Source organism: Lampetra fluviatilis, chromosome 57 (assembly GCF_964198595.1).
Source record: "Lampetra fluviatilis chromosome 57, kcLamFluv1.1, whole genome shotgun sequence".
NCBI lineage: Eukaryota > Metazoa > Chordata > Hyperoartia > Petromyzontiformes > Petromyzontidae > Lampetra > Lampetra fluviatilis.
The window spans coordinates 6,062,081-6,131,570 of record NC_136331.1 but is presented as its reverse complement, the minus strand read 5'-3'; the positions used below and the strand labels follow the sequence as shown (position 1 = coordinate 6,131,570).

At 50.8% G+C, this 69,490-nt stretch overlaps 5 protein-coding genes across 6 annotated transcripts in view; 4 read left to right on the top strand and 1 right to left on the bottom strand.

Annotated features, from left to right (window-relative positions):
- QRSL1 (glutaminyl-tRNA amidotransferase subunit QRSL1) overlaps positions 1 to 9,756 on the bottom strand; it is a 12,445-nt gene extending 2,689 nt beyond the window's left edge. The window contains exons 1-8 of the mRNA XM_078880366.1: positions 9,412 to 9,756; positions 8,156 to 8,315; positions 7,680 to 7,778; positions 7,062 to 7,158; positions 5,932 to 6,108; positions 3,419 to 3,594; positions 1,187 to 1,299; positions 351 to 543 (exon numbers count right to left, since the gene is read on the bottom strand). Of these exons, the coding sequence (XP_078736492.1) occupies positions 351 to 543; positions 1,187 to 1,299; positions 3,419 to 3,594; positions 5,932 to 6,108; positions 7,062 to 7,158; positions 7,680 to 7,778; positions 8,156 to 8,315; positions 9,412 to 9,435 (1,039 nt within the window). The 5' untranslated portion in view covers positions 9,436 to 9,756. The remainder of the gene's footprint in view (positions 1 to 350; positions 544 to 1,186; positions 1,300 to 3,418; positions 3,595 to 5,931; positions 6,109 to 7,061; positions 7,159 to 7,679; positions 7,779 to 8,155; positions 8,316 to 9,411) is intronic.
- Positions 9,757 to 10,433: 677 nt separating this feature from the next.
- RTN4IP1 (reticulon 4 interacting protein 1) lies at positions 10,434 to 22,904 on the top strand. 2 transcript variants are annotated; one of them, XM_078880515.1, is made up of 10 exons: positions 10,434 to 10,623; positions 12,807 to 13,149; positions 13,650 to 13,801; positions 15,984 to 16,052; positions 17,037 to 17,161; positions 17,396 to 17,444; positions 18,820 to 18,956; positions 19,386 to 19,569; positions 20,250 to 20,342; positions 22,446 to 22,904. In XM_078880515.1, exons 2-10 carry the CDS (start codon positions 12,825 to 12,827, stop codon positions 22,563 to 22,565), a joined length of 1,254 nt encoding a protein of 417 aa, XP_078736641.1. In that variant the 5' UTR covers positions 10,434 to 10,623; positions 12,807 to 12,824; the 3' UTR covers positions 22,566 to 22,904. The 2 variants fall into 2 exon arrangements, with proteins under 2 accessions (XP_078736641.1, XP_078736640.1); XM_078880514.1 differs by having other exon boundaries at positions 10,434 to 10,658.
- Positions 22,905 to 27,148: 4,244 nt separating this feature from the next.
- WTAP (WT1 associated protein) lies at positions 27,149 to 35,553 on the top strand. Its single transcript, XM_078880361.1, has 6 exons — positions 27,149 to 27,343; positions 29,243 to 29,280; positions 29,941 to 29,996; positions 31,224 to 31,282; positions 31,504 to 31,631; positions 35,236 to 35,553. Exons 2-6 carry the CDS (start codon positions 29,251 to 29,253, stop codon positions 35,416 to 35,418), a joined length of 456 nt encoding a protein of 151 aa, XP_078736487.1. The 5' UTR covers positions 27,149 to 27,343; positions 29,243 to 29,250; the 3' UTR covers positions 35,419 to 35,553.
- Positions 35,554 to 35,607: 54 nt separating this feature from the next.
- On the top strand, positions 35,608 to 42,209 carry LOC144950285 (uncharacterized). The gene is made up of 3 exons (XM_078880360.1): positions 35,608 to 36,301; positions 37,967 to 38,121; positions 38,721 to 42,209. The coding sequence occupies exons 2-3, from the start codon at positions 37,986 to 37,988 to the stop codon at positions 39,806 to 39,808; spliced, it is 1,224 nt and encodes a 407-aa protein (XP_078736486.1). The 5' UTR covers positions 35,608 to 36,301; positions 37,967 to 37,985; the 3' UTR covers positions 39,809 to 42,209.
- An 8,140-nt stretch (positions 42,210 to 50,349) lies between these two features.
- On the top strand, positions 50,350 to 62,368 carry LOC144950283 (sulfotransferase 6B1-like). Its single transcript, XM_078880358.1, has 8 exons — positions 50,350 to 50,928; positions 52,089 to 52,213; positions 53,722 to 53,808; positions 54,551 to 54,677; positions 55,039 to 55,133; positions 55,956 to 56,112; positions 56,655 to 56,778; positions 60,950 to 62,368. The coding sequence occupies exons 1-7, from the start codon at positions 50,715 to 50,717 to the stop codon at positions 56,765 to 56,767; spliced, it is 918 nt and encodes a 305-aa protein (XP_078736484.1). The 5' UTR covers positions 50,350 to 50,714; the 3' UTR covers positions 56,768 to 56,778; positions 60,950 to 62,368.
- Positions 62,369 to 69,490: the final 7,122 nt, after the last annotated feature.

Genomic DNA, 69,490 nt, shown 5'->3' with positions numbered 1-69,490 from the left:
ACAAACGGCGGCAATCCACCAGGCCCTGCTTCCTGACTGCGGGGAAACCCCGACGAGCTTCGCTCAGCGCGACACGCCTGATGATGATGATGATGACGACGCGGTGGCGGCGAGTGAGCGGCGCAAGTTCACACGTGGTGGGCAAGTGGTTGTGCGTTAGCGGTGGAGGTGCGATAGCTGCTGCCGCCACCATGGTGCCGGCGGTGGTGGTAGTGGTGGAGGTGGTGGTGGAGGTGGTGACGGCGGCGGTGGTGGTGGTAGAGGTGACGGTGGGGGTAGTGACAGGGGTGGCGGTGATGGCGGTGATGGCGGTGATGGCGGTGATGGCGGCGGTGTCGACGCGGCCGCACCGTACTGCAGGCCGTCGAAGCGCGCCATGTTGGAGGCCACCTCGGCGGTGCACAGCACGTGGTAGCACACGATGGAGTGCTGCGTGTGCGGGAGGGACACGCGCTCCACGCGCGCTCCGCCCGCCTCCAGGAGCTCCGCCGCGCGGCTCCACGCGGCCAGCACGTCCGCGGAGAGACCCGGAGCGTGGTACTCCTGCACAAATGCAAAGGATCCCCCCCCCCCAGCGTAGTCTTTAGCGGACTGCTGGGGCAAGGGCAGTTGCGAGCGTCTGCGAAGGCTGGCACGGCACACGAGGGGGCGGGTGGTCAACGCCATGCTCGGCCGCCTTTGTCTCCCCAGGCATTCGTTTAAAGCCGAGTCGACCTCGGCGGGGCCCGGTTCAAGTAATCGTCACCGGTGTTGGCCGTGAGCGGAAATGGAACTCGGCAACGACTCCGCCGCCACTCCACACCGACAAAAGACAAAGACGCGCCCTCCCCCATCGCGTGAACAGACTCTTGCGGCGAGCGACGTCACCTACGACGGCCACAACGGAAAACACGAGGGGGAACTGAACTCTGCTCGTGGGTTTCACAGCGCGGCGCGCTCACCCACCGCAGAGACGACCGCTCACCCCCACGCACTCACCCCCACGCACTTACCCACACGTCTCCACGCACTTACCCACACGTCTCCACGCACTCACCCCCACGCACTCACCCCCACGCACTTACCCACACGTCTCCACGCACACGCTCATCCCCACGCACTCACCCCCACGCACTTACCCACATGTCTCCACGCACACGCCCGTCCCCTAGCTCGCCCGCGCACAGGGTGGCCGAGGTGCCCGTACCTCGGGGATGCCCACGTGTAGGCCGCTGACGCCGCCCTCGTGCGGCAGGGAGAACGGACGGAACGCTTCCCTCGCCGACGTCGAGTCCAGGGGGTCCACGCCACCCAGCACCCCTACGGGAGGTGGGGAGGGGGGCGTTAGAGGGGGTGGGGGGGGTGTTAGAGGGGGTGGGGGAGCGTTAGAGGGGGTGGAGGGGGGGCGTTAGAGGGGGTGGGGGGGGTGTTAGAGGGGGTGGGGGAGCGTTAGAGGGGGTGGAGGGGGGGCGTTAGAGGGGGTGGGGGGGGGTGTTAGAGGGGGTGGGGGAGCGTTATAGGGGGTGGAGGGGGGGCGTTAGAGGGGGTGGGGGGGGTGTTAGAGGGGGTGGGGGAGCGTTAGAGGGGGTGGGGGAGCGTTAGAGGGGGTGGAGGGGGGGCGTTAGAGGGGGTGGAGGGGGGGCGTTAGAGGGGGTGGGGGAGCGTTAGAGGGGGTGGGGGGGTGAGGGGGTGGGGGGGTGAGGGGGTGGGGGCGTTAGAGGGGGTGGAGGGCGTTATATGGGGGGGTGAAGAGGGGGTGGGGGGGGCGTTAGAGGGGGTGGGGGGGGGGCGTTAGAGGGGGTGGGGGGTGTTAGAAGGCGGGGGGGCACAGTTGGTGAGGCGCGCGTCATTCCAATACTCTCATCACCTGCTTAAGCTTCCAAGACCTGGCAACATCCGGTGCATTCTGGTTGAATTTTCCTTGTGCCGTGGCCACAATAGCGCTGAATGGAGGTTTCACTTTAATTTCAACCTGCGGGCGCTCCATCTCAGGTAACATCTCAGTTTCCTGCACCTCCGATTAGCACGGTTGCCTATGTACGGTGCGAAAGAAGTTCAACATACATACAAACAAAAGCTATTTATTTTAAAGCACTGTCTTTTGCCGGGGGTATTCTGTGCGAATCAGTGTTATTTGGACTTGTGACAATCCGACAATCATGAGGTTTTGGCCAAATTCGTGAACTCAAACTAAAACTATAAAACTAAACAATGTTTATGTTACTAGGTAAGGCCCACTCAACCATATAGCTCTTTTTCAGAAGCGACCTGGCCACAAACGATAGCTCAACGAAGCGGCTTGTCATCGTGTGGAAATGTAGAGCAGCAGCCAAATACTCTAAACATACATTGATTCTAAAGTTGGAGGGAAAACCCGGAGATAAATCCAAGCGGCCACGAGGAGAAAGACACGCAAACTCCAAATATACAGCAGCAGGCGTCAAGGTCGGGATAGAACCCACGACCTCCTGCATACCAGGCGAGGTAGTTAACATCTCCTAGCCACCGTGATGATGATGAGAGAGAGACACGCAAACTCCAAATGTACAGCAGGCGTCGTCAGGGTCGGGATCGAACCCACGACCTCCTGCACACCAGGCGAGGCAGTTAACATCTCCTAGCCACCGTGATGATGATGAGAGAGAGAGACACGCAAACTCCAGATATACAGCAGCAGGCGTCAAGGTCGGGATAGAACCCACGACCTCCTGCACACCAGGCGAGGTAGTTAACATCTCCTCGCCACCGTGATGATGATGATGAGAGAGAGACACGCAAACTCCAAATATACAGCAGCAGGCGTCAGGGTCGTGATGGAACACACGACCTCCTGTATACCAGGCGAGGTAGTCAACATCTCCTAGCCACCGTGATGATGATGAGAGAGACACGCAAACTCCAAATACACAGCAGACGTCAAGGTCGGAATCGAACCCACGACCTCCTGCATACCAGGCGAGGTAGTTAACATCTCGCCACGGAGAGACACGCAAACTCCAAATATACAGCAGGCGTCGTCAGGGTCGGGATCGAACCCACGACCTCCTCCATACCAGGCGAGGTAGTTAAAATCTCGCCACGGAGAGACACGCAAACTCCAAATATACAGCAGGCGTCGTCAGGGTCGGGATCGAACCCACGACCTCCTGCGTACCAGGCGAGGTAGTTAACATCTCCCAGCCACCGTGATGATTATGAGAGAGAGAGAGAGAGACACGCAAACTCCAAATATATAGCAGGCGTCGTCAGGGTCGAGATCGAACCCACGACCTCCTGTGTACCAGGCGAGGTAGTTAACATCTCCTAGCCACCGTGATGATTATGAGAGAGAGAGAGAGAGACACGCAAACTCCAAATATACAGCAGGCGTCGTCAGGGTCGTGATCGAACCCACGACCTGCTGCGTACCAGGCGAGGTAGTTAACATCTCGCCACTCACCCAGGACGGTGGCGGCGTCGTCGGCGCTCGAAGCCAGGACCCCCGGCACGTCCATGGAGTTGACGAGGGGGATGAGGCCGTGGCGCGACACGAGGCCGTACGTTGGCTTGAGGCCCACCACTCCGCAGCGCGACGCCGGGTTCCGCGTCGAGCCTCCCGTGTCCGAGCCCAGTGCGCTGCTCCGCCACAGTGGGAGGGGGGGGTAGGGTGATGAGAGTCAGCGTTGTTAGCGGTTCGTCTGGGATCCGCGTCAGGAGAGAGAGGTCACCATGAGGTCGAACAAACGTCCGCACTGCACGAGTTTGACACTTCATATTTAAAGTGGCGGTAAGAGAAACAAGACGCAGCATGGCCCAGATGTGTGTACGTACGTTGAACTTGTTTCGTACCGTACGTAGCCAACTGCGCTAAGCGGAGGTGCAGTGTTGAGTCTATGGGTAGTGATAAGTCTATGGGTAGTGTTGAGTCTATGGGTAGTGTTGAGTCTATGGGTAGTGTTGAGTCTATGGGTAGTGATGAGTCTATGGGTAGTGTTTAGTCTATGGGTAGTGATGAGTCTATGGGTAGTGTTGAGTCTATGGGTAGTGATGAGTCTATGGGTAGTGTTGAGTCTATGGGTAGTGATGAGTCTATGGGTAGTGTTGAGTCTATGGGTAGTGATGAGTCTATGGGTAGTGTTGAGTCTATGGGCAGTGTTGAGTCTATGGGCAGTGTTGAGTCTATGGGTAGTGTTGAGTCTATGGGTAGTGTTGAGTCTATGGGCAGTGTTGAGTCTATGGGTAGTGATGAGTCTATGGGTAGTGTTGAGTCTATGGGCAATGTTGAGTCTATGGGTAGTGATGAGTCTATGGGTAGTGTTGAGTCTATGGGCAGTGTTGAGTCTATGGGCAGTGTTGAGTCTATGGGTAGTGTTGAGTCTATGGGTAGTGTTGAGTATATGGGCAGTGTTGAGTCTATGGGTAGTGATGAGTCTATGGGTAGTGTTGAGTCTATGGGCAATGTTGAGTCTATGGGTAGTGTTGAGTCGATGGGTAGTGTTAGTCTATGGGTAGTGTTGAGTCTATGGGTAGTGTTGAGTCTATGGGTAGTGTTGAGTCTATGGGTAGTGTTGAGTCTATGGGTAGTGATGAGTCTATGGGTAGTGTTGAGTCTATGGGCAGTGTTGAGTCTATGGGCAGTGTTGAGTCTATGGGTAGTGTTGAGTCTATGGGTAGTGTTGAGTCTATGGGCAGTGTTGAGTCTATGGGTAGTGATGAGTCTATGGGTAGTGTTGAGTCTATGGGCAATGTTGAGTCTATGGGTAGTGATGAGTCTATGGGTAGTGTTGAGTCTATGGGCAGTGTTGAGTCTATGGGCAGTGTTGAGTCTATGGGTAGTGTTGAGTCTATGGGTAGTGTTGAGTATATGGGCAGTGTTGAGTCTATGGGTAGTGATGAGTCTATGGGTAGTGTTGAGTCTATGGGCAATGTTGAGTCTATGGGTAGTGTTGAGTCGATGGGTAGTGTTAGTCTATGGGTAGTGTTGAGTCTATGGGTAGTGTTGAGTCTATGGGTAGTGTTGAGTCGATGGGTAGTGTTGAGTCGATGGGTAGTGTTAGTCTATGGGTAGTGTTAGTCTATGGGTAGTGTTGAGTTTATGGGTCGTGTTGAGTCTATGGGTAGTGTTAGTCTATGGGTAGTGTTGAGTCGATGGGTAGTGTTGAGTCTATGGGCAGTGTTGAGTCGATGGGTAGTGTTGAGTCTATGGGTAGTGTTAGTCTATGGGTAGTGTTAGTCTATGGGTAGTGTTAGTCTATGGGCAGTGTTGAGTATATGGGTAGTGTTGAGTCTATGGGCAGTGTTGAGTCGATGGGTAGTGTTGAGTCTATGGGCAGTGTTAGTCTATGGGCAGTGTTGAGTATATGGGTAGTGTTGAGTCGATGGGTAGTGTTGAGTCTATGGGCAGTGTTGAGTCGATGGGTAGTGTTGAGTCTATGGGCAGTGTTAGTCTATGGGCAGTGTTGAGTCTATGGGCAGTGTTGAGTCGATGGGTAGTGTTGAGTCTATGGGTAGTGTTAGTCTATGGGCAGTGTTGAGTCTATGGGCAGTGTTGAGTCGATGGGTAGTGTTGAGTCTATGGGTAGTGTTAGTCTATGGGCAGTATGTATGTTGAAGTCCGCATGTGCCTGCACTCTAGATTGAAAACTCGTTTCTTTATAACTGATTTTTGTCATTCATTTGTTGTCCTTCCCCCCCGTACCTCCGATAATTATCACTGTTGGCTATGTACGGTGCGAAAGAAGTTCAACATACATACATACATGCGTTCCATGCTGTATTCAGTTCCTGCACCACGTGGCACCACAGGGCACCACGTGGAACTGTACCACACCACAAATAAGCATTTCCCCCATCCTCTAGCTTCATGCAAATTTGAAGGTGGTTGGTACACGACCACAGCCAGAAACATGGCTCACGATTTGCACGTTTGTCTACGTACGGTGCGAAGGAAGTTCAGCATGCACACACACTCACAAGAAACACGTTCTTGCCGCAACAGCAGCGGCGCTCCCACCAGAGCTCCCGCCTGTGATCAGCCACTCCCCGTCATCACCGTCGCCACTGTCGCCAAGGTGGTGCCGCTCGCGGTAGGAGCGCGAGTAGCCCCAGGGGTTCCGCACCGGCCCGAACACGCTGTCCGTGCTGCCCGAGCTGCGGCGAGAGGGAGAGAGGGGGACGGTGCGAGACGTAAGGGCACCGCACCGCACCAGCGACCCGATTGAGAGCCAATCCAAATTGATTACGGCATTGCCCGTCACTTGGGACACCCAAATTAGAGAAAAAAAGTACGATTTGCAATTATGAAAATACCTTTAACTGACAGCTACACACTGTACTATTTGGTTTTTTGGGTAAAGTCACGTAGGTAAAAAAAGGAAAATAAATTAAATCACGACGTTTCGGAGGCAACACAAGCTTCCGTCTTCAGGTGGAACCGTCACAGCAAAATTGCTGTATCAAGTGGCTGTATTGCTGTATCAAGTTGCCTCCAAAACGTCATGATTTAATTTATTTTCCTTTTTTTACCTACGTGACTTTACCGAAAAAACCAAAGAGTATGGACCCTTGCAGTCACTAAAACTTCAAATCTAGAAGCTACACACTGGTTTCCATGTTTTTTAGAAGAGGCAAAGGTGCAGCCCTGCAATTGCTCGCTTACGCGACTGCCGGCAGAAGGGTCTCCATGAGACGAAGCTCTAAAAGAGCTCTTGTGGAGCTCCTTCTAGAGCAGTGGTTCTTAACCTGGGGTGCAAGCACCCCCTGGGGGTGCGAGATGCCCTTTCTGGGGCTAGCGAGACATGACGGATGTTCTTCCACGTTAAATCATCTAAACACAAACTAAGCAACGGGCACGTAAGTACAACTATTTAGTTTCTTCAAACCCAATGTATTCATTAACATCATAAATGTTTTAACGATTGAGAACCAAAGGGGCGCAAGGCTGCAGTAAAGGTTAAGAACCACTGCTCTAGAGGGTATTTGGCCGACTCTTTCATGCTGGCAAAACGTCTTGGAAGAGGTGGGATTGCTCACGCTTCCATACTGCCAATTAAATACTTGCAAAGACGACGTTCGTCTCCGGGGCTCGACTCGACTGCCCTCACCCCATGCCGAACTCATCCAAGTTGGTCTTGCCAAGCAGCACTGCGCCCTGGTCCAGTAGCCGTTGCACCACCGTGGCGTTGAAGGGCGGCACGTAGCCTGGCGCGCAAGGTGCCCACCAACACCAAGAGCGTCCGCAGGCCACAGGGCATCCGTGTGTGTACCGACGCACACACGCACGCACGCGCACGCACGAAAATGATAGTTTACATTTTGAAAAGCACAGAGGACAACAATAAAATAGATTGACAGCTTGCTGCTCTTCTGACATGCGCTTGTGCAAGGGCACCGACATCTTTTGATCGAGCGATACGTCTGAAATCTAGCGGAAAAAATACCAAAGGGTCACGTCTCATTCACTGTACAGATGTGTGTGTGACTGTACAGGTGTGTTCAGCTGTGTGTGTGAATGTACAGGTGTGGATTTTACTGTGCGGCTGTGTGCAGGTGTGTCTAGTGCCGTACAGGTGCGTGCAGATGATGAGTTTGTGTTATTGTAAGAGGTGTGTCTGTATAATCGTAGCTGACACTGTGCGGCTGTGTAGATGTGTCCGGTAGGGTACAGGTGTGTGCGGGAGATGTGTTTCTGCACAGGTGTGTTTGTGTGTTGACTGTGGCACCTTGCAGCATGCGGGAGGCACACGTGGTCTCGATGCCCTTGGTGCTAAAGTTGTCCTTGACAGCGAAAGGAATTCCGTCCAAGGGGCCCAGAGGCTGCCCTGAAGAGGGTGAAACAGGCTGGGAGTTAACTTATAAACAAAAAGGAATCACGAAAAGACGAATGGCTCTGAACCAGAGGTCGCAACCGGGTACCCAATACCCATATCCTACCCGATACCCGGCTACCCGTACCCGGCCGGGTACCAAGAAGATGAATCCCTGCAGTCACGAAAGCTTTAAATAGAAATTCAGGATTTAAACATCGGCGATTGCCTGCATTTGAACCCTGGGTCTCAGCGGTGCCAGCTGATCGCTCTGACCTCTGAGCTACCCGCCCAGGGTTCAATCCCCCTCACGTGTCAAAAGGTGAGCGCTGGCTGGCTGGGGGGGAAGGGGGGAGAACGTTCATTTTGTTTGCGCAGCAGCAGCTTCTAACCCAAGCGGTGTCGGCGCTCGGATTCGATCGCTTGGCTCATCGCCCGCTCTGGCGCGAGGATGATGTAGGCATTGAGGCGCCGCGTCTCATCCGCCCAGGCCAGGCAGCGCCGGCACAACTCGACGGGAGACAGGGATCCATCGCGCAGCGCCGCCGACGCCTGCGGTGATAGAGAGAAAACCCAAGGCGCTTGCGAGCATCGTCTCGCTGACCGGTGTGGCGGCACGGGAGGCCCCGCGTGTCGGTGTAGCGGGCACAGAGAGAGAGAGGAGCCATCACATGCCTAGGATCCATGGTAGGGGGTCATTTACTAAGACCCAACTGGGCTGTTCGATGGCCAGTACTATGTGGCAAATGTAGCAAGTGGGTTTATGAAGCTATGATGTGCGGCGGACCTCTCGTGTGTGTGTCGAGTAGAAAACCTGATAATGTAGGCAAGTGATGAAGGAAACTGGCACTATTTGGACACACATGTAGGATGGACAACAGGAAAATGAAAAGCGTGTTGCTCGGAAAATGTTTACTTAACCCACCACCACCCGGGAGCCAATCAGTAAAGTTTGTCACGTAAACTAAACGTGCCATTTACTGTAGTTACTACTTCAGAGCAAACCCGCCATATTTACAATTCGAGTACGACCTTTCGTTGGTGATTGCAACATTCTTCATCGAGATATATATTTTAAAATTGTCGATCCACCCCCCCCCAAAAAAAACACATTTGCGATTAATAATGTTCGCGAAATCCTACGTGTTAAACGGAATTTCTGTTATACAGTGGGCTTCAAAAAAATGTTAACACTAATATGGTACTAACTGTAACATGATAACAAATTTTGATTTAAAGCTTTCGTGACTGCAGGGATTCATATTCTTGGTTCCTTCGGTAAAGTCACGTAGAAGAGAAATAATAATAAATATACTTTTTATAATAAAAATCTATTTTTTTGTATTTCCCTTCTACATGACTTTACCGAAAGAACCAAGAATATGATAACAAATGTAATGTTAATTGCTTCAAAAAGTCAAGAGTCTCTCCCACATGTTCGCCATCATTGTCAACCCGTGTGCCTGGAATCTTCTGGTCTCCAGAGCCCGGATGCACATTTATTGTGGTACTGTTGCAAATTTTCAGAAGTGTTAACGTTTTTTTGAAGCGCCCTGTAATGACACTCAACACGAAAGCTGAAGCCGTCTGGTAAGGTCATTCGCACGAGGAACGAGTGTGGACACACACACACGCACACGGGACTCACCTGCTTGAGTGTCAGTCCCAGCATGGTGCTGCTAGGGGGGTAGCGGAGAGTCGATAGTTGCCTGGGACGGGTTAGAGATTGTTTTGATCTCTAGAAGAGCCACGTGGTCACTGGGAGAGTGCCGGAGAGAACGACATAGTCGGGGAGTCTTTGGCAGCTTGAATCAATTACTGGGAGAGTCAGGGATGTTAGTGGAGTCGAGTAGTATTTGAGGGACCGGGAGAGTCAAGTGGTTAATAAAAGAGACAATAACTTTACGGGAGAATCGATGAGAAAGTCAACGACTCTATGGGAAAGTCGATGAGTGAGTCAATGACTCTATGGGAGAGATGAGGGAGTCAAAGGCTCTATTGGAGAGTCAATGACTCTATGAGAGAGTCAATGAGTGAGTCAATGACTCTATGGGAGAATCAATGAGGGAGTCAATGACTCTATGGGAGAGTCGATGAGGGAGTCAATGACTCTATGGGAAAATCGATGAGGGAGTCAAGAACTCTGAGGGAGTCAAGGACTCTATTGGAGAGTCGATGACTCTATGAGAGAGTCGATGAGTGAGTCAACGACTCTATTGGATAGTCAATGACTCTATGGGAGAGATGAGGGAGTCAAGAACTCTATAGGAGAGTCAATGAGTGAGTCAAGGACTCTATGAGAGAGTCAATGAGGGGGTTAACAACTCTATTGGAAAGTCGATGACTCTATAGGAGAGTCAATGAGTGAGTCAAGGACTCTATGAGAGAGTCAATGAGTGAGTCAAGGACTCTATAGGAGAGTCAATGAGTGAGTCAAGGACTCTATGAGAGAGTCGATGAGTGAGTCAAGGACTCCGTGGGAGAGTTGCCGAGTCGCGAGCGCTCTGCGGCGGAGTCAATGACAGGATCGCGAGGCCCACGTGACAAATCCTTCCCTGGGCGCCGCCATGACGCTCGACCTCTGACCCCGCAGCACCGCGCGCGCTCATTGGCCAAGGCGCGAGTAACGCGCGCGCTGATTGGAGGAGGCGGCTCGAGGGGGGCGGGGGCTCTCAGCTGATCGGATTCAAGCGGGACATGGATATTGTACTCGTGCGATCATTATCATCATCACAGTTACAATAACTGATGTGTTATTATTGATAGCCTGTGTTGTATTTACACGAATGTTCATAGTTGTAATTGATAATACTTCCGATGTTGTTGCCGATTATATCGCTCGCCTCCGCGTTGAATTGAGGTGAGTCTGACCGCTGATCGCTACTCATAATAAAGGTAACTGGTACACATCAAGTCATGATCAAATTTCGATTTAAAGCTTTCGTGACTGCAGGGATTCATCTTCTTGGTTCTTTCGGTAAAATCACGTAGAAGGGAAATAATAAAATAATAATAAAACATAATAAAATTATTCTCACGACGTTTCGGCCACAAAGCAAGCAGCCGTCCTCAGGTGAAGAACAGGTCTGTCGGAAAGACAGCGTCTGAATGAGCACCACCAGGCTTGGTAGCATATATTTAAGCTGGGTTGGAGGGGGAAGGGCGCCTTGACAGACGCTGTCTTTCCGACAGACCTGTTCTTCACTTGGTGACGGCTGCTTGCTTTGTGGCCGAAACGTGATAATTATTTTATTATTATTTTATTATTTCCCTTCTACGTGACTTTACCGAAAGAACCAAGAAGAAGTCATGATCACTTGCAGTGCTCTCGTGTCATTCCACTGCTGGATGAGCACCCCCCGCCCCGCCTCCACACCCGTGTCGATAGTTGTTTGACCATACATCATAACAATAGGGGGTTTTCTCCTTTTTTCTGGCAACAAAACTGAAACCTTTTTACAAGGATTCATGTAACTGCATTAACCACAATACTTGCAGTCAAATGCAAACAAAAACACACTATGATAATAGATTGGCATTGTCCTTGAAACTGATTGGTCCACACCAAGGGACGGCTTTCTTTTGAGCCTCGACCCAATTGGTGCTCGACCAGCGGACGCCCAAAAGACGTCCCAAGGTTTCAGTTTTGTTGCTCGAAAAAAAGGGGGAAAACCCCTATTATTATATGTTGGTACTGGCAAAGGAGGTCTAATGATGACCATACATCGTCGTCACCATCACGCTGGTCAGTGCCAGTTCATGGAAAGGCTTTAGCTGCGGGACCGGTTGAGTTCTTGTAACTTGCCAATGACGTTACCTGTGGACGGGGAACTGAACTCCCGTTTGTCAGCCTCACGGGGGGGGGGCCCATTGCGCTCACCGCTGCGGCGACGTTTGAGAAACGCGCCTCGCGGAGGGCGCGTCTAGAGGGTGGTGGTCCAGATGTCTCGTGACCCCCCCCCCCCCCAAATTAACTGACCCCCAAATATGTATTTTTTGTTTCCGTTGCATATTAATTAATGTTTTAAGTAAAACTTTTAATACATAAAAAATTACGTTTGACAGAATTCAATGGCGGGTCACAAGACATCCGGACCGTGGTTCTTGTTGTTGTTTGACTTGCATCCCACTGGGATTTTTGCACACAACGTTCATAGACGGTGCTTTTTCTGGAAGACTTTGCTGTTTTTTCCTGGATTTTTCTGTTGCGCGTAGTCACTTTAAGATGTTTCTTGTTCACGTTTTTGTTTGTTGCGGTTGCAGCCGATTCAAGAGCTCACAGGGCTGCACCTAATAACTGAACTGAACCATCCTTTACTCTATAAAGGATTGTTGACATGGAGTTACGTCATCGTACGCGTGGTGTAACTGAAAATTTCAACACATTTGTCTATAGAACTGCCTTAAAAGAGAAAAAAAAATATGTAAAAGGCGACGTTTCGGGACATGGACCTTCATAGCACACCAATGAGGTCACGATTTTTGTGCTGATGAAGGGCAATTTCCCAAAACGTCGCTTATATATATTTCACATGTAAGTTTATTTGATTTCATAATACAGGTTTTCTTTTGGGTTAGATCGAGTAAGTATAAATGTGTCGTTAAACCCGCCACCACAGCAAATTAGTAAGGTTTGTCACGTAAACAGAACATGCCAATTCGTAATTAGTACAGCACACCGGTGTGTCGGAGAACAAATCCACAACGTTTACAACACACAACCGGTGTGCTGTACTAGTAACTAATTGGCATGTTCTGTTCATGTGACAAACCTTACTAATTGGCTGTCGGGTGGTGGCGGGTTTAACGACACATTTATATTTATGTGATCTAACCCCAAAAAAACCTGTATTTTAAGACGTAGGCGAAAGTCGCCTACGTCTTAAACTTTATTAGATTTTTTACAACGCATGGCCCCGGTTAGATGCCCGGCTATTTCACACGGGAGATCCAGTGCTCGCTATTCCGTTCACCGCAACCTCACCAGTCAAACGTATTCGGCTTTTAACTTTTTGTTCCGACTTCTGCCTTCGCCGCTCGCAGCACTGAGACCGGGGGGCCATGTCGTACGCCCTGTGCCGTTGGCGGGCGCTGGCCACGCGGGCTGCCGCACAGCGGCCCCTTCAAGCTGCCCACGACAACAGGGGCCTCCTTCTCGCGTCTCCCGCTGCCGGGGGAAGTTCCCTGGCCACGGCCCTCGCTCGGGGCCTGCGATGCTCGGCGGCGCGCGCGTCCGTCATGCCGGCGTGGCAGCTGCAGTCGTACGGCGGGCTCGACGCGCTCCGCTACAACGCCAACACTCCCTTCCCCATCATCGTCTACCCCAACGAGGTGGTGGTGAGGGTGCACGCGTCGAGCCTCAACCCCATCGACGCCGCCATGTCGCGTACGTACGTTTGTGCGCGCGCGTGTGTGTCGGAGCGCTCGCTTGGGTGCGAGAGGCTGTGAGTGCGTGAGTTGGGCGTACGAACCCGGCAACCCGAGGAGAATTCCCGCTCACTGCCAAACACCGGCGACGATTATCTTAACCGGTCCTGGGCCTCCTCCGCTAGGTCGACTCGGCCTCAAATGACTACCTGGTGACATGTGTAAACATCTTCACTAGGGAGACAAAGGCGGCCGGGCGCGGTGCTGGCCACCCACCCCTCGTGTGCCACGCCGACCTACATAGGTGCTACTCGCGAACACCACTTGCCCCATTAGTCTGTTAAGGCTACACGGGGGGTGCGTGAGGCCACATGTACCTGGCCTGGTACAAGCGCTGTGATAATGTCACTGCCACTTAGCAGCGAACAGCGGCCTTTGTTGTCGCTGTTGTCGTTGTTGTGCGAGTCGCCGCGTGGACAAGGCTGCGTGGTGACCTCTTGACCCCATTGCCCCTTGCAGGCGGGTACGGCGCGCGCGTGCTGAACACGATGCGCGACCCCCTGCGCATGAATCCGCGTGACAGCGAGCTGCCCCTCGTGCTGGGCAGGGACTGCTCCGGGGTCATCATGGAGTGTGGAGTTTCTGTCCAGCACTTCCGCCCGGGCGACGAGGTCGCGCACGCACACAAACAGACACACGCAAACTCACCCACCCACCTACTCGCCCATTCACATACTCACCCAATACCAATATCCACTATATTGCCACTAAGTGATGGTGACATCACCCCGGCACCTGTGTCAGGCCAGGTGCACATTGAGGCCACGTCAAGTGTCGAAGGCTCGTTGACAGGAGGTCACGGGACAGACCCAGGTGCCATGGGTTTACTGACTGAGATGCCTGGCAGATGCACCAGCTGTGTCCCCTACTCTGCCATCGACCCACTCACTCATCCACCGACTCACACACGCACCCACTCATCCACTAAACAACAGCCGCCATTCGCCACTAAGTGGTGGTGATGTCACCACAGCACTTGTGTTAGGCTAGGTGCACTCCGAGGCCACGTGATATGTGTGCACGGGGCTGGTAACCGCTCCATCTGCCACTATTTTCTACAAAATACCACGGTGGAAACACCCAACTAAGCTTGTGCTGGAGGCCCCAGGGGGACAGGCTTTTATGATGCCTTCTCGACAAATCCCATGTGGCAGAGCCAGACTGAACCCTCCCCTCGGACAGGAGACCACTGCGATTGGCCACGTGGAATGTTCGAACTCTCGCTGCGGAGGAACGGCTGCCATTGCTGTATCGGGAGATAGACCGATAAAAGACAAAGGTCCCCCGTATTGCCTGAGTAGATTGTTGGGGCAAGTGCTGTTAGCGAGAAGCAATATGAAGGTCGGCACGGCACACGAGGGTGGCCAGTACTACGCCTGACCACCTTTGTCTTCCTCGAGGCAATGTTTATACACCACACGATGTACTCATTTGAGGCTGAGTCGCCCTTGGGGCATGTCCAGGACCAGTTCAGATAATCGCCAGTGGTGTTGCTCATGAGTGGGAATCGATCCTGGGTCGCCGGGTTGGATATATGTTGAACTTCTTTATCACCGTACTTAGCCAACCGTGCTAATTATAGAGGAGCGGGTTTATACTGGTAGGAACGAAGTGGACCAGACCACCAATAGATTATATCGTCCGTCCGTCCGTCCGTGTATCAACATCGACCCCTACTGCAAACACTTGGCAGGACCCTACAAAAACCTTTTGACTCAGTGGGGCTTTCCTGGCTTAACAAGTGTCATAATACATTGTGTTTATATTATTTGGTTATTCGTTCCTACCAGCCCACCCCGCAGGGTCCTGTTAGCGCAGCACGTTAACCAGTCCACTACCAACAACAACAACCGCCATTCGCCACTAAGTGGCGGTGACGTCACCACGACGCTTGTGCCAGGCCAAGTGCACCTTGAGGCCGCGTGAAGTGTCGAACGCCCGCTGGCAGGAGGTCACGGGGCAGACCCAGCAGGTGCCACGGGTCGACTGACCGAGATGACCGAGATGACTGGCTGATGCACCACCTGTGCCCCCTACTGTACCAACTTGCTGTGCTTTAGCCACCCGGCGCTCCGCTCGTTGTTGTGAGCGTCGCTCCTCCGCCCTCCGTTGTTGTTGGAGGGCGACTGCCTCCAACTGCCCAGTAGCGTCCTTCACGAGCCTCTTCCACAGAGGCCACTCCCCACACACGTTGGCACTTACAGTCGCACACACACACACGTACAAGAGTGCTCATAATAACACGTGCATCCACGCATACACAGACGCGCGCACACACACACACACACAGTATGTATACTGTGTGTGTGTGTGTGTTGTTGTTGGAGGGCGACTGCCTCCAACTGCCCAGTAGCGTCCTTCACGAGCCTCTTCCACAGAGGCCACTCCCCACACACGTTGGCACTTACAGTCGCACACACACACACACACGTACAAGAGTACTCACAATCACACGTGCATCCACGCATACACAGACGTGCGCACACACACACAGTATGTATACTGTGTGTGTGTGTGTTGTTGTTGGAGGGCGACTGCCTCCAACTGCCCAGTAGCGTCCTTCACGAGCCTCTTCCACAGAGGCCACTCCCCACACACGTTGGCACTTACAGTCGCACACACACACACACACGTACAAGACTACTCACAATCACACGTGCATCCACGCATACACAGACGCACACACACACACACACAGTATGTGTACACGCGCGCACGTACACTCGCGTACATTGGGATGTTGTCCACTTGGATGAGTGACCGTGTTGTTGCTTGATGACCCTTTGGGAGCAGGTGTGGCTGGCCTTGCCTCCGTGGAAGCAGGGCACGTTCGCCGAGTTCGTCGTGGCCAGCGCCAACGAGGTAGCTCTCGCACAAAGCCGTTGTTTCCCCAGTGGCCCTCGTGTGCGTGCTTCCCCATCTCTTTCTCCGCGTGGTTACTGATTTTGACGGAGAGCAACAACTGTGATTCTGCATTGAGGTGGTTCGATGAGCCCAGATGATTGCGGCAGGAGTAGCGGGAGTGGTGCGTCGTGGCTGTGATTTATGCCTCCCCCTTCGTAAGGCTTTGAAGCTCTGTATGAGTCCATGTGTCTCTACATAAGCATTTCTGATTGTGTGGGTCTCTATCTGAGTCTATGGGTCTCTATGTAAGTATGTGGGTCTCTGATTGTGTGGGTCTCTATCTGAGTCTATGGGTCTCTATGTTATTATTTGGGTTTCTGAGTGTGTGGCTCTCTATCTGAGTCTATGGGTATCTATGTAAGTATTTGTATCTCTGAGTGAGTGGGTCTCTATCTGAGTCTATGGGTCTCTATGTCATTATTTGGGTTTCTGAGTGAGTGGGTATCTATCTGAGTCTATGGGTCTCTATGTAAGTATGTGGGTCTCTGACTGTGTGGGTCTCTATCTGAGTCTATGGGTATCTATGTAAGTATTTGGGTTTCTGAGTGAGTGGGTATCTATCTGAGTCTATGGGTCTCTGTGTAAGTATGTGGGTCTCTGACTGTGTGGGTCTCTGACTGAGTCTATGGGTCTCTATGTAAGTATGTGGGTCTCTGACTGTGTGGGTCTCTATCTGAGTCTATGGGTATCTATGTAAGTATTTGGGTTTCTGAGTGAGTGGGTATCTATCTGAGTCTATGGGTCTCTGTGTAAGTATGTGGGTCTCTGACTGTGTGGGTCTCTGACTGAGTCTATGGGTCTCTATGTAAGCATGTGGGTCTCTGAGTGTGTGGGTCTCTATCTGAGTCTATGGGTCTCTATGTAAGTATGTGGGTCTCTGACTGTGTGGGTCTCTATCTGAGTCTATGGGTCTCTGTGCCCTGTGCCGACCGCCCACATCAGGTGGCCCACCGGCCGCTGCGATTGAGCCACGAGGAGGCGGCCTCCATGCCGTACGTGGCGCTCACCGCCTGGTCCGCCCTGGTCACCACGGGGGGACTCAACAACAAGACGGCTCGCGGCAAGAGGTACGGCGACCTGCACAGCTGTTGTTAGTGAGCACAGCTGGTAAGGGCGACTGGCACAGCTGTTGTGAGTGAGCACAGCTGATGAGGATTGCTGGAACACCTACGCTCACTCACAATTCAACGATTAGACTGATCCCTGTGTAAAATAATATGAATAATAATAATAACAACTAAAACTAACGTTGGGTGACGTGTTCACTTGAGAGTCTGTTGTTATTGTTGTTGAATTGACAGGGTTCTCATTTTGGGTGGATCGGGAGGAGTGGGGACGTTCGCTGTCCAGGTGAGATTGGTGCAGTTCACGGGGCAATGCCGACTCCGTGCGGGTTGCACGTCGACTGCCAACGGCAAAGCGTCTGGGCACGCGTGGGGAGGCAGCTGTCCCGGTGCGGCAGATGGGTTGACACACAGATGGGTTGACACACAAATGGGTTGACACACACATGGGTTGACACAAAGATAGTTTGATCGGGGCTGCGGTCCGTTTGTAAGGCGCAGTTGCACGGCATCGTCTAGCGATGACGGTCTGTATCGTATCGCGAATAGTTTGACAATCGTGTCGTGCAAGATGTCGTGCAAGGTGTCGCGCTGTTGAAAAATTTATACGGAACATTATGCCGCATCGTCGCCGGTCTGAAATCTGTTCTATAACGCCGCGCGTTGTTTTCATAACGCGAGTTGGATATAACCGATGATGAATGTATTATGGAACGCATTTTTTCACAACGCGGATGCGAATTGGATAAAACGCGATCGAGTGACTGGAACTACGTCGCAGCGCGAGTAGGAACTAGTGGTCTAACAGCTGGCCTCAGCGTAGCAGCAACACACAAGACAGTGGGATGCTGCTGGATGCTTCTAGATGCTACCCAAGCACCTCGGTCTTTATCCGGCCTGCCTACGCATCTCACGGTGTTATCGCGGACTGTGCGTTACCCCTACATGATATATTATTTATTATAACGCGATGTTTCCATAACGCGGTGTTCTTGAGGAACGCAACTACTACCGTGTTACAGAAGGACAGACCGTACATCGCATTATGAAGCACGACATCACGTCACAATAAATGAAATCCCGACGTAAAACATCGTATCGGTATCGTGCAACATAGCGTGTGACGAACGATATCGCATCGCCGCAGAAGATTTCTCGTGAAGAAGAAAACAAAACCAACGGAACATCTTATTGCGTCGAATCGTAACCCTGACACAAAGGGCGTTGTATCGCGTCTCGAGCAGAGGTCGCAACCGGGTACCCGATACCCGTACCCTACCCGATACCCGGCTACCCGGCCAGGTACGGGTAGCCGTTTGCGACCCTGGTGCGGCCGGGTACGGGTACGGGTAGGCCGTGAGTCACTGGTGAGTAACCGTTTGTCACTCATTTCGGGTAGGGTACGGGTAGGGAACGGGGGTACCCATTTGCGACCCTGGTGCGGCCGGGTACGGGTAAGGAATCAAAACCCGTTTGCGACCTCTGGTCTCGAGTGTCGAAACGGGACCGCGCTGCAGCGAGAGGTGGCCTTGCGGTGACCTCGCGGCGACCCCGCGGCGAACTCTCGGCGACCCCGCGGCGACCCCGCGGCGACCTCGCGGCGACCCCTCGCGGCGACCCCTGACGCCGCTCCGGCTTTCCCCGCCCTGCCCCCCGCGCAGCTGCTGAAGGCGTGGGCGGCCCACGTGACGGTGACGTGCAGCGAGGACGCCCGCCCGCTCCTCGCCGGCCTCGGCGCCGACCACACCCTCGACTACCGCCACCGCGACCTGCCGGAGCGCGCACGGGCCCTCTCGCCGTGAGCTGCTGACCCCTGCCCCTTGACCTCCCCTCCCGGTGCACCCACGGGCACTCTCGCCATGAGCTGCTGACCTCTGCCCTCCCCCGCGCCCCCTTTGGGTTAGATCGTGTAAATATAAATGTGTTGCTACCCCACCACCACCACGACCACCCTTCACAGGTCTGGCAAACCGCCTGTGGGTTTACTCTCTAACATGCCAGTGTGCCGAAGTAGTTACTAATTGGTATGTTTTGTTTACGTGACAAATCTTACTCATTGGCCGTGTCGGGTAGTGGTGGGTTAACGACACATTTATGGGATCTAACCCAAAAAAACCTCTATTATGGATAATTTTGGTCGCGAAAGTGTTAAACATTCAATTTGGCCCCCCCTCCAACCCCCACTCCCCCCCACCATTCCTCTCTCCATCGCCCCCCCCCCCACCAGCTTCGACCTAGTGCTGGACGGGGTAGGGGGCTCGCTGGAGCAGTGGGCCCTGCGCTGCCTGCGGCCGTGGACAAGCGCCAAGTACGTGACGCTGGTGACGCCGCTGCTGCTCAACGCCGACCGCTTCGGCCTCGGCGACGGCATGGTCAAGTCGGGCCTCACCCTGGGACGCAGGGTGCTCTCCGTGAGTGGCGCGGCGTGTCCACCCCCCCCTTCACCGCGGCGTCCCCTGCGCACGAGCCCCAAGGGCACGATCGTTCACCTCGACGATTCGTTCATTCGCTCATTCTTAAAACATTGGAAGGGGCCACCCCTCCCCCAGTGGCAGCTCTCGCTGTGCAGCACGACGTGACGGAGCACGTGGCCAGCAAGCCCGCATTTGTCTGCGATGATTGCTGCTGCGTGTGTGTGTGTGTGACGAGATGTAAACTACCTCGCCTGGTGTGCAGGAGGTCGTGGGTTCGATCCCAACCCTGAAGCCTGTTGTATATTTGAAGTTTGCATGTTCTCTCTCCCCCGGGGTCTTGTGGATTTTGTTTCCGGGTCCTCTGGTTTTTCCCTCCGCATTTAGAACTGTACGTTTTCGAGTGGGCCTTACCTGCGAAAATAATAATAATGCATTTTATTTATATCGCGCTTTTTTCCAACACTCATAGTACTCAACAGTAAAAAGCATTCAATATCATACATGCAAAAAAAAGCGATTACATATATAAAATAAAAAATATTTTTTTTTAGTTTATTTGCATGATCGGTGATTCGCTCGTAGTCTCTGTTTTTATCGCATCACAGCGCCGCTGCCGTGGTGATGGCGGCGGCGGTGACGGTAACCCCCCCTCCCCGTCGTTGTCCTCGTGCGCTCAGAGCTTCTACAGCGGAGTTCACTACCGCTGGGGGTTCTTCACGCCCAACGGCCCCGCCCTCGACGACATCACAGAGCTCGTCAACAGCAAGAAGGTGAGGGCATCGTCGTTCAATCGTCGTCAGCCACGCTCGATCCACTGCTGGACGAAATGAAAAATTCACGTCTGGAAGTTGCAGGGTGGGTGTCCCGTTCACCGCTGATTTTCGGAAAGGCACAAGGGGTTCAGCGTTGAGTTTATTTAGAGAGGCATAGCGCCACTGGTACTGGTAGGAACCACCAGGTTCCACCAGCCCACAGGGGAGTATTGTGTCCGTCCGTCGTGCATCCAAAAATGTGAGGGGTGGGGCTGGGTGGAGAGGGTGGGGAGGGGCTGGGTGGGGAGGGGCTGGGTGGGGAGGGTGAGGAGGGGCTGGGTGAGGAGGGTGGGGCTGGGTGGGGAGGGGCTGGTCACCCCGTGGTGCCCTTATAAAACTCAACGTTTCACCTCCTCACGCCGGCTTGTGCCCGCCCTCACAGTCGGGCATATTTGCGGAATACACCACGCCGCCGTTGACCCTGGCCATTGACCGAGCAACCCAACGTTCCTACCAGCTCCCTCCGCAGGACAATGTGTTTTTAAAGACATTGTACTCACCGCAAACAACGTAGCGACACAACCGCACTCTACGATAGCTGGTGCCAAATTGTGCCACACGCCCTCCCGCATGGCCTTGTGGGCACCTCGGTACCTATAAGTTATTGAATTTTTTCTTCCGGTTCCGTTGCGATGATGTACATGTACGTCATCGCAACGGGAAAGGGTAAATCGTCGTCGGCCATGGTCGTTCCACTGCTGAATGAAATGAAACATGGGCACAAATGGAAGGAAAAGCGGCTGAAAAGTTTGCAAAGAAGCGTGGAAAAGTGTACGCTTGGAATTACACCGAGAGACAAGAAGAAGAACACGTGGCTTAGAGAACACACGCAAGTTACAGACGTCATATTGACCGATTAAAGTCATAAAACTGAGCGGGCTTTGGGCAGGATGCGTCGCTGGAAGGGACGATGTGGGCTTGGTGGGTGGTGGTCGAGACTAACGATGGAGTGTCATCTAAAGGAGGGAACACACCGGAGAGAGCGCGTCTATCGCTGAGATGGAGCGGTGAAATGGGCTCGTGGTGCGATGGTTCCGTCTAGCGTCTGCTCACGAGCTGATATATTGGCCGCCGATGCCGTCATTGTAGCTTCGACCCACCGGCTACTCTGCGCAAGGTCCCAGTCACATTTTATAATCAGAATATGTATTTGTACTGGAGGAATCGGATGACGTACAAAGCTCTTTTTCACAGATGTCCAGTTGAGGCGGGTCATAAAGTTACAACAAACAATACGAAAACATGATAGGAGTGGAAAATATAGGAAAAGTGAACAAATCACTGAAAAAAAATATACAAATAAAACTAAACTATTTTTATCTTGCCATGTAAGGCCCACTGAGCTTTTAGATTATTTTTTTCAGAAGCGACCTGGCCACAAGCGATAGCTCAACGAAGTGGCTTATCACTTGGAAATTTATAGCAGCTAAATAATTTAGATAATCGGGGAATATGACGTCCATAAATCCCCTCTCTCATCGTAATTCCGAGGTTTGTGCTTCACCACACTTCTTTGCGAACTATTCAGCTTTGGTCCCATTCCGTTTATGCGAGTGCCCATGTTTCTTCATACCTAATGTATGTATAGTGAACTTCTTTTGCACCATACATAGCCTGCCTTGCTAATCGGTGGTGCGGATTGGCCGCTTGAATACTTGACCAGATGTGTCAAGATTCAAGCAGCTAATCAGGGCTCACCTTGTTTTGTAACTATGATCATTATTATCTTCAGGGGCATTACCGTAACCATTGAAGTGTGCAAAAGCCTTTTTAACTCGTACTCACTGCGCTGGCTGGGCCATGTTTCACATCGTGACAAGCTGTAACAATCGTGCAATATGTAAATCTATACAAGATAACATGTTTTTATTGATATTCTTGGTTCTTTCGGTAAAGTCACGTAGAAGGGAAACAATAAAATAATAAAAATATAAAACAATAAAATTCTCACGACGTTTCGACTGCAACACAAGCAATCATCATCAGGTGTGAAAAACTAAAAAACTAAAAAAAATGTTTTGATTGATGTTTTCCCCCCTCCCCACTCTTGCACTCCCGCAGATCCGACCCGTCGTAGAGAAGGTTTTGCCCTTCCAGGACGTGCTGAAGGGTTTGCACGCGATGGAGAGGGGCCACGCGCGTGGGAAAACCGTCGTCACCGTCTCCTCGGCCGCACGATAGCGCCTCTGCCATGGCGTCGTGCAGCTTCGGCGGAGGGAACGGGCCGGGTGGAGGGGAAGGAGGGGGAGGGAGCGCAGAACTGGGCTCTATCGATTGTTGAAGCCGTCGGATACTCGACCGATTCACGACCTCGATCGCTTGACCAATCGGGTTGCGAGGAAGACAGCGGGAGAACAAAAGAAGTGTCGCTTCGGTTCCTGCGGGAGGGTGATGGGCGGGGCTTGGTGACATCATCGTCACCGACCACGTCACACTGGGTGTGGCTTGTACAGGGGGTTTCCCACCTTTGGGAGACAGGACGTGGGGGTGGCCCCCATTCGTCGATTGATCAACTTAATCGACTCGCCGCATGGTGACATCATCGGCAGCATCGTCACCGGCAGCGTCACACTGGGCGTGGCTTGTACGGGGCGGGGGGGGGGGTTCCCACCTTTGGGAGACAGGACGTGGGGGTGGCCCCCATTCGTCGATTGATCGACTTGATCGACTCGCTGCTCCGGCTCTCGTTGGGAGCGCGGCGTGTGTGACGCGGCGTCGTAGCGCCCGTAAGCGGTGTGACGGAGCGTGCCATCCTCGCAAGGGTGAGACGCCGGACCCTTCCGTCCCGTGAACTTTTAACGTAGAAAAACAACAGTGCTGTTTTCAAGTCGGCCATTGTGTGCTTAGAAGCGAGCTGGTTAGCGCATACGGCGGGTTCTGAGTCCGACCGTCAAACACCTTTGGCGCGGGCCACATGTCCACACCGACGCTTAATTTTGCGTGACCCAATGATAACGCAAAAATAAATGAATGTCCATAATTTATTGTACGTCGCCGCAATTTGCTGTTGATATCCCCCCGCCCCCCCCACCCCTCCCATCCGGTGCACTTCGAGGCACCGCATTTGAGTCCAAATATTCCACAATGCAGCGTGGACAGCAAACGCGACAAATGAGGAGAAAACTAAGTCGGGCAGCTAAACCGTGGGGGGCCCTTTCTGCACCTCCGATCGGCACGGTCGGCTACGTACGGTGCGAAAGAAGTTCAACGTAGACACGTGCTTTCAGCGACGCTACATTACAAGAGCGGTGTTGCTGCCAGGTTGAAAATTGTTCCTCCCCCTCCCCTCTAGCTCCCGATCAGTGCGGCTAAGATTGCGTTGTCGCGACGGTTATGAACATCGCCAGCGGGCCGATTCAAAGCACCTCCGATAAGCACGGTTGGCTACGTACGGTGCGAAAGAAGTTCAACGCACGTGCATATACAGAGCGGGTAAGTCGAGCGAAGGCCCTTGGTGAACGGAAAGTCTGTCGATCGCTGCCACTCGGATGTACGACAGCGAATGTGAAATAAACAAACTCGATGCTTTGCTTGCGCGGTGGGCCCGTGATGGATGTGCCCTACTGCACGATCCGTCGATAAATGCTCCACGCCGTGTTGGGGGTACATGCCTGGCATGCTCTTAGGTTTTTTCGGTAAAGTCACGTAGGTAAAAATAAGTAATAAAAATAATAGAAATAATATAAATAAAATTATAAATCACGACGTTTCGGAGGCAACACAAGTCTCCGTCATCAGGTGGGACCGTCACAGCTAGATTTACTGTATCAAGTGAGGAAAAATTCCAAGAGACGAGCTCTTAAATACAAGTTAAGGGGGAGGGGGGAGGGGCTTATCTGAATGTGGTAGCCAATGAATGGAACGTGTTGGGGTGGGCGGGGCTAAAAGAGAACAATAGGTGCACTTGGGGTTGTAACCGGTGTTGGCTGACAATCCAAATACAAAAAATTAACCCGTAAAAACTAAGTTTTTCACTATAAATCCTTTATATGCGTGGCGGCTAGAGTCCTCTCGTCCTCTGGCTTGAGATGGCTGCCACCTATGGGTCAGATGATTGCCTGCCACCATTAAGCAATTGGTAATTAAATATTTAAAAAAATTACTAAAAAGTGTAACATTTAGGGGAAAAATTTTCACGAAAATAAATTGTCACGCACGAGTCTGTGTGCAAAATGTCAGCTCGATTGGATCACGGGAAGTGGGTTAAAAAACGACCGAAAGATTTGCACGGTCCTAAGCAAGCAAGCAAGTGAACTTAATATAAAGGATTTAAAAAGGGCAGTCCAGTACTGTTAAACGCTGGGGATGTCAACACTCGGTAAAGTAGAATAGTACCTATGAGACCTCCTTTACCAGTGGCAAAATATAGTAATAGGTTTTTACCCTTTCAACTGGTTTGTTTGCATTTTGACTGCTTGTGTTGTGGTTATTGCAAACATGATGCCTTGTAGAAAGGTGTCAGTTTTTCAACCAGTTTAAAGGGTAAAAACCTATTACTATAGAATAGTACCTGTCAAATAAGATGGTACATGCCTTGCATGTTCAACGTGTGGACAACTCCACGCTCCGTCAGTTCGTGCTCCATTCCGTGTCGCGGCACGTGCCTTGCACAGCTCACGGGGCTCTGCTCCATGTTCCTTCAAGCTTGCTCCATGCCGTGTTTTTAAAAAAAAGTTTTTATCTTCAGTTTCATTTATTTATCTTCAGTTTTACATTTATTTGTCTTCTTGGTTCTTTCGGTAAAGTCACGTAGAAGGGAAATAATAAAATAATAAAATAAAACATGATAAGATACAATTCTCACGACGTTTCGGCCAAAACACAAGCAGCCGTCCTCAGGTGAAGAACAGGGCTGTCGGAAAGACATTAGGACACTGATAATTTTATCTTATCATGTTTTATTTTATTATTTCCCTTCCACGTGACTTTACCGAAAGAACCAAGAATATGAATCCATGCAGTCACGAAAGCTTTAAATCGAAATTAATTTATTAGGTAGAGCCCTGTGAGCCATTGCAACCGCAACAAACTAAAACAAGAAAACATCTTAAAGTGATCTTCTTAGGTTTTTTTTCGGTAAAGTCACGTAGAAAGTAAAATAAAATAAAAACAAAAATCACGACGTTTCGGAGGCAACACAAGTCTCCGTCATCAGGTGGGACCGTCACAGCCAGATTTGCTGCATCAAGTTCACTTGATTTTTATTTTATTTTTATTAATTTTAATTTCATTTTTTTATCTACGTGACTTTACCGAAAGAACTACGCATATGAATCCTTGCAGTCACGAAAGCTTCACTTTCCCTGATGCTTTCACTAAACTACACACGTTGATGTATGCACTGTACGTTGCACTTCTTTCGCACCGTACGTTGCCAAATCGCGCGAATCGAAAGCGCGGGAAACTTACGAACCCAATCGCCTGTACCTCAATTAATTGGTAAATATACAAATCCACCGGCTAATGCGCAAGTCAACTGCGAAATACAAACGTGCCCCCTCCTGCCTGCGCGCATGCGAGCCAGTAAATATAAACGCGACTCCCCCATGCCCAAGCAAACTGGGTAATGTAATGGCTCGTGCGTAAGCGAACTGGTAAATGCAACGTAGCCCCGTGGGCCTATCCGCTGTGGGAAATCTCGAGGGCGGTGGACCCATGCCCACGCAAGCTGGGAAATGTAATTGCTCGTGCGTAAGCGCATTGGGAAATACAACGCGGCCTTATCCGCTGTGGGAAATCTCGAGGGCGGTGGGCCCATGCCCACGCAAACTGGGAAATCGAATTATTTGTGCGTAAGCTCACTGGGAAATACAAAGCGGCCTTATCCGCTGTGGGAAATCTCAAGGGCGGTGGACCATGCCCACGCAAACTGGAAAATCTAATTACTCGTGCGTAAGCTCACTGGGAAATACAAAGCGGCCTCATCCGCTGTGGGAAATCTCGAGGGCGGTGGACCCATGCCCACGCAAACTGGAAAATCTAATTACTCGTGCGTAAGCTCACTGGGAAATACAAAGCGACCTTATCCGCTGTGGGAAATCTCGAGGGCGGTGGACCCATGCCCACGCAAACTGGGAAATCGAATTACTCGTGCGTAAGCGCACTGGGAAATACAAAGCCGCCTTATCCGCTGTGGGAAATCTCGAGGGCGGTGGACCATGCCGACGCAAACTGGGAAATCGAATTACTCGTGCGTAAGCTCACTGGCAAATGCAAAGCGTCCTTATCCGCTGTGGGAAATCTCGAGGGCGGTGGACCGCGACCACACAAATTGGGAAATGTAATTACTCGTGCGTAAGCTCACTGGGAAATACAAATGGGCCTTATCCGCTGTGGAAAATCTCGAGGGCGGTGGACCATGCCCACGCAAACTGGGAAATCGAATTACTCGTGCGTAAGCTCATTGGGAAATACAAAGCGGCCTTATCCGCTGTGGGAAATCTCGAGGTAGGTGGACCCATGCCCACGCAAAGTGGGAAATGTAATTACTCGTGCGTAAGCTCACTGGGAAATACAAAGCGGCCTTATCCGCTGTGGGAAATCTCGAGGGCGGTGGACCATTCCGACGCAAACTGGGAAATCGAATTACTCGTGCGTAAGCTCACTGGCAAATGCAAAGCGGCCTCATCCGCTGTGGGAAATCTCGAGGGCGGTGGACACATGCCCACACAAACTGGGAAATATAATTACGCGTGCGTAAGTGCACTGGTAAATGTAATTACTCGTGCGTAAGCTCACTGGGAAATACAAAGCGTCCTTATCCGCTGTGGGAAATCTCGAGGGCGGTGGACCGCGACCACGTGACGCGCGGCCGTGCTGGTGACGCGGCCGCCATCTTGAGGCGTTCAGTTCGCGGGATTTGAGTCTCCGAACGCCGTCCCAGCCCCTTCGCCGCGTTGTCGATTCTCGCGTGTCCACCCCGGGGCTTCGTCTCGGTCGCCCGCGCACCCCCAGCCGACGTAAGTTCACCTGTGTTCGACACCGGGTTCGTAAAGAGCGCGGTGGTGTGAGGGTTTCTTGTGTGTATGGGCGAAGCCTGGGCCTGTAGGCCGCGGCCTACCTGCAGGCTTCACCGCTTCCCTCACGCGTTGTTTTTTGTTGTTGTGTTGCATTAAATAAGCGAGACATTTCAATTGCGTTTCGCTTCGTTACGGCCGTAGTTGCACGAGCAGCGTTGTGGTTTATAGATGTCCGCGGTGTTGTTTTAAAGGGGAGTGTGTCGCGACGTTTGTCCGGACTTGAGCTGGAGGTGTTTGTCGCTGGGGTCGCGTGACCCTGCGCGGGAAACTCGACGCCTTCAAAGACCTCGGCGCTTTCAAAGACCTCGTAATCAACGCAGTTAAATATAATACACCGTGCATTGATGCAGTCCCGCAAACAGCACTCAACTCTATAAACATCTCGCAGGAAGAACCGTGGTTTAGCAGCGACCTGCCAGTCGATTCTTGAGTCAACATTTGCTAGGCAGAGCCCCCCCCCATACACCAATTCAATCCTCTCAGGTGAAGTGAATTCAATACATTACGAAAACATTCCTCATTTAACTCGTGGTATTTTGTGTTTCGTGCCACCGGCAAAGGCTGTGGAGGGCGTTTGTGTGTGGTTGGATGCTGTTGCATCGGTGTTTCTGTTTTGCAATACTAAAGTTGCTCTCTCGCGCCGCCGCACGCTGTCAAACTGCATCACTCCGTCTTGCTATGGGACACAGTTGTCACGGGTGCTGTTGTGCCTCGCAATTTGCGCTGCTTTTGATCATATCCTCTTGTCTGCTCTCGGTTGTATTGCATCCCTACCATTCAAACCGTGTTACATTGAGCCGTGCTCTTTGGTAGGCTGTCAAAATGGCATCAACCCGCGTTGCATTGGGTCCAGTTGTACTGCGTATGCTGTCTTGCAAGTTGTGATGCGGCGAATCGGGCTGTCTGCAATGAGCTGTTCTGTGTACGTGTTTACATGTTGTGCAAGCAATGCTTTATTAAACGCATTTGTCTCGTGCGCTATCTTCCCTACAAGGTATGCTCCACTCAGACCTGCTGTTTTCGCATGCCGTATATTCAGCCCACCAAAATCTGAGGCGTAAGGCAGCAGGAGGCAATGATGGCGATACTCAACAAGATTTCTAACAGGGATATAACCAGTATAGACAGTTGTCCTCTGCTGTCTAAAATAAAGAGGCCACATTTTAAAAACTATTTTGGAGGTTATGGTCTTAAAGCAATATGCCTCGTACGTGCAGTACACGTATGGTGATGGCATGAGACATACATGGGCATAGCGGGACGACTGGTCTCATGCTTTTAAAATCGCGCATTGGCTCTCCCACCAATCACCTTTTGAGTATTATTACTAAGTATCCAGCCTTATGTGTGTGATTGCCTCCTCGTGTTGCATTCCTCTGTAATCTATGCAACATTCAGCCCTTCCATCTCAAGTTCTGTGCCCCTGTTCTGCAAGGCGTGTTGTGTTCACCCCCGCCGTTCATTGTCTGTGGTGGTTTTTGCCCTGCAAGTTTGCAACGCGTTGCTACTTCGTGTTATTGTGCACCTTCTGTCTGAACCTTGCTGGGTTTTTTTTGCGGTGGTCCATGTATTCAGCAATGCTGCCGCTTGTCTGCTGTCTCGTGCAAACCGTATTGCGTTGTATAGTTCTACGATGCGTACGTTCAACATCTTATGTTCATCTTAATGGTTACTTGGCTCTGCGCTGACCTATGCTGCCTTGTGCATGCGTCAGAGAGGGCTGCCGATTCTGCTGTGTTGGAACGCGTGCCGCACCCAATAGGTGTTCTAAATGCTCGTAAACGTCTTATCGGTAACGTTATAAAGGTTGTACATAATGTCGCGTGTGTGCCGTTGCAGACTTGGCCATGGCAGACGGGGAGCCACCCGCCAAGCGGGTAAGCCATGGAGATCTTTACCAAAACACTGGCGCCTTTAACGTGTCGCCAGTGCATTGTTTCTAAGTGATGCGAGGGCATATTCTGGGAAAAAAACATGGTAACTCTCAGATGCGCATTGTCTGTAAGAAATAAAGTAAAGTTACGATGCAAATAGAAGTCAAAGCAAAAGCAACCGTTTGCATACAATAAAAGTGACGGATTTGTGTCTGCAAATGTGTGGTTGCCTTCCAAAGGTATTTGAAAGTCCCATTCGGCCATCGGTAAATAAAAGGTTCCCCATGCCTGCTTCTAGCGTCAACAGTTCAAAACTTAATATTGCTGATGATACTCCCAGGCTTTTTTCGGTAAAGTCACGTAGGTAAAACATCAAAATTAATGAAAATAAAATAAAACAAAAATCACGACGTTTCGGAGGCAACACAAGTCTCCGTCATCATGTTGCCTCCGAAACGTCGTGATTTTTGTTTTATTTTATTTTCATTAATTTTGATGTTTTACCTACGTGACTTTACCGAAAAAAGCCTGGGAGTATGGTTCCTTGCAGTCACGAAAGCTTCAAATCTAGAATTGCTGATGATGCAGCCGCACCGACCTCGTTATTGTTGGTTAATGTTTCCGCTTGTAATGGTAACGGACGTTTTGTTTTCCCGTCCTCAGGTGCGTCTTTCTGACGACGAGTTGCGCGGCATGTCAAGGGAAGACCTTTTTGTGAGGTGTGCAGAAAATGTTTCTTTGGTATCAAAATGCCCTCGGTGACGCGTCCACCACCCGCCGTTTTGCCTTGCCGGCTGAAATATGCGTTTTTTACACCTGTTAACAACTCGTCGCGATTCCTGCATCCAATCGTGTTCTTGGGAACCGATTGTTTACGGTGTAGATTGTGGATTTAGTTTAAGACGTATGATTTTTCTACCAATATTATTTATAATAAAGGTTATTTTGGGTTTGATCGTGTAAATATAAATGTGTCGGTAACCCACCACCACCAGACACGGCTAATTCGTAAGGTGTGTCACGTTAATTTAAATTAACGCTGACAAGTGCAATGAAGCATGGAAAGGTGCCTGCTGAGAATTACATTGAGAAATAGGGTAACGTGGTTTACAAAACATACTCAAGTTTGAGACATAATATTTACTGCAAAGTAAAGTGGGCTAGGGCAAGTCATGTCGCTAGATGGGGCATGGTGACCAGCGTTCCAGACTCGGGTTGTTACTTCCGATTTTTAAATATAAACATTTGATTGTCTGCTAAACCTATACCCCCCCCCCCCAGAGGAGCATGGTGAATTATGGCCAATCAATCCCTATAATTAACACAATGTGGTGAGGCCTTCATTCAGCAGTTAACTAACAAATGGCTGTAAGTTTTGTTTAGTACATACAATGGGCTGTCACATGACTGGTTACACTGAAACATGCCTTGTGATTGGAACGGTGTCGCAGGCCAATTGGTTCATTCATTGCTAAATTAAAATTTGATTTGATTATTGATTCTGTCACTTTTTGAATCGATAATAAATTTACAAGCCAAAAAACCCTGAAGGAAATTAACGACTCTATAACCTGAAGCAGGCATTGCTGAAGCTAGTATATTTAATTTGTGTTACTTTTTGGCCGACTGTATAACTACATAAGCGCCGCTTAAGTTCATCTTAACAATCCTAAGTGTTCTTGGTTCTTTCGGTAAAGTCACGTAGAAGGGAAACAATAAAATAATAAAAATATTAAACAATAAAATTCTCACGACGTTTTCGACTGCAACACAAGCAATCATCATCAGATGTGAAAAACACAAATTTTCTTGCCGTCACGAAAGCTTTAAATAAAAAAAATCCTAACTGTGTTTGAGCTGAGGGGACATGACGATGCTGCTGTGGTCTGCAGCGTGGTGACGTTGCGATGTAAAGTGAACCCATCTCTGTGTTTTGCTCTACGCAGGTGGAAGCAGCAGGAGGGATACCTCAGGACCCTGGAGTCAAAGCTCGCAGATCTCAACTGTGAGTTGACTGCTACCTATTTGTTTTTCCACTCGCATCAGGAACTTTTGTTAAACGACGTAAAGTTAAACGTCACGTCAGCAAGACGCGCTGTGATTTACGTGTAACGTAACTTGCATCCGCGTGTGTGTGTGTGCGCGCACCCGTCGTTGGGTGTGCCATGGCGTGCCTGTTGTGCGTGCGTGCGTGAACCGCCTGCCACACCGTCTACCGTGGACCAGCGAGCGACGTGACTGGCCTGCGCGAGTCCGAGGAGCGGCTCAAGCACCAGCAGCAGGAGTCGTTGCGCCGGGAGAACATCCTGGTGATGCGTCTCGCCACCAAGGAGCAGGAGATGCAGGAGTGTGCGGTGAGGAGACGTGTTATGATTCACCCCCCCTCCCCATGCCTCTGTTAGGGGATGCATCCATTTATCTAATGCTGTCCAACTTAAAACCATTTTCCTATTACAAGTTGCAGGGTGGGTGTCCCGTTCACCGTTGAATCTGGGAACTGGCAAGCGGTTCATCGTTAATTTTATTTAGAGGCATAGTGCTGCTGTTTTTCAAGACATTGTACTCACGACAGAGAACAGTAGTGACACGACTGCACTCTACGATGGCTGGTGCCAAACTGTGCCGCACGCTCTCCCACATGGACTTGTGGGAGCCTCGGTACCGATAAAGTTATTTTATTTGAGCTTTTCTTCCCTGTACGTCAACGGAAAGGAATCGGAAGAAAAACTGTGGGGTATATGCACATGATGACGTACATGTACGTCATCGAAACGGGAAAAGGTTAAGTTGAAACCATTTATGCATTGTATCTGTCTATTACGGGGAAAAGCAGCGCATGGGTGATGTTTCCTTATGAGACTGCTCCCCTCCTTACTCCTTTTCACAGCCACGTGTTATGTTTAGATACAGTGCCGAGAAAAAGTGAACCCCTTAGGATTTTCACATTTTAGATATTTCAAACTTTAAATTTTATTAGATCTTGAAAGAAGTCCTCACAATCGATGAACAAAATAACCTGATTAAACAAATGACACAAACATGATAACTCAACATTTTTGTGTTCTCACATGATTCTCCATTGAATGGCTATGCGTGAAAAAGTATGTGAACCTTTAGTTTCAGTAACTGGTGACACCGCCTTGAGCAGCAATGACTGCAACTAAGCTTTTCCTGTAACCAGTGGCCATTATCTCACATCGGATTTGAGGAATTTTGTCCCATTCTTCCTTACACAACTCCTTCAACTTGAGGGTTTCCTTGCAGGGACAGCTCACTTGAGGTCCTGCCACAACATTTCGATGGGATTTAGGTCTGGCCTTTAACTCGACCATTGTAAAATGCAGAATTCCTTCTTCTGCAGCCATTCTTTTGTAGATCTACTTGTATGTTTAGGATCATTGTCTTGCTGCAAGACCCACTTGAGTTCAGCTTCAGCTCACGGACGATGGCCTGACATTCTCCTCTAGAATCTTCTGATACAATGCAGAATTCATGGTTGTGTTAGTGGTGGCAAGGCATCCTGGTCCTGAGGCAGCAAATCAGCCTTAAACCATCACTATCCCACCACCATGCTTGACAGTAAGAACGAGGTTCCTCTGTTCGCAAGCAGTGTTTGGTTTTCGCCAAACATGTTTCTCATCGAGGCCAAAAAATTCTACCTTTGACTCGTCTGTCCAGAGAACATTGTTCCGTAAGTCTTGTGGATCATCTATTTGCTCTTTGGCGAACTTCAGACGAGCAGCAATGTTATTTTTGGAGAGCAGTGGTTTTTTCCTGGCTATCCTTCCATGAATGCCATTCTTGTTCGGTCTTTTTTCGATAGTTGCATCATGAACACTTTACATTGGCTAAGGCATGAGTGGCCTGCAGTTCCTTGGATGTTTCTCTGGGGTGCTTCGTGACTTCCTTGATGATTTTCTGGTTTGTTCTTGGATACATTTTGGTAGGACGACTGGTGGGTGGAGTGACTGTGTCTTGAACTTTCTCCATTTGTAGACCATTTGTCTGACAGTGGATTGGTGAAGTCCCAAATCCTTAGACATTGTCTTGTAACCCTTTCCGGACTGATGAGCATCAATAACTCTTTTTTCTGAGGTCCTCAGAGATTTATTTTGATCGTGGTATGACTTGTTTCCACACACACCTGTATGGTGAAGACCAAACTCACAAAGTTTAAGATGTTTATTTAGGGTGGGGTCTCTCAAACTCACCCCTGAAGATCTACCTAATTTTTTAAACTCCTGATTACAATTATTCCCTTACTTGAGCTAATTAAACCAGGGGTTCTCTTACTTTTTCACATGCCCTGAACCTTAATTAATCAATGTTTGTTTAATTCATAAACCATTTTGTTTCAAAAGACATGGAATTGGTTAATATAAACCCTATTTGATATTTAATGAAACACCGTTTTTTGATTCAAGAAGGCTGTCATGGTAAAACTATGGAATTTCCATCATTATTGGGGTTCACAAACCTTTTCTTGGCACTGTATTTTAATAGATTAACGCTGTATTGATAATTGTTTCTGGAATCTATTATCGATTCAAAAGCCATGGAATCTAAAATCATCAAATCAAGGAGGATAAACCATCACGCGAAACACCGGTCATCGTGGCGGATTTTGGCTAGCCATCGAACAAAGACGGTGACTGCATCACGTGCTTTCAGATGCGCTTATGCGGCCGTCTGGAATGCTCTTTCAATATTAGGAAGCCTCTGAGGCTATGTACCTTAAAATCATTTATTTAGAGCTGCTTTTTGTGTTGTCCTTCCCCCGCACCTCCGATTAGCATCGTACGGTGCGGGGGAAGAAGTTCAACATATTTACAAATTGAGTTCTATTTTTAGTCACGATTTAACCAATCGGTATTTGAGTACGTGCGCAAACGTTGAAACCGCTTGGCGCATGCCAGTGTGATCGGGCAGCCGTCGCCAGAATGAATCACTGGTTCCAGGGTTCATCGGTTACTGTGCGGTACGTTCCAAAAGACACACGCACATACACAGGGCCGGTATTTTAATTCCATTCTTTTAGAAATGTGTACACGCAGTTATTGAGAACACAGAAGAAAACATAAAAAACCCAATGTACATTCTTGTTGTTGATCTCTCTGTGGTGAGGCACGGTGTTTGCACCAGGTAAAATGGGTTTAATTGATTGACATTGAAAGATAAAATTAGCCCGCCTTGCCTTGACGATCCCTTATTATTTGGGGTTGCAATAAAAATGTTGTTGCCACATAGAAGTATTTGTTGTGCAGTATTTGAATAAATTAAATTACCTTGTTTGACTTTGACGTTATTACGCATGATTTTATGCGTGCATCGTGAGCACAGTTATGAAGTTAACAATGCCGTTTAGATGCACAGCAAAGCATCTCCGAGTGTCAAGATTTTTTTCTTTTTTCTCGAGAGTCCTGCATTTCGATGCTTGACTAATTTAATTGATGAGTGGAATCTGGTGTATCTGGAGAAACCCCACAAATACGAGGAAGTAGCGAGCACGCGTCCTCCCTAAATGGATTCAGTAATTCCATTGCCGTGCTATCGTCTCTTTGCCACCTCATAGCTCAAAGGCCGCCTACTAAACCTGGCATTCTCAGGCAATCTCCCTGCCAAGAACTCTTTTTTTAGCTTTCAGGTTTTAACAAGATGTGTGACATTCCGGATAATTTGCTCATAGCTTGAGAAGAGATCTGAATTGGGTGCGTTTGATACACGGCTCCTAAGTTGAATGTGCTCCGTTTACTAAAATCGCTCGCTTTCTGCCGTGCTAACTTGTCGTGCTTTTGTCTTTTTTTCCCCTTCGCCCCTCCCCCCTCCCATTCATCCGTGCACGACCGTCGTCTGCGCTCGTGTCCCGGTGTTGCGGTCGCCGGGCTCCCGCGGTGCGCGGATTTTCGACGGCGTGGCGGCGGCGGTGGCGGCGTGCACACCCCCCCTCACCCGAAACAGACTCAGATCGCTTCGCTCAAGCAGGGCCAGCTGTCGAGCGCCTCTCACCTGCGCTCCTGTCTCGTGGACCCGGCCGTCAACCTGCTCTTCACTAAAATGAAGTCTGAGCTGCAGCAGAGCAAAGACAAACTGCAGCAGGCCCACGATGAACTCAGTGCCTGGAAGTTTACGCCCGATAGGTAACGCACCAAAACGTTTAAAAAAAAAACAAAAACAAAACGATCGTCTTGCCCCGCAGACTCTACTGGCGTAAGAACGGGGGGGGGGGTGGTGGAGGAGGAGGAGGAGGGGGGTAGTCGCCTCTCCTGCGGTGGCCCCACCCGCGATGGGGGACTTGGCGGGAGGACCCGGAGGCCCCCCCCCCCCCCCCATCTGGACCCGGCCGCTGGCTCCACCGCCGCCACCTCCAGAGCCCGAGGGGTTGTGTTTCTCGTACGAAACGACGAACACACGAACACAGCCGTTGTGTCGCCGGCCTCGGAGCGCCGGTTCATCTGTTGACTCGCTCTTTCCTCCCCTCACAGGAAAACGCAGACACGCGACAAAAACCCCCACGCTTGTGTGAAACGCGTAACTCTGTAGCATTAACCTGCCTGTAAAGCTATCCCAAACTCTAATTTTAATTGACTCTTTGTCGCACCTGCTTTGCTCACCGGCAGTGAAGAACACTTATCGCAAAGACTGAAATTTTGAAAGGGCCACTGCGCACACTCATAGACTCGCTGACTTGTAGCCGTAACGCCTCTAAAGCAGCGGCGGTTGCTTGCTGCGTCTCTAGTGCCGCAGAGGAGGAAGCGGCGGTTACTTTCGCCTTTTTGGCGTGCAAACTGTTAAGCGTCCGCATTAAAAGGGCAAGAGAAGTAGTCACGATCACCTCAAACCCAGCATCAAGATCACCACCGATTCATTTGTGGCGGCTGAACGCTTAGGCGAGACGTCACACTAAAGGTCCTAAGCGTTCCCCGCTCGCTCCACTGACTCTGTCCTGATTGACTGAACTGTGGGCTCGCGGGCTTAGCTCAGGCAGTCTCGTCGCTTGCCGATTCCTCCCTGAACCATTCAACAGGTATAACGAACGAACGTGCATTCACCAAAATTAACATCATGACATCGTTTCCTCTGAAAATTTCCTGTGGCTCGTGTTGGATGTACGTAGAGACGGTCTCTGTGGTTTAAGTTCCTGAAGGTGCAGATCTATTTGTGTGTGTGTGTGGGAATTTAAGTGGGCAAGGGCTGCACGTTTGACCACTTCATTTAAAAATAATAATCTCGTCGCATTGTTTAATGATAGACTTTGTTGAATGAGTTGTTCAATCAGCCAGTGGTGCCAAACACCTGTTAATTGTCCTGATAAGGAACATTACAAATTAATTGTATTAATGAGGGTTGCTCACCCGGTTAATTAAATGTAAATGCTGTCGGTATAAGTTTTTCAAGAGGGAAGTGGTGCAACGTGTAGATGTGGGCACTTGTAAGTAGCGATCGTGAGTCAGTACTAAGAATGCTTGCATTTATGTAGATTATTATAAGTACGATTTTTCTTAAGTTGGCATGTTTTATGTTTTTTTTATTTCACCTTTTATTGCAGCTGGAAAACATCTACCGAGTAATTGCACTTGTTGAGGGATTAATGGTTAAAAAAACTAATTAGAGTCTCAGTTAAAACTGTAAAAACATTTTAAAGGAAGTTTTATCATTCAAGTTGCTAGTGTAATATGTGAGGGGGATGTGCATGTCTTCTGTTTTAATGGGGAGTGGTGGCACAGTCGTTAGCGCACTACGTTACGACCCGAGTTCGATTCCCACTTGTGACCTATAACTGTGGTGAACATATTAACTAGTCCTGAGCCTCCCCAAGGTCGACTCGGCCTTAAATGAGTACCTGGTGTGAAGTGTAAGCATCAGCACTGAGGAGACGGAGGCGGCCAGGCGTGGTGTTGGCCACCTACCCTCTCGTGCGCCGTGCCGGCCTTCATAGGTGCTCGCTAAGAGCAATTGCCCCAACAGGCTGTTAAAGGCTACGCGGGGGATTTTTGATGTTTGTGTTCTGTGGCACCGCGTGTTTGCTGTACATCACAATGTTGATAAATGCAGTCACAGTGATGTCTCCCGTGAAGGCGATGTAACATTATGGTACACACTTGTAAGATCCTCTCAGTCATAATTGACAGCCCATTGTTGCAAGAAGGCCTCCCCATGCCAAGTCGGGCATGGGGGGGTTGTATTCCATTGTATGTAAGATCTACTTTCAAAAGAGTCGCGTAAATTGGAACAAGGGGCAGTCAAACTAACGTTAACGTGTTGCGCTGTTTAACCATCCGTGCTGCAGAGTATTAACTCGTCCCATTAATATTGTCAAAAGAAAAAGTACGAATCGTACAAAGTTAAATCTCCACCTGCTTTTTTTTTCCTCTATGCAGGCAGTTAAAACGAAAATGTTGTCTGGGCTGAAACGCAGCCGTGCTTGAGTTTTAATTTTGTGATGGGCTGCACCAAGCGCGGACGATCGATTACCGCTGTGGTCGCCCGGCCAAGACATGCATTGCCTGTCGACTAATCTCAGAATCGGAATTTCTATTTATTCTGGAGGAATCCGATGAGTTGTAAAGCTCTTTTCCATAAGATGTCTCTTCCCTCTTCGAGGGCTAGCGAGAACCCACACCCCACACCCCCCTTTGCCGCGTTTGTGTTTTTCGCCTTTGCCGAGTGCCGTGCCGACTGTTGTTTGCAGCCAAACGGGCAAGAAACTCATGTCGAAGTGCCGCATGTTAATCCAGGAGAACCAGGAGTTGGGTCGGCAGCTGTCGCAGGGGCGCGTTGCGCAGCTCGAAGCCGAGCTGGCGCTCCAGAAGAAGTACAGCCAGGAGCTCAAGAGCGGCCAGGACGGTGGGTGGGGGGGTGGGTTGGCGAGCGTTTTGAGCTATGGTTATTATGGTCTTGTGAACGGAGTGGCCCCGTGTGACCGGGAGTTCTCGCCAGCTTGGGTTGGTTTTTGTGCTCAACATCCGAGAGCCAGTTGCTGGCCGATTCTCCGCGTGTCAGTGAAGATCGTGGGGGTCACTGTTCCGTTGGTGTGAACTGATTGTTTTTGGTCTCGTCAGTACTTTCTCACAGTTTGCTCCGTGTGAATATTTAACTTCAGCGTACGTAGCCAACCGTGCTAATCTAAGGTGTTCCAAGAGTCTTAAAAGTTACATTTGTTTATAATTTGGTTACACTACAAATTGTTATGAACGAATCATGCTTTTTAATGATTGAGCCATGAACTGTTGCATGCCTCTACCATACGGGCACAGTGGCATGGGCACATGTGGATGTGTCTACTGTCGTTAGGTTGCGTGTGTTGTATATGTGTGGTTGAGCCATTGACCCACACTGTCTCTCGGCTTCGATGTTAAGTCACCGGTGGTGCTCGCGTTCACGACGAGGCTTGTGTCTTTTTGGCACGCCGCTCACGTACGTGTGTTGGTGTAACGCGCGCGCAGAGCTCAACGACTTCATCATCCAGCTGGATGAGGAAGTGGAGGGCATGCAGAGCACCATCCTGGTGCTGCAGCAGCAGCTCAAAGAGGCACGGCACAAGCTGCAGCAGGTGTCCGCGCCTGCGCCCGGCACTGGCGGGCCAACGACCCACGGCCCAGCCGCCTGTCAGAGCCCGCTGACCACCGCCGCCGCCGCCTCCTCCTCCGCTGCGGACGGTCCGTCCCCCACGCCTCCGCCGCCGCCTCCGCCACCCAACGCAACTGCGGCCCGGGCGCCGTCGGAGTCGCGCTCCAGCCCCGGGCGCTCGCCGGCGCGGCTCTCGGAAGCCAGCGCCCACGGGGCCTCCGACGCCGACAGAGACTTCTCTCCGCCGCCCTCCCCGGATGACGGCTCCGGCTGCGCCGGCGGCTCGTCGGACCGGGCGGGGGAGTTGCGTTCGTGCTCTCCGGCCGAGGGGACGTCCTCGCGCGAGCCCGGCGGCGGCAGCGGCGGGGGTGCCAGTCGGATGGAGACGGAGTGCGCCGAGAGCCCTGGAGAGGGCGGCGGCGGCGACGGCCGCGTAGCGTCGGCGGAGCATCCGTCGGCGTCGCCGGACACGGCGAGCGGGCCCCAGCAGTCGCCGGAGCAGTCGAACGGCGTGTGCGTCGCCAGCAGCAGCACGGCGGCGCGGCCCCGCTCGGCCGACAGCGCCGGCGGCGGCGGCGCCACGGAGCCCGCAGCTTCCTCGCCGCTCGACAAGGAGGAGGACGACGATGACGACGACGACGACGAGGAGGAGGAGGACATGGAGACGGGCGGCGCCGGGAGCGTGCGTGGGAACCACCTGGCGGAGGAACGCGGGGGCGGCGTGAGCAGCAGCGGCGGCGTGGTGAAGGGGTACGAGGACATCGACTCCCCCGTCGGGAGCGACTCCCCGCGGAGCGGCCCGGCTTCCCCCAAGCCGGCGGGGACCGCGGGTGCCGGAGGGGTGGAGGCGGACACGGCGGGCGGGGCGACGCTCAACGGCTTCGAGCACCCGTCGGACACGGACTCGGACGACGATGATGACGACGACGATGAGGAGGATGACGATGACGAGGGATCGAGCTGATTGGGCCTCGGCGCCACGGGGGGGTAAACGGCGCATCCCCCATCCCCCCACTCCTTTCACCCCTTGTACAGGAAAAAAAAAGATACGTTACAAAGCACGCTTCTAAATATTGTTGGCGAGGAGACGGGTGTTGCGAGCGTTGGTTCGCGTACGGCGTTCTCCGTTGCCGCGCAGACTCCCGTGATGATTGCGGCGGTGCGAGGTCGTGTCTGCGCCCGTAGACCGTTTGGTTCTCCAGTGGAAGTTGCTTTGTGGCTTGCCAAGCTGAGTCAAGTTAAGTGAGCGGGCTCCACCTGCGTTTTAATTTGGTGCCGCGGTGGAGAGATGTTAAATACCTCGCCTGGTATATAAGAGGTCGTGGGTTCGATCCCGACCCTGACGCTTGTATACATGTTCTCCCCCTGGTCACCTGGATTTTTCTCCGCGTCCTCCGGCTTTTCCCTCCACATTTAGAAACATGCGTTTAGATTATTTGGCTGAAATACATTTCCACACGATGATAAGCCACTTCGTTGAGCTATCATTTGTGGCCAGGTCGCTTCTGAACAAGAACTATATAGCTCGGTGGGCCATGCCTGGTCAAATAAAATAAAACTAAATTTCTGTTATTATTTTTGTTAATTTATGTAACCCGCACGGAGATCGTTTGCGCTGGCAGAGCGCGAACGGTTTGATTTTAAGCGCGTGCCCTTCGGCGAGTACACCATCGTGGTAGCTGCCAACGTGCAACATCACGACCTTAACGACGTAGCGTTTTGTAATTTTAATTATTTTTTTAATTAAACCCACGCTGCCACTGCTGGTGGGTTGAGGTGGGCCCTGCAAGGCACGCGGCCGGATCTGGTGTCACGGGCAGAAGTGCTCGCTACACTGGCAGAGAAGAAGCCTTCTCGGACACAAACACACACGCGTGCACACACAGCAGAGAAACCCACAGTCTAACCGTTGTGTTTGCGTTTTATTGTCCCACCGTTTGAAATGAACGCGTGGAAGGGCGGTGGTTTAACGAGCGTTTGTGGAGGGTGAAGCCGGTGGGTTGTGGTGAATTGGTGTCATCCGAGGTGGAGTGAAATTCGGGGGCGGTGGGACCGCCATGGGTGGTGGTGTTAACCGTGGCTTCTGCTGATAAGAGGGCGCCTTTGATTACCGTCATGAAAACTGGCGGCAGTTGCGTGAGAAGGTGTTGCCTTTCTGCTCAGCGTGTCACGATTCATCACGTACAGTCGATTCTTTACACTCCCGATGCATGCATCGAATTGTGTAGGGATTTATGTGTTTGATGCAAACTATATGCCGATGAAAACTATATGCCGATATACCTTTATGGCACAACGACAACTGGACAGTACAAATGAGACGAAACATTGTAACAAATCCTCGTTTAACAATTCTTTGAATCTCTCGGGTGGTGATGAATCAATGTAGGCGTAACTGATGTGACGTTGGTATTGAAAGCGATCTCCTTCCTTGAACACAACCATGCCCCTAACTGTGATTGTTCCAATTGAGAATCATTGGCGTGCCCCCCCCCCCCCCCCCCTGTTAATAAATGCAGTTACCCATGTTAATAACGGAACACCGAGAGACGCGGCATCTGCATCACCTGCTGTTCACGCCAACATTTTTAATGACCCGTTTTCTCCTGCGCCCTTGCGGGCTGCTCAGTCGTCGCCCCCACGTGTCCCTCAGTTGCAGACACGGTCGTTCTGAGCAAGTTGATCGAGGCGCGAGGCGGTTGCCCAGAGCTGGCGACGCTTCACAGCGCTAGGCGATGGTGCGACTGAAAGATATTACTGGTGGTGTAGGATTTTCCAACTCTCCGTTGGTGTACACGTTGTCGTCTGGTGTGTGTGTGCGCGCGCGTGCGTCGTCATCGTCATCCTTTGATTAACGTGCTCGTGACCGGCAAAGTGTAGGGCTCACTGGTCAAGGCATCGTCGGAGTTGGGCGGCAAGCCACGAAACCAGTTGGTAATACCCCACCTCCGTAGGTTGTTGTCAACGTTGGCAGGAATACAAGTTGTTTGGCACGGGTGCCTCTTGCACTGTTGTTACCTTTGGTTTGAAATTGGGACGGGGACCGTCTTTTTGTTTGGCGGCAGCACCGGTTTTCACGGCTTCTTGTGACCACCTTGGGTGCCCCTTTTCCCCCCCAAAGTGTACCCGTGGGACGTGTCCGTGCCCTAGATCCATGCCTGCTGCGGCTGGGGTCTTGCTGGCCGCAGTTTGTGTATATTGGGGTGCACTTTGTTAATACGCATCAGATCAGCCCCGGCTGACGCCCATTGGCACCTGTGCCCCAGTCGATATTTAACCCCGAGTTGCTCGCAATGATTAGGTGCGCACGTGTTATTTTCTGACAAATGACCAAAATAAAAACATGCGTGTGCTTTTTTTTTGTATTCAACACCCGAAGTCATCTTTGTGCTTTTGCCTGCAAGCTGATTGCGTAAGTGTGCGTGTGTGAAATCCCCGGTGCGTGTGAATTAACACGAGACCGATGATATTTACATAAGCAAAAGAGTCTTTGCCCGTAAGATTGGCAGTTGACCAGCATTGTTTCAAGCAAGCCTCACTCTTGCTGATGAGACGTTGCATGTCAAAACCGGCCCAGAGACGGTATTAACACATTACTGCGGAGGGAGCTGGTAGGAACGTTGGGTTGCTCGGTCAATGGCCAGGATCAACGGCGGCGTGGTGTATTCCGCAAATATGCCCGACTGTGAGGGTGGGCACAAGCCGGCGTAAGTAGGTTAAACGTTGAGTTTTATAAGGGCACCACGGGGTGACCAGCTCCTCCCCACCCAGCCCCTTCCTGCACGACGGACGGACACAATAATCCCCTGTGGGCTGGTGTAACCAGGAGGTTCCTACCAGTAAAAGTACTGCTATATAAAGCATTCCGTGAATGCCATGTGGCTGATTGGTTGTGTCAAACATTGTTTATTTTTAACGTCGAGACGGATATGAGCAGGAGACTTTGCCCCTTTAGTCAGTTAATTAGACAAGAGCGAGTGGCTTTGCTAAATCTGGCAATCATTCAAATCCCCGAATCGTCGCTGCAAGGCTGCGTTATAGATTCTCATCGCGTTACTGGCCGAGTTCGTGCAGCTATCCAGTCGCCAGTGATCGTTGAGACAGGCAGGATTCGTCGTAACTGCGGGTAAAATTAAGCTTCACACCCCCCCACCCCCTTACCAGACATGCACCCTCTGTAGATTCCACTTTTTTTTCCTCTTCTTGGTTCTTTCGGTAAAGTCACGTAGAAGGGAAATAATAAAAATAAAACAATAAAATAATTCTCACGACGTTTCGGCCACAACGCAAGCAGCCGTCCTCAGGTGAAGAATGAAACACCACCAAGCTTGGGGCGTATATTTAAGCTGGGTTGGAGAGGGGAAGAAGAGCGCCTTGACAACATAATTTGCATATCAAGAAAAAATTAGCATATTTATGGCAAATGCGTAGGAGGTGGGCGGGGGGGGTTTATTATTTGTATTATTTCCCTTCTACGTGACTTTACCGAAAGAACCAAGAAGATGAATCCCTGCAGTCACGAAAGCTTTAAATCGAAGATTCCTATTGCACCGCCACGGCAACCAAACAGCCGCCTCAAACCAACCTCGGCAGTGGCTTTACTTGGGAGACCCAAGCCAATGTGGCCCAGTAGCACCCCCCCCCCCCCCCGTATCTCAGCCGCCTCCGTTAATGGTCAACGCACTTCGACACAAAATTCCCTCCCGGGTGAAAGCAGGCAACAGCTCGTAAAAGAAAAAGACAGCTCGTGAACGCTTGCCCCCCGTGCCCCTTATCGCGCGTCCTCTCGTTTGACCTTCACGTCTTAGTTCAGTTAGGCAAGATTGGGTGGTTACAGCTAAAACAAATATACGAGTAACCATTAATAACACTGGTCTAACACACTTTTTCTGGCATAAGGTATTCCAACGGTTTTAATGTAATTTTGGGGTGCTGATTCCAAATCTGGCATCAGTTTTTGTCTATCACATCAGGTTTTTGAGTTATCAAATATTGCATTTTCAATCAAAACTGCAGAAGAACAATATAAAATAAATGTGGATATCTACATAAAATTATATTATAAACACTATCCTAAAAATACAGCACCATATTTTAACACGAAAGCAGTCACTGACTCGCAACAACTTGCAATCATAAGTGACAGAGTTAATTTTGGGTAAAATCAATGAAAATGGGGTATGCCGATAGCATAAAATGAGATGTGATAGAGCAAATCTGATATCAGATTTGGAATCGGCACCCTGAAATTAGTCTAAAACAGCTGCAAAAGTCCAGGCCAGAAATATATATTTTTTGTTGACCAGTATAATGGACCTAAACCAGAAACGCCTTCTTCTTTGTTCTTTCGGTAAAGTAATAAAATAATAAAAATAAAACATAATAAAATAATTCTCGCGACGTTTCGGCCACAACGCAAGCAGCCGTCCTCAGGTGGAGAACAGGTCTGTCGAGGAGACAGAGTCTGTTTTAGTTTTATTATTTTATTATTTCAATTCTACGTGACTTTACCGAAAGAACCAAGAAGATGAATCCCTGCAGTCACGAAAGCTTTAAATCGAAACAGAAACGCCTTGCTACTGAATCTCGACTTTTTTCAGGAGGGTTCTGCATTTTAATATCTGGCCAGTTCCTTATTAAAGAATAACTTTTTTTTTGCTGCTGCCGTTGTTGCTGCTGCTGTTGCGTGCGGCATGAAATGTGTAGGACCCAGAGCAATGAATGTGAATCGGTACGATAATACTCGTGCACACGTGTAGTGGCTTATTTGACGACGAAGAAGGTTGATGGAGGCAACACGTATTTATTACAGGCAACTTCAATTACAGCACAGTAGCGACCCTGACACTCGAAGAGGTAACAGCCTCTCTACCCGTTCTATCGGGGGAAGTGTTCCCCAGCTAACGCCCCACGTGAACTCGCTACTTCCCCTACCCTAGACCTCCCTCCCGAGGAGGCTAGCGAACCTGGCCCAGCTTCGTCACAGGTTCCGACCACCAGCCACACAAGAAGTCCGGCCCTTAGAAGGACATCGGCCCTCGCGGCTCTGGGGTCACACCACTGGCTTGCTCTGCCCGGCCCTCAAAAGGGCAGCGGGTCAGAAGAGAGCCAGGGTCTAACTCTTTGGTTCTTTCGGTAAAGTGACGTATAAAGAGAAAATAATAAATTAGATACTAGCATACGACTTTTCGATTGCAACACAAGCAATCATCAGGTATAAATGAAATAGAAACACAAATCTAGTATACTTAGAAATGTAATACAACAGAGAGTCGGATAACATAACAGTCAACACCCTACCTGGTTGATTACGTTCTTCCTGAGAATGCTAAATTTGAGAGAGAGATACAACACAGAGCCAGAGACATATAGACAGACATATAAGCAGACACAGATATCACAGAGATACATAGAGAGAGACACATACATAGGCACACAGAAAAACCACGCCTCTGTGTCGAGGCCTTAAATAGAGAGAGGGGGGTGGAGAGAGAGGGAGGGGTTAGAGAAATTAGCATGTCAATGAGTGGTAAGGTGCAAAAGCTTGAAAAAAGAGGAGCCAGCTAGCTGGCCTTCAGTCTTCACTGGTTCTTCATCTTGGCTTGATAGAACTGCCTCTGCGCTCCGGGTCCCACCTTTTATACGATTTCCCACCGAGGGGCGGGTTTCTGTGGGATCACACAGGCCCCCCCAGCCCCCTCCCCTGAGGAGGCCCTGGGCGTATATCATCACAACCGCCCAGAACATGTTTGTACCGCTTCCCACAGAGGGGCTGGTTTCTGTGGGATCACACGCGTCACACAGCCGCCTTCCCTTAGGAAGCCTGGCCAGAGATGACACGATCACCCTGCACCGGTAAGTATTGTAAGTCGGCCGGTTTGGCGTGTGTGTGCACATCAATACCACCACCACCACCATCACACAGGTAAGACTCCGCCAGAGGGACACTTCTCATATCTGCAACGAGTGCATCTTTTGCCACCAAGAAAATCCACCGCTTGCTTTGACATAACCCTAACCACTGCCCAACAACAAACAACAAGCCACACAAACGAACCCACTGCAGCCCTGTGCAAAGCAACGAGCTCCCAAAGCCCTCCAACTTCGCGATGACTTTGCAATAAAACTGGCATTTAAAGGCGACCTGTGCTGCAACGAGCTCTCAAAGCCCTCCACGCTACACGATGACATTGCAAAAAAACTGCCCGGTCAAGGCAAAGGTGACGCCGTGACGGGTCGCGAGGCGAAGTTCCTATTGCATCACGTCTCTCGTTACCTGGACGAGATCAAAACTTCGTCCAATGGCTGATGGAGCTTTCAGACGTCAGGCGCCACCTTTGTGCAAATTGTCTTGCCCCAAACAGTCCGTTAGGAGCTACTCCGTCGGTCGGATTTTTAGGGCTCGTCTGAAAACCACGTGAATTGTCTCATGCGTGTCCGTTTATTTTTGCTTATTAGTTTGAGTATGAAGGGTTTTTATTCTTACGGGATTGTGTTGTTAAAGCGCCGTGACGCCTTGTGTGGATGGCGCTGTATACGCACACAGCTGAGTTTTACTTTGCTATGTTTTAGACAATTCATTACCACACCGACGACAATTGCCGAACATGAGTTACCAAGAATATAAAAGGAGAACAAGCAAAAGGTGCTACCTGAACAACACATCCCAATAGCTGACAACAATTGTGTTGACATCGCTTGGAGACAATTAAAAACAACAAAAACGTCAAAGGGACCGGCATCAGTGTATCCAGCTGATCTCCGATTCCCATACTGCACGCAGCACCCTGCCGTTATCACAGCTGCTGTGGTTTTTGAAAGTTTGGCTGGCTGACTGCCTGACTGGCTGGGACGAACGGAACGGCCACGTTCGTAACGCGTTCGCGTTGCTCGTTATCACTAAATAGGCCCCCTCGCAATACGTAAGGCGAGCCGCAGAGAGAGAGAGCGTCCAATATCCGAATTGCTCTCACCTCTCAACGCTGCCGTGCAGCAGCTGTTCACACATTTCCCAATGGCGTGGCTGTGATTTCAGAGCGATTGCTTCAGCCGGGCCAGGTGACGCAAGACTTTGGCAAACTCCATCTCACATTTCCCCCCTCCCTCCTTCCTGCCGAGCCATGTATTATAACTGGAGGGGGGGAGGCACGACACAGTCAATGTTCAACAAACTCTCAAAGTCTTCTTGGTTCTTTCGGTAAAGTCACGTAGAATGGAAATAATAAATAATAAATAAAACATAATAAAATAATTCTCACGACGTTTCGGCCACAACGCAAGCAGCCGTCCTCAGACGCTGTCTCCCCGACAGACCTGGTCTTCACCTGAGGACGGCTGCTTGCGTTGTGGCCGAAACGTCGTGAGAATTATTTTATTATGTTTTATTTTTATTATTTTATTATGTTTTAATTTTATTATTTTATTATTTCCCTTCTACGTGACTTTACCGAAAGAACCAAGAAGATGAATCCCTGCAGTCACGAAAGCTTAAAATCGAAATTTAAACTCTCAAAGCTTTACACAACACGGTAAACAAATGTTAAACGCGAAACAGATCGATAATGCTATCGTGTGCGTGTGTGTATGTTGAACTCATTTCGCACTGTACCCAGCCAACCGTGCTAATATGAGGTGCTCGACTCACCACCTTTGAGTTAAACAAAAACCAGGACACATCACTTGTACTGAAGAATATATCACTACCATATGGAGGGGGGGGGGGGGATTACAATTATATTCTTGGTTCTTTCGGTAAAGTCACGTAGAAGGGAAATAATAAAATAATAAAAATATTAAACAATACAATTCTCACGACGTTTCGACTGCATCACAAGCAATCATCATCAGGTGGTGCTGACGTTAAGAAAAAACCGCCACTTTTTTCAAATGTTCGTGCTGTGGATTTCACACCTGATGATGATTGCTTGTGTTGCAGTCGAAACGTCGTGATAATTTTTATTGTTTAATATTTTTATTATTTTATTATTTCCCTTCTACGTGACTTTACCGAAAGAACCAACAATAGGAATCCCTGCAGTCACGAAAGCTTTAAATCGAAATTTGATGGCTCATTATTATTGTTACTATGAAATTGTCAATAAACGGGGACTTTTTCACGTCACCGGGCACAACACTGACACTGTCTGACAAACTTCCCCGGGCAGTGGCCTGCTTCACTCAACAAAGAGGACGATCCTGGGAAATCCGGGACAAAGTGGCAACGCCAACTCAAAACCCCCCTCCTGTGTCACGTGATGCAACGCTCATTGCTGAATTGTAATTCATGAGTGCAGCACCACCACCACCACCCTACTACCTCTACCTCCTGCAAAAGGCTTGTCATCATCACACGCAGCTTGCGAAATTGTCGGCGATGGTGCAGCAGATGGAGTCTGTGTTTGTGTGTCGGATTACGGCATGTTTTGCATCTGACAAGTCAATGACTTGGTTTAACGCCTCGTGGTAGTAGAGCTTTCGCCACCAGTATCCACAAGAGAGAGGTTTTTTTAGGGTTGTTAGATCGCGTAAAATATAAATGCATCTTCTTGGTTCTTTCGGTAAAGTCACGTAGAAGGGAAATAATAGAAGGAGAAAAAAAAAATCTACATTAAATAATTCTCACGTTTCGGCCACAACGCAACGAGCCGTCCTCAGGTGAAGAACAGGTCTGTCGGAAAGACAGCGTCTGAATGAATCCCTGCAGTCACGAAAGCTCTAAATCGAAATATAAATGTATCGTTAAATCCGCCGCAACCCGACACAGCCAATTGGCAAGATTTGTCACGTAGCCAAAACGTGCCGATTCGTTACGAGTTCAGCACACTGGCTGTGTGTTGGAGAGTAAACCCGCCACAACATTTACAATTCGAGTACCTAATAACGTGCTCGCCGGTAATTACAACGAGAAGAACAACAACAACAACAACCACCAGCATCATCAGGCGACAAGCCCGAGTTGAGGAGACACCCTCTTCCTGTAAAATAACAAAAGTTAAGAATTTTGATTTAAAGCTTTCGTGACTGCAGGGATTCATCTTCTTGGTGCTTTCGGTAAAGTCACGTAGAAGGAAAATAATAAAATAATAACAATAAAACAATAAAATAATTCTCACGACGTTTCTGCCTTCTCGACAGACCTGTTCTCCACCTGAAGACGGCTGCTTGCGTTGTGGCCGAAACGTCGTGAGAATTATTTTATTATGTTTTATTTTTATTATTTTCCTTCTACGTGACTTTACCGAAAGAACCAAGAAGGAAAAAGTTAAGAATTGAAGGATAACCGAGGCCTTCATTCCACACCCCAAGTCCCCGGCCTTGCCGTGACTGCCTGATCCTCATTCTGCCTACCTAACCCACTCTTTTTGTGTCAAGAGTTTAACTATAAAAAAAAAGCACTGTGCTCTTTGTAGCTATTTTTTGTATGGCAGAAGCGACCTGGCTGTCGAAAACGATTGGTCAACGAAGTGGCCTTTTCATCGTTTGTGGGGATTTATAGTAGATTCCAAATCATTTTCGAGACACTTACGTTGATTGTAAATTGTGGAGGGTAAAATAAAAACCCGGAGGACCCCAATAGAAATGCACGAGACCACGCGGAGAGAGAGAAAGAGACGCAAACTCCAAATTTACAACAGCCGTCGGCCTGGACTGAACCCACGACCTTTTGCATACCAGGTGAGGTAGATACGATCTCGCTTCAGCCCTCCCTCCCGACATCCCTGCCCCCCTTCCTCCACCCTCCCTCCATCATTCCATCAATCCATCCAATCATCCCTTCCTCTCTCCACCTATCCATCTCTCTCTAGCAAATGAAAAAATACAATTACTTTGCTATGCAAGTAAAAAAAATGTGTTTTAATATTTGTTTTATTATTTCATTTCGGGCCGGTTTTATAACATACTAGCGGGAAGTACCCGGCGTTGCCCAGGCGAAATATATATTTATAAACTTCTCTTAAAAACATTACATCTACATACACAGATACTAAGCTATTGTGAAAGGCCGGTGGGCCGTTTGTCCATTTCTCCACCAACAAATTCATAAGAGGCTTGCAGAAGTCCAAAAAAATTTCGATTTAAAGCTTTCGTGACTGCAGGGATTCATCTTCTTGGTTCTTTCGGTAAAGTCACGTAGAATGGAAATAATAAAATAATAAAAATAAAACAATCAGATAATTCTCACGACGTTTAGGCCACACCGCAACAGACCTGTTCTCCACCTGAGGACGGCTGCTTGCGTTGTGGCCGAAACGTCGTGAGAATTATTTTATTATGTTGTATTTTTATTATTTTATTATTTCCATTCTACGTGACTTTACCGAAAGAACCAAGAAGATGAAGTCCAAAAAGTTATAAAAAGTGGGTGGTGGGGGGGGTAAATAGGTGACCTAAAAGGTTGGCCCCGCACCAGCTTAATCCGGCACTGCCCCCCCACCATGGACCATGGTGATGATGCCACAATCAATAACCTCCCTGTGTCACCTTCTTGACACGTGCGCGCACTCCGGCATGCCGTGAGACACACACAGAGAGAGAGGGGAGGAGGAGCCAGAGTTGAGCAACGCCGATTGCCCTCCAGGCAGCTGACAGCATCCCTGACCCTCGCTTCCACAAGCCAGAAGCGAAGTCTCTGCCCACACTCCGTCGTCTCACTACTGTCTGCGAAGTCAGCTGCTGTTGTTGTTGTTGCTGCTGCTGCTGCTGTAGCTGCTGTTGCTGCTGCTGTTGTTGCTGCTGCTGCTGTAGCTGCTGCTGCTGCTGTAGCTGCTGTTGCTGCTGCTGTTGTTGCTGCTGCTGCTGTAGCTGCTGCTGCTGTTGCTGCTGCTGTAGCTGTTGTTGCTGTTGCTGCTGTTGCTGCTACTGCTGCTGCTATGGCTGCTCCAGACTTGGAAGTCAAGATGAGTGCCGTGATCGAGGCGTTCAACAACGTGATGGAGGAGTCGGAGAAGTTGCCCGAAGACAAGAAGCTGTCGTCGGTGGACGGGATCAAGTACCCGAGTTTGCTGCAGGCCGACACCCTGAAGCTGCTGCCCGGCTTCGTGGCGCGGCCAGACGACGTCCTGCTGGTCACCTATCCCAAGAGTGGTACGTGGGTGTCTGTCTGTGTCTGTGTGTCTGTGTGGGTGTCTGTGTGGGTGTGTGTGTCTGTGTGTGTGTCTGTGTGTGTGTCTGTGGGTGTCTGTGTGGGTGTCTGTGTGTGTGTCTGTGTGGGTGTCTGTGTGGGTGTCTGTGTGTCTGTGTGTGTCTGTGTGTGTGTCTGTGTGGGTGTCTGTGTGGGTGTCTGTGTGTGTCTCTGTGTGTCTGTGTGTGGGTGTTTGTGTGTGTGTGTCTGTGTGTGTCTGTGTGTGTCTGTGTGTGTTTGTGTGTGTGTGTCTGTGTGTCTTTATGGGTGTGGGACTGTGTGTCTGTGTGGGTCTCTATGTGTCTGTGTGTATGTGTGGGTCTCTATGTGCGTGTGTCTGTGTGGGTCTCTATGTGTGTATGTCTGTGTGGGTGTCTGTGTGTGTTTGTGTGTGTGTGAGTGTATGTGTGTCTCTATGGGTGTGTGACTGTGTGTCTGTGTAGGTCTCTATGTGTGTGTGTGTCTGTGTGGGTCTCTATGTGTGTGTGTCTGTGTGGGTCTCTATGTGCGTGTGTCTCTAGTGGGGAGCGGTAGTGTAGTGGTTAGCGCTACGCTGCGCTACGAACCTGGCGACCCGGGTTAGATTCCCACTCACGGCCAACACCAGTGACGATTTTCTGAACCAGTTATGGGCCTCCCCTAGGTCGACTCAACCTCAAATGAGCACCTTGTGCGGTGTGGAGTGAACATCGCCACTGGGGAGACAAAGGCGGTCGGGCGTGGTGCTGGCTACCCACCCCATAGTGTACCGTTCTGGCCTTCATAGGTGCTCGCTAACAGCACTTGCCCCTACAGTCCGTTAAGGCTATACGGGGGATCTTTGTCTCTGTCTTTTGTGTCCCTATGTGCCTTTGTGTCCGTGTGTGTGCCTGTGTGCTCGCAAACAGCACTTGCCCCAACAGTATGTTAATGCTATACAGGGGATCTTTGCCTTGTATGTGTGTGTCTGTGTGTGTCCTGGCGAAGAGCACTTGCCCCAGCAGTCTGTTGAGGCTATACGGGGGGGGGGGGGTTCTTTGTCTCTGTTCTCTGTTGCTGACTTCCTTGAATGCTGCTCGCTAACAGCACTTGCCCCAGCAGTTGTCTCGAGGCTATGCGGGGCACCTTTGTCTTTGCGACCCAGGCTGCAACTGGGTGTCGCGCCTGCTGCAGAACATGCTGTACATGGCTCATCCGGCCCTGGAGGAAGCGATGAAAGGACACGCTCACCTACCCCTCCTGGAGTTCGGGCCTCCAGGAAAGATCAAGGTGATGGAGGGGTCATGGAGGGGTGGCTAAGAGATGTTAACTACCTCGCCTGGTGTGCAGGAGGTCGTGGCTTCGATCCCGACCTTGACGCCTGCTGCTGTACATTTGGAGTTTGCGTGTCTCTCTCTCTCTCATCGTCATCACGGTGGCTAGGAGATGTTAACGACCTCGCCTGGTGTGCAGGAGGTCGTGGCTTCGATCCCGACCTTGACGCCTGCTGCTGTATATTTGGAGTTTGCGTCTCTCTTTCTCTCATCATCATCACGGTGGCTAGGAGATGTTAACTACCTCGCCTGGTGTGCAGGAGGTCGTTGCTTCGATCCCGACCTTGACGCCTACTGCTGCATATTTGGAGTTTGCGTGTCTCTCTCTCTCATCATCATCACGGTGGCTAGGAGATGTTAACTACCTCGCCTGGTCTGCAGGAGGTTGTGGCTTCGATCCCGACCTTGACGCCTGCTGCTGTATATTTGGAGTCTGCGTCTCTCTCCCCGTGGTCGCGTGGATTTTTCTCCGGGTCCTCCGGTTTTTCCCCTCCGCTGTTTAGAAACGACGTCACCACGTGTTCAGAGTGTGTGGCTGCTGCTAGACATTTCCACGTGATGATGGTGACGATTATTTGTGGCCAGGTCACTTGTGAAAGAGAGCGACGGAGTAGCTCATTGGGCCTTACCTGGTAACAACACAAATTGAATAAAGATAAGTAATATAAAAAATAAAACTTTCTTAAAAAGACGCTTTTATGAAATGTACTAGTAATGGCAAAACTCCACGACTCCAGGAAGTGGTGAGTGAGTGGGTGAGTGAGTGAACGAGTGGGTGAGTGAGTGTGTTGTTATGACTAGCAGAGTGGTGAGTGAGTGGGTGAGCGTGTGAGTGAGTGGGTGAGCGAGTGGGTGAGTGAGTGGGTGAGTGAGTGGGTGAACGAGTGGGTGAGTGAGTGTGTTGTTATGACTAGCAGAGTGGTGAGTGAGTGGGTGAGCGAGTGGGTGAGTGTGTTGTGACTAGCAGAGTGGTGAGTGAGTGGGTGAGCGTGTGAGTGAGTGAACGAGTGGGTGAGTGAGTGTGTTGTTATGACTAGCAGAGTGGTGAGTGAGTGAGCGAGTGGGTGAGTGTGTTGTGACTAGCAGAGTGGTGAGTGAGTGGGTGAGCGTGTGAGTGAGTGAGTGGGTGAGCGAGTGGGTGGGTGAACGAGTGGGTGGGTGAGTGTGTTGTTGTGACTAGCAGAGTGGTGAGTGAGTGGGTGAGCGTGTGAGTGGGTGGGTGAGCGAGTGGGTGGGTGAGCGAGTGAGTGGGTGGGTGGGCGAGTGAGTGGGTGGGTGAGTGGGTACATGGGTGGGTGGGTACGTGGGTGGGTGAGTGGGTGGGTGAGCGAGTAGGTGAGTGAGTGTGTTTTTGTGGCTAGCACAGTGGGCGAGAGAAACACACAGCAGATAAACAAACGGGCCAAACGATCTTGTGTGAAGCACGCGCGTGACCACGTGCCCCCCCCCCCCCGCTGCGAGCAGGACCTCGATGCGGCCCCCTCTCCTCGCCTCTTCGTCACTCATCTCTCCGATCTCGTCCCGAAGGGATTCTTCCAGTGCGGCTGCAAGGTGAGGGAGGCATGGGGGGGGGGGTGTCGCTTGCCATGTGACGATCCACTCGCGGCTGGCTACGTACTCCGCCAAAGAATTTCGACGTAAAAACACGTGCACGTGAATTATTATTCTTAGGTTTTTTATTTTGTATTTTATTTTTTACCTTCTACGTGACTTTACCGGAAAAAACCTAAGAATATGAATCCTTGCAGTCACGAAAGCTTCAAATCTAGAATAAACGTGGGTTATTCTTCTCCCTGGTCAGCGGGTCTGAGATGGTCACCACGAACCCCTGACCCCCTAACCACACGTCTCCCTCACCTCCCCCTGTGACAGCTCCTCGTCAGCGAGAGGTGAGCGCGCTGTTCTGACTCGCGATGAGCAGTTAGACCCTTTCGCACCGTACGTAGCCGACCTTGCTAATCGGAGGTCCACATGCACTTACGCAAACCTGTCAACCCCTTATCAGTGCCCACCTTATAACAGACCAATTCAGACCTTATTGCTCACCCCCGTGCCTCTTATAAATCTCAACGTTCATCCTGCAAAGTCCCATCGCAAGGGAGAAACGCAAACAAATTATACACATTTGTCTTTGCTCGTATTGAAACGGCTGTACGCCGTACGGACCTGTACAAGAATACGGGGTGAACCATATGGGTTGACAGGTATGCATACGTCTGTCTGTCTGCCTGCCTGCCTGCTTGTCTGTCCATCTGACCATCGGCTTGTCCGACTGCCGCCCCGCGTGGTCCAGGTGGTGCTCGTCTTTCGAGAGCCGAAGGACACGGCCGTGTCCTTCTACCACTTCTACAACAACAACCCGGGCCTGCCCTCTGTCGGCTCCTGGGAGGAATTCTTCCGCATGTTCATGGAGGGAGACGGTACGTGTCCCCTGTGTGTGTGTGTGTCTCCGCGTGTCCCTGTGTCTGTGTGTGTGTCCCTGTGCGTCCCTGTGTCTCCATGCGTCCCCGTGCCGCTGTGTGTCTCTGTGTCTGTCTCTGCGTGTTCCTGCGTCTCCCCATGTGTCCCCGCGTCTGCGTGTTTCTGTGTGTCTCCATGTGTCCCCGTGCCGCTGTGTGTCTCTGTGTCTCTGCGTGTTTCATATTCCTTCGCCTCCCGATGCGGTCCTGATGGTCCCTCCATGTCCGCTTGTGTCCCCGTGTGTCCCCCCGTTTTCCCGTCGTATCTCCATATGCCCCCATGTGCCCCCCCCCCCCTCATGTCCCCGTGTCCCCCCCTCAGTGGCTTGGGGTTCCTACTTTGACCACGTCAAGTTCTGGAGCAAATGCTGGGAGGACAAGAACATCCTGACGTCAACCTATGAGGAGCTCAAGGCGGTGAGTGACCCCGTGACCCCGTGACCCCCTGGAGTAATGAGGACCCCGTAGCACGATGATCTCGTGACGTCACAACTAAGTGGCCACGTGGGCTCACGAACCAGTGACGGCGTGGACTCGTAAATAAAAACCCAGTGCAAATATAACGGCAGACAGAGGTTCCGTGAAAATCTAGGCACAGGTGCAAGTAGGCTGTATATTTTAACAGTGGCAATAACGCACGCGAATCGTGATGTAAACAGTCCAAACGTGTGAACAGGAGGCGTTGAGAATAAAGTCAGGTACAAGTAAAAGATAAGCTCCGTCCACCCGCTACGGCAGTGAGTGGTTCCCAACCACTCTTGCTCTTAGATTTTTCGGTAAAGTCACCATGTAGGTAAAAAATGTATAAAAATTTATAAAAATAAAACAATAAAAATCACGACGTTTCGGAGGCAACACAAGTCTCCGTCATCAGGTGGGATCGTCACAGCCAGATTTGCTGTATCAAGTGAGGCAGGGATTCCAAGATGCAAGTTCTTAAATACAAGTTAAGGGGGAGAGGGGGGCTTATCACAATGTCGTAGCCAATGAATGGAACGTATTGGGAGGGGGGGCGGGGCTAAAAGAGAGCACAAGGTGTAAGTAGACGTCGACGTGGACATGTTTGTGCGCAAGCCCCTGTTGGTGCACATGATGACGTATTGGAAGGGGGGGGGCTAAAAGAGAGGACCACTCTGTCCGCCGTCCAAGACCACCGTGTGTCGTGCTGCCGCGGTCTGTGCAGGCCACGTGGTGACCGTGGGGGAGCGGCATGTTCATCGTCCCCTTTGGTGTGTCCAGGACCTGCCGGGGGAGCTTCAGAAGATGTCCACCTTCCTGGGGCTGGGTCTGTCCGGGGAGCAGATCTCCACCGTGGCCGTCAACGGCACCTTCAGCGCCATGAAGGCCAAAGCCGAGGCTGACAATCTCAAGTTCGGCAAGGTGGTGTTCCGCAAAGGTGGGTGGCCTGCACCCCCTCCCCTCCCTCCCTACCTCCGCGTGCGCGGTGACGCAGTGGCAACACTCACGCCTCACGGTGAGAATGGACGCGCTTCGATGTGTGCCTCGGTCACCTCCTCTCACTTGACGTTCGTATTTTCTCTCTCACTTGATCTTCGTATTTTCTCTCTCACTTCACGTTCGTATATTATCTCTCTCCGCGCTCTGCATGGGTTCTCTCCGGGGTTCCACAGCTCTCTTCTGTCGCTTAAAAATGCACGATGTAAATTTTTGTGTGACTCACAGTGGCCGTGTCATGTGGCTCACAATGGCCGTGTCATGTGACTCACAATGGCCGTGTCATGTGACTCACAATGGTTGCGTCATGTGACTCACAATGGCCGTGTCATGTGACTCACAATGGCCGTGTCATGTGACTCACAATGGCCGTGTCATGTGACTCACAATGGCCGTGTCATGTGACTCACAATGGCCGTGTCATGTGACTCACAATGGCCGCATCGTGTGGCTCACAATGGCCGTGTCGTGTCCGGCACGCAGGGGAGGTGGGCGATTGGAATAATCATTTCAACGAGGAGCAGCGCGTGGAGCTGGAAGCAAAGTACGTGGAGACCCTCGGGGGTACGTCCCTGGCTACCCGACTCAACTACTAGACGACTACCAGGTGAGAGGACTCAACTACTAAACATGAGGTCTCAACTTCCAGATAAGAGGTCTCAATTACAAACAAGAGAGGTCTCAATTGCCGGACAAAAAGGACACAGGGGGAGACAAGGAGACACACACAGGGGGAGACATGGAGACACACACAGGGGGAGAGACATGGAGAGACACACAGGGGGAGAGACATGGGGACACACACAGGGAGAGAGACATGGAGAGACACACAGGGAGACACACACACAGGGGGAGAGCCATGGAGAGATACACAGGGGGAGAGACATGGAGAGACACACACAGGGAGAGAGACATGGAGACACACACAGGGAGAGAGACATGGAGAGACACACACAGGGAGAGAGACATGGAGAGACACACACAGGGGGAGAGACATGGAGACACACACAGGGAGAGAGACATGGAGAGACACACACAGGGGGAGAGACATGGAGACACACACAGGGAGAGAGACATGGAGAGACACACAGGGAGAGAGACATGGAGAGACACACACAGGGAGAGAGACATGGAGACACACACAGGGAGAGAGACATGGAGAGACATGGGGAAACACTTCTTGCTGAGCAGCGACCCCGTGATCACGTCCAGTAGTTGCGTGTGGCCGCTCCCCGTGGTTCGCTGTAAACTCCGGATTGGAGTTCTCCTCCTGGCACGGAGCACGGAGCGAGCAGAGAGGCAGGCGTCGACTTGTTGTGTTTCTACCCAAAAGCAGCTCCGCTCCGTGCATTCCTGTGGATCTGCTCCGGGTTTTTAGTGAGTCGCCCGCTTCCCCAAGGTCAGGTCACGAATCGGTCTACATTGGGGCCATCGCAGGGAACATTGCACGTGTGTGCGTGTGTCTGTGTGTGTGTGTCTGTGTGCGTTAGTGTGTGTGTTGGGGAGGGAGCGGTGGCGCAATGGTTAGCGCGCTGCGCTATGAACCCAGCGACACGAGATCGATTCCCGCTCACGGCCAACACCCAGTGACGATTGTCTGAACCGGTCCTGGGCCTCCCCTAGGTCGACTCAGCCTCAAATGAGTACCTGGTACGGTGTGTAAACATCGCCACTAGGGAGACAAAGGCGGTCGGGCGTTGTGTTGACCACCTACCCCCTCGTGTACCGTTCCGGCCTTCATAGGTGCTCGCTAACAGCACTTGCCCCTAACAGTCTGTTAAGGCTATACGGGGGATCGTTGTTGGAGGGGGGAGCGGTGGCGCAGTGGTTAGCGCTACGCTGCGCTACGAACCCGGCCACCCGAGTTCGAACCCCGCTCACGGCCACCAACAACACCGGTGACGATTATCTGACCCGGTCCTGGGCATCCCCCTAGGTCGACTCAGCCTCAAATGGGTACCTGGTGCGGTGTGTACTGTGTAGTGAACATCGCCACTGGGGAGACAAAGGCGGCCGGGCGTGGTGTTGGGCACCCACCCCCCCCCCCCCCTTGTGCCGTACCGGCCTTCATAGGTGCCACTCGCTAACAGCACTTGGCCCAACAATCTGTTGATGTTATACGGGGAGTCTTTGTCTTTCTGTATTGGTCGTTGGGGTGGGCGGCCTTATCGATCGTAATCGAACCAAAGTACTGCCTTGGCAAAGAGTTCATCTGGTCGTGTGCCGAGCGTGTGTCAACACACAAAGGCAAAAGATCTCCGTGTAGCCTTGAGCGGCAGTTGGGGCAAGTGCTGTTTTTCGTGAGTGACCTAATCGGGGCGTGGGTGGCTGGGTGGACAACGCCTCGCCCGGCCGCCTTTGTCTCTCCAGTGGCGATGTTTACACACCACACCAGGTACTCATTTGAGGCTGAGTCGACTCAGGGGGAGGCCTGGAACCGTTTCAAATAATCGCAGCTGGTTTTAGGTCCAGAGCGTGAATGAGCCAAGTGCGCCAACCACTGCGCCACCGCTCCCCCGTGTGTGAACACGTGCGTGGAACAAAGACATACACGTTCACGTGTGTGGGAAGAAAGACAAAGATGCCTCCTTATAGCCTCTACAAAGTGTTGGGGCAAGTGCTGTTAGCGAGTAGCACCTACGAAGGCCGGTACGGCACAAGGGGGGGGGGTGGGTGGCCAGCACCACGCCCGACCGCCTTTGTCTCCCTAGTGGCAATTTTACACACCGCACCAGGTACTCATTTGAGGCTGAATTGACTTAGGGAGGCCCAGAACCGGTTCAGATAATCGTCATTGGTGTTGGCTGTGAGCGGGAATCGAACCCGTGTCGCCGGGTTCATAGCGCAGCGCGCTAACCGCTACACTACCGCTCCCCACTACACACGCGCGCGCGTGTGTGTGTGTGTGTGCGTGTGTATGTTGTGTGTGTAGTGCGGATTGCGTAAAACTTCAGTGACCTCTCAACTGCCACATTTCAACACAGGACTGCAGAATCACTCGGCAGATGTCACGACTGCCCGAGTGCCGTTGAAGACCACAGCTCGATAGGAAGGAATGAATCGGCGTTATGAATGAGGAAATGAAGGAGGGTTAGGTAACTGCCTGCATATTTGCCACGTTCATTGTTTTGTTTTTCAACCCCGGGTGAGAATTTAGGGGATCCAAGGATGAGAGTCCACACCTGTAAACCCCTTATTACTATACACTACACTATACACTACACTATACACTACTATACACTACTATACACTACACTATACACTACTACACTATACACTACACTATACACTACACTACATACCCCTTATCAGTGCCCTTACCTTATTACAGCTCAACTCAGACCTTACTGGTCACCCCGTGCATTATAAACCTCAACGTTCATCCTACAAAGTTGTTTTACAAGGGAGAAACACAAACAAATAGACGCTAATTTTGTTTTTGCCTCTATTGAAACGGCTGTACGCCGTGTGGACTTGAACACTGAATTTCCCTGTACAAGAAGAACCCGGGGTTTAAACCGCACGGGTTGACAGCTTCGAGAGTTCTAGATTTGAAGCTTTCGTGACTGCAAGGATTAATATTCTTAGGTTTTTCCGGTAAAGTCACGTAGGTAAAAAATTTTAAATTAAAATTAATAAAAGTAAAATAAAAATTAAATAAAAATCACGACGTTTCGGAGGCAACACAAGCTTCCGTCTTCAGGTGGAACCGTCACAGCACGATAGCTGTATCAAGTGACGTCGTGATTTAAATTTTATTTTTATTTTACTTTAATTAATTTTAATTGTTTTACCTACGTGACTTTACCGAAACAACCTAAGAATATGAAGCTTTGAGAGCTCCATTCATTGTGACGGATGTGATGAGACTCTCATACCAACATTGGCAAAAGTAAAAAAAGCAGAACAGATCGGGAAGGGCAAGGGAGCGAACAGGAATCGCCGCCCCCCCCCCCCCCAAAAAAACACAACTGCGTGGGTCACGTGACAAATCGAACACCTTACACGGACACAATGCGACGTGGTTTCACGCGGTTGCTTCGAACTGTTGCTGGCGTTGTTGCTAATCCAGGGATTCGGCAACCTGCGGTTCATAGAGGTCCCTTGCGGTGACTCTTTGGTTGCCCCCCACCTTCACTAGAGGCCGATCGAAATTCGGTTTCGGTTTCGGCGACGAAAATTGGCAAATGGCCTCTTTCGGCATAGTTTCGGTTTCAGCCGAAAGTACATTTTTTACTTTCGGTTTCAGTCGAAAGTCAATTTTGAACTTTCGGTTTTAGCCAAAAGTCCATTTTTAACTTTCGGTTTTGGCCGAAAGTAAATGTGTAACTTTTGTTTTACTTTCGGTTTCGGCCGAAAGTCAATTTTAAATTTTATGTTTCGGCCGAAAGCACATTTTTTACTTTCACTTTCGGCCGAAAGTCAATTTTTAACTTTCGATTTACTTTCGGTTTCGCCCGAAACCAGAAATTCCGTTTCGGTCGGCCTCTAATTTCCACCCCGCCACCCTTTGCGGGCAGCCGTTTGAAAAAGAACCTTAAATCTTAAAACGTAATTTCACGTAAAGAGAATTGATTAAATGTGGTAGGGAGTGGGCTCACTGTGGAATGTCTCGCTAGTGACAACAACATTGTACAACTGTGGCAAACTCTCTAAGTGGGGACAAAACTAAATAAAGAGACGCAAGTTTCTTCCATCAATTATTTAGTTAAAATAAGCCGGAACGTGTTGTTCTCGTTGTTGTCATCTGCTGTATACCCGCTGTTGTGTTTGTGTAGATCCGCGTGCGATGGGGCAAAAATGAAAAAAACCACGACAAATGGCCCTGCTGCTGCTGCTGCTTCTTCAACCTTCAAATATCGCCGACTCCTGTGCTGGTCGGATGGGATGGTCCAACTAGGATGAGATAGTCCACTCACTCAGATGGGATGATCCACTCAGATGGGATAGTTCACTAAACTGGGATGGCCCACTCACTCGGATGGGATGATAGTTCACTCAGATGGGATGGTCCACTCACTCAGATGGGATGGTCCACTCAGATGAGATGATCCACTCAGATGGGATAATTCACTCAGATGGGATGATCCACTCAGATGGGATGATCCACTCAGATGGGATGGTCCACTCAGATGGGATAGTTCACTAAACTGGGATGGCCCACTCACTCGGATGGGATGATAGTTCACTCAGATGGGATGGTCCACTCACTCAGATGGGATGGTCCACTCAGATGAGATGATCCACTCAGATGGGATAATTCACTCAGATGGATGATCCACTCAGATGGGATGATCCACTCAGATGGGATGGTCCACTCAGATGGGATAGTTCACTAAACTGGGATGGCCCACTCACTCAGATGGGATAGTTCACTCAGATGGGATGGCCTACTCACTCAGATGGGATGGTCCACTCACTCAGATGGGATGATCCACTCAGATGGGATGGTCCACTCAGATGGGATAGTTCACTAAACTGGGATGGCCAACTCACTCAGATGGGATAGTTCACTCAGATGGGATGGCCCACTCACTCAGATGGGATGGTCCACTCACTCAGATGGGATGATCCACTCAGATGGGATGGTCCACTCAGATGGGATAGTTCACTAAACTGGGATGGCCCACTCACTCATATGGGATAGTTCACTCAGATGGGATGGCCCACTCACTCAGATGGGATGGTCCACTCACTCAGATGGGATGATCCACTCAGAGGGATAGTTCACTAAACTGGCATGGTCCACTCACTCAGATGGGATGGTCCACTCAGATGGGATAGTTCACTAAACTGGGATGGCCCACTCACTCAGATGGGATAGTTCACTCAGATGGGATGGCCCACTCACTCAGATGGGATGGTCCACTCACTCAGATGGGATGATCCACTCAGATGGGATGGTTCACTAGGATGAGATGGTCCACTCACTCAGATGGGATGGTCCACTCAGATGGGATGATCCACTCAGATGGGATGGTTCACTCAGATGAGATGATCCACTCACTCGGATGAGATGGTCCACTCACTCGGATGAGATGATCCACTCACTCGGATGGTATGGTCCACTCCCAGCCTGATCGTAGCGCGACAGCAAAGTCGAGTTCACGTCGGTCGGCACCCCAAACGAGATTCATTCACCTCCAGGGATATTTCCACGTGAGATATATTTTAAAAAATACAATTAAAACAATTCTAATTAAATCCTGAGTACCGTGCGTGCATTTGGTGTGCAGAGAAAGAGAGTGGGGAGAGAGTGTGGGGAGAGAGTGTGGGGAGAGTGGGGAGAGAGGGGAGAGAGTGGGGAGAGAGGGGAGAGAGTGTGGGGAGAGCGTGATGAGAGTGGGGAGAGTGTGGGGAGAGCGTGATGAGGGTGGGGAGAGAGTGTGGGGAGAGGGTGTGGGGAGAGAGCGTGTGTTTAGAGAAAGTGGTGAGAGAGCGTGGGGAGATAGTGGAGTTCAAAGGCTCTGCCACGGATACGTTATTTGACTCTCAATTTAGGAGCTTTCGTGACTGCAGGAATTATTCTTTGGTTCTTTTCGGTTAAGTCACGTCTAAAAATAAAATAATAAATTAAAATAACATATTACGACGTTTCGATTGCAACACAAGCAATCATCATCAGGCATAAAAGAAATAGCAACAAAAATCTAACTAGAAAACTATAGACAGACATACAAGCAGACAGACATCACAACGGCACACAGAGAGAGGACACACATCGGCACAAAGAGAGGGGTTGTCTCTATGACGGTCCCTTAAATATAGAGAGGGGGGGCGAGAACGGAGAGAGGGAGGGGGCAGAGAGAATTAGCATATCAATGAGTGTACGGCAACGTACTGCTGCTGCTGCAAGTAAGATGACAATGTGGAACGCGCACGCAAAATTGAAAACTAGGAGACAGGAACACGAAAATTAAATAACCCAGCAAAATATCGAAATGTGATGTAATACAACACAGAGAGTCGGTTAACACACAATTAACGCATAGTCTGGTTGATTACGTGTTTCAAAATTTGCTAAGTTAGAATTTTAAGTGTGAAAATTCCAAAGAGAGGACACAGGCAGAGAGAACAAATAGCCAGAAAGAAAAAGGATAAGCTCAAAACTTCCCCGTAGAAGTGGTTCAATCTCAATTTAGGAGCTTTCGTGACTGCAGGAATTATTATTTGGTTCTTTTCGGTTGTGTGTTAACCGACTCTCTGTGTTGTATTACATCACATTTCGATATTTTGCTGGGTTATTTAATTTTCGTGTGCCTGTCTCCTAGTTTTCAATTTTGCGTGCGCGTTCCACATTGTCATCTTACTTGCAGCAGCAGCAGTACGTTGGCGTACACTCATTGATATGCTAATTCTCTCTGCCCCCTCCCTCTCTCCGTTCTCGCCCCCCCTCTCTATATTTAAGGGACCGTCATAGAGACAACCCCTTTCTTTGTGCCGATGTGTGTCCTCTCTCTGTGTGCCGTTGTGATGTCTGTCTGCTTGTATGTCTGTCTATAGTTTTCTAGTTAGATTTTTTGTTGCTATTTCTTTTATACCTGATGATGATTGCTTGTGTTGCAATCGAAACGTCGTAATATGTTATTTTAATTTATTATTTTATTTTTAGACGTGACTTAACCGAAAAGAACCAAAGAACGTTATTTGACTATTAATCGCGTGAAATTTCCATAATCGCCGTGGCCTAAGCACATCACTGCAGCTCATTGTGCCCAGGGATACAAAGGGGGCTGTGTCCCCCCCCCCCCGAACTCCGCGGGGGAGAGAGGGGAGAGAGGGGAGAGAGTGTGGGGAGAGCGTGATGAGAGTGGGGAGAGTGTGGGGAGAGCGTGATGAGGGTGGGGAGAGAGTGTGGGGAGAGGGTGTGGGGAGAGAGCGTGGTGAGTGTGGGCAGAGAGCGTGTGTTTAGAGAAAGTGGTTAGAGAGCGTGGTGAGAGAGCGTGGGGAGATAGTGGAGTTCAAAGGCTCTGCCACGGATACGTTATTTGACTATTAATCGCGTGAAATTTCCATAATCGCCGTGGCCTAAGCACATCACTGCAGCTCATTGTGCCCAGGGATACAAAGGGGGCTGTGTCCCCCCCCCCCGAACTCCGCGGCCACGAGACACCGTGAAGAGCAAAAACAAAAATCCGGACCCAAAGCGACTGGGCACGGAGCTGAGTAGCAACGAGGGAGGAGGAGGAGGAGAGGGACATCGTTTGAGAGCAGAGATACCCTCACCTAGCACTCTCCCCCCTGACCCACTAGCCAACCCAGACACTATGGGAGGGGGGGGGAGCGGTGGTGCAGTGGTTTGCGCATCATTGTGTTTGACCCGCGCCGTGCGCGTGAACCCGGCCACGGTTCACATCACTGGCGATCGTGAGAGGCTCTCCCCCCACCTCCACCCCACCCCCCCGCCACGGCCAAAATCCCCTCCCATCTCTCCCGACCCACACCAGGCGTCGTGGTGAAGTATGGTCACGCGTATGGCCGGGTCACGTGGGGTCGCGTGCGAAGCGGAGGTCACGTGGAGTCACGTGTGAAGCGGAGGTCACGTGGAGTCGCGTGCGAAGGGGAGGTCACGTGGGGACGCGTGGGAAGGGGAGGTCACGTGGAGTCACGTGTCAAGGGGAGGTCACGTGGAGTCCCGTGCGAAGCGGAGGTCACGTGGAGTCCCGTGCGAAGCGGAGGTCACGTGGGGTCTCGTGCGAAGGGGAGGTCACGTGGAGTCGCGTGCGAACCGAAGGTCACGTGGAGTCGCGTGCGAAGAGGTCACGTGGAGTCGCGTGCGAAGCGGAGGTCACGTGGAGTCACGTGGCAGGGGGAGGTCACGTGGAGTCGCGTGCCAAGGGGAGGTCACGTGGAGTCGCGTGCGAAGGGGAGGTCACGTGGAGTCGCGTGTGAATGGGAGGTCACGTGGAGTCGCGTGCCAAGGGGAGGTCACGTGGAGTCGCGTGCCAAGGGGAGGTCACGTGGAGTCGCGTGGGAAGGGGGAGGTCACGTGGAGTCGCGTGTGAATGGGAGGTCACGTGGAGTCGCGTGTGAATGGGAGGTCACGTGGAGTCGCGTGCCAAGGGGAGGTCACGTGGAGTCGCGTGCGAAGGGGAGGTCACGTGGAGTCGCGTGGGAAGGGGAGGTCACGTGGAGTCGCGTGTGAAAGGGAAGTCACGTGGAATCGCGTGTGAATGGGAGGTCACGTGGAGTCCCGTGGCAGGGGGAGGTCACGTGGAGTCGCGTGCGAAGAGGTCACGTGGAGTCGCGTGTGAAGGGGAGGTCACGTGGAGTCGCGTGGCAGGGGGAGGTCACGTGGAGTCGCGTGCGAACCGGAGGTCACGTGGAGTCGCGTGCGAACCGGAGGTCACGTGGAGTCGCGTGCGAACCGGAGGTCACGTGGAGTCGCGTGCGAAGGGGTCGCGTGCGATGGGGGGTCGGGTGGAGTTGCGTGCGAAGGGGTCGCGTGCGAGCGACCGAGACGCATAGACACGCACACACTGTACACCCTACACGCACATTACACACTCACACACACACTACACTCACATTACACACACTACACACACTACACACACTACACTCACATTAAACCACACACACATTACACATACTACACACACCACACACACACTACACACACATTACACACTCACACACACTACACACACACTACACACACATTACACACTCACACACACTACACACACCCTACACACACACTACACACACCACACACACACTACACACACTCACACTACACACGCCACACACACTACACACACCACACTACACACACACACTACACACACACTACACACACCACACACACACTACACACACTCACACTACACTCACACCACACACACAACACACACCACACACACGACACTCACTACACAGTCCCCCCCTATCGCGTTAACACTTGGAGAAAGTGCCTTCGTAAGCAGCACCTATGAAGGCCGGCACGGCACACCACGCCTGGCCGCCTTTGTCTCCCCAGTTGCGATGGTTACACACCGCACCAGGTACTCATTTTAGGCTGAGTAGACCTAGGGGAGGCCCATGACCGGTTCAGATATTCGCAATCACTGGGTGTTGGTGGCCGTGAGCGGGAATCGAACTCGGTCGCCGGATTCGTAGCGCAGCGTAGCGCTACCAAAGACAAAGTTCCCCCATATAGCCTTAACATACTGTTGGGGCAAGTGCTGTTAGCGAGCACCTATGAAGGCCGGCACGGCACACGAGGGGGTGGGTGGCCAGCACCACGCCCGGCCGCCTTTGTCTCCCCAGTGGCGATGTTTGCACACCGCACCGGGTACTCATTTGAGGCTGAGTCGACCTAGGGGAGGCCCAGGACCGGTTCAGATGATCGTCACTGGGTGTTGGCCGTGAGCGTGAATCGAACGCGGGCCACCGGGTTCTTAGCGCAGCGTAGCGCTAACCACTACACCCACCGCTCCCCCCCCTACAGACACTCACACACACCCACTCAGGTCGCGCAGCCCCTATAAACACCACTCCGCCACGCGTAATCACTCACATCCCTCCCGACCGAAGCCTCGCTCTGATATCTGTGCGAGTTGGTTGGATTGCTGCCCTTATCCCTCGACTCGAGTGCATTGTGATCACACACGCAGCACGACCACACGTAGCAAACTTACACAACACGTGCGTTCTCCATAGGTTAGTTACATACAGATCACACACACACACGCGGTCAGAACACCGAAATACACGCGCGCGCGCACACACAGTGCCCCAGGCATAAAGATACACAGAGAGTCACACACAAACACACGGAGCCACAGTCTCACAGTCACATTCACACACACACAGACCACCACTCACAGAGTCACACACACAGTTACACATTCTCACACACACAGTCACACACACAGACCACCACTCACGCAGTCACACACACAGTCACACAGACCACCACTCACGCAGTCACACAGCCACACACACAGAGAAACCACCGCTCATAGTCACACATTCACACAGTCACAGTCTCACACACAGTCACACACACAGACCACCACTCACACAGTCACACAGCCACACACACACAGATAAACCACCGCTCAGTCACACGTTCACAGTCACACAGTCACACACACATCCACACACACACGCGGCGACATGAATCAATCCACCACGGAACAGCTGAACGAGTTCATGGCCGAGGTGGCCAGGATTCCCCGAGAGGAGCGACTCGTGGTGATCGACGGCCTCAAGATGCCTCGCGCCCTCGTGCACGCGGACACCCTGAGCATGCTGCCCCACTTCCAGGCTCGACCCGACGACATCGTGCTGCTTGCATACCCCAAGTGTGGTGAGTCTCACGGGACACATGGCACCACACCACAGGGCGGTATTGGTTGGGGTAAGACAAAGGCTGCCGGGCGGGGTGATGGACAAATGCCACGCCGCAGTTTGTCGAGACGGCAGGAGGCGGGAGAGGTGTGGGGTTTTTTTGTTGTTTTTTTGTCCCATTTTTTAAATTATTTTAAACCTGGTCTCTTCTTCTTTTTTAGTGCTGCCTAACGGCGTGTGCGACTTCACGATGATATTGGTCCCGGTCTAGTAAGATACAAAAAATTAACCCGTAAAAACAAAGTTTTTCACTATAAATCCTTTATATGCGTGGCGGCTAGAGTCCTCTCGTCCTCTGGCTTGAGATGGCTGCCACCTATGGGTCAGATGATTGCCTGCCACCTTTAAGCAATTGGTAATGAAATATTTAAAAAAATTCCTAAAAAGTGTAAAATTTTGGGAAAAAAATTTCACGAAAATTAATTGTCACGCACAATGAGTCTGTGTGCAAAATGTCAGCTCGATTGGATCACGGGAAGTGGGTTAAAAAACGACCGAAAGATTTGCACGGTCATAAGCGCACAAGCAAGCAAGCAAGTGAACTTAATATAAAGGATTTACATTTTTTTTAATTTGATTTGTGTGTATTTTTTGTAAGTCATTTGATTACCTTTCATATACTGCTGCTCTCGTGTTTTTGGGGTACTGTTTGTTCTTGTGACGTTCTGACCCAGTGCCCCTTACTGGCCATTTGTGAGAAAGAGCTTTACAGCTCATCGGATTCCTCCTGCAGTATGAATGCAACATTCCGATTCTGTGTGCCTGTGTGTGTGTGGAGCGGTGGTGCAGCGGTCAGCGCTACGCTGCGCTACGAACCCGGCCACCCGGGTTCGACTCCCGCTCACGGCCACCGACACACCCAGTGACGATTACCGCTCCTGGATCTCCCCTAGGTCGACTCAGCCCTCAAACGAGTACCTGGTGTCTAGTTTGTTGTCCTTCCCCTCCGCCCGCCCCGGCACCTCCGATGCAGTCCGGTTGGCTCCGTACGATGCGGCGACACAAAACTAAAACGTTTCAAGGAACGAGCCTCCTCCGTGTGGTGCGTAAAAAAACGAGCGCTTCAAAAGCAACAGGCGAACGAACGAATGTGAGTGCCGGCCACCGACGAACCCTAAACCCCCTCGTCTTCTGCGTCGGGGCCTCCATAGGGTTGCTACTGGCTAAGGGGGACCATCCGTTGAGTAGGTAACGCAAACATCTGTCAAAACCTGAGCCCTCTCCCCGCTCCCTGTACGCACGCAGACTTTTTACACCCCCACTCCTCCTCCTCACCGGCGTAGGTACGCTTGACGCACACACCCCCCCCTCCCCGAATCCTATAGAACGGGCGATATTTAATCCACGCAGAAACGATCAGGGATTAATAATATTACTTTTTGGTTCTTTCGGTAAAGTCACGTAGGTAGAAAAATAAAATAAAAAATTATATATCCACTGTTGGATGATTTTTGAGGACGACCGCTTGTGTTGCGATCGAAACGTCGTGATATATTATTTTTTATATTATTTTTCTACCCACGTGACTTTACCGAAAGAACCAAAGAGTATGGATTCCTGCAGTCACGAAAGCCTCAAATCAAGATTCACATCAAGATATGTGAGACGGAGTTTGCCAAAGTCTTGCGTCACCTGGCCCGGCTGAAACAAGCGCTCTGAAATCACAGCCACGCCATTGGGAAATGTGTGAACAGCTGCTGCACGGCAGCGTTGAGAGGTGAGAGCAATTCGGATATTGGACGCTCTCTCTCTCTGCGGCTCGCCTTACGTATTGCGAGGGGGCCTATTTAGCGATAACGAGCAACGCGAATGCGTTTCGGATGTGGCTGTTCCGTTCGTCCCAGCCAGTCAGGCAGTCAGCCAGCCAAACTTAAAAAAAACAGCAGTTGTGATAACGGCAGGGGGCCTGCTTGCAGTATGGGGATCGGAGATCAGCTGGATACACTGATGCCGGTCCCTTT

What these genes read in the sequence shown, in the direction of transcription:
- RTN4IP1 (XM_078880515.1), top strand. Translation starts at nt 12,825, where the DNA reads ATGTCGTACGCCCTGTGCCGTTGGCGGGCGCTGGCCACGCGGGCTGCC. An exon ending in TCGTGGCCAGCGCCAACGAG is followed by an intron (nt 16,053 to 17,036) that starts GTAGCTCTCGCA and finishes CGCCCACATCAG; the next exon opens with GTGGCCCACCGGCCGCTGCG. An exon ending in TGGGACGCAGGGTGCTCTCC is followed by an intron (nt 19,570 to 20,249) that starts GTGAGTGGCGCG and finishes TCGTGCGCTCAG; the next exon opens with AGCTTCTACAGCGGAGTTCA.
- WTAP (XM_078880361.1), top strand. Translation starts at nt 29,251, where the DNA reads ATGGCAGACGGGGAGCCACCCGCCAAGCGG. An exon ending in AGGGAAGACCTTTTTGTGAG is followed by an intron (nt 29,997 to 31,223) that starts GTGTGCAGAAAA and finishes TGCTCTACGCAG; the next exon opens with GTGGAAGCAGCAGGAGGGAT. An exon ending in AGGAGATGCAGGAGTGTGCG is followed by an intron (nt 31,632 to 35,235) that starts GTGAGGAGACGT and finishes CACCCGAAACAG; the next exon opens with ACTCAGATCGCTTCGCTCAA.
- LOC144950285 (XM_078880360.1), top strand. Translation starts at nt 37,986, where the DNA reads ATGTCGAAGTGCCGCATGTTAATCCAGGAGAACCAGGAGTTGGGTCGG. An exon ending in GCTCAAGAGCGGCCAGGACG is followed by an intron (nt 38,122 to 38,720) that starts GTGGGTGGGGGG and finishes ACGCGCGCGCAG; the next exon opens with AGCTCAACGACTTCATCATC.
- LOC144950283 (XM_078880358.1), top strand. Translation starts at nt 50,715, where the DNA reads ATGGCTGCTCCAGACTTGGAAGTCAAGATGAGTGCCGTGATCGAGGCG. An exon ending in TCTTCCAGTGCGGCTGCAAG is followed by an intron (nt 53,809 to 54,550) that starts GTGAGGGAGGCA and finishes CGCGTGGTCCAG; the next exon opens with GTGGTGCTCGTCTTTCGAGA. An exon ending in CATGTTCATGGAGGGAGACG is followed by an intron (nt 54,678 to 55,038) that starts GTACGTGTCCCC and finishes TCCCCCCCTCAG; the next exon opens with TGGCTTGGGGTTCCTACTTT.